This window comes from Gavia stellata, chromosome 5 (genome assembly GCF_030936135.1).
Source record: "Gavia stellata isolate bGavSte3 chromosome 5, bGavSte3.hap2, whole genome shotgun sequence".
Lineage (NCBI taxonomy): Eukaryota > Metazoa > Chordata > Aves > Gaviiformes > Gaviidae > Gavia > Gavia stellata.
In genome coordinates this window covers 57690657-57762745 of record NC_082598.1, presented here as the reverse complement: position 1 = coordinate 57762745, position 72089 = coordinate 57690657, and the positions used below count along the sequence as shown (strand labels likewise).

The 72089-nt window shown below is 39.2% G+C and overlaps 1 protein-coding gene across 2 annotated transcripts; it reads left to right on the top strand.

The window, feature by feature from the left end:
• The first annotated feature begins 12853 nt into the window (after positions 1 to 12853).
• PAPSS1 (3'-phosphoadenosine 5'-phosphosulfate synthase 1) lies at positions 12854 to 60001 on the top strand. Of its 2 annotated transcripts, XM_059817572.1 has the most exons (13): positions 12854 to 12916; positions 19898 to 20012; positions 23569 to 23804; positions 25148 to 25286; positions 27415 to 27533; positions 35409 to 35522; positions 38619 to 38735; positions 39769 to 39784; positions 41802 to 42007; positions 44276 to 44411; positions 45868 to 46136; positions 49879 to 50108; positions 59707 to 60001. In XM_059817572.1, the coding sequence occupies exons 1-13, from the start codon at positions 12857 to 12859 to the stop codon at positions 59843 to 59845; spliced, it is 1896 nt and encodes a 631-aa protein (XP_059673555.1). In that variant the 5' UTR covers positions 12854 to 12856; the 3' UTR covers positions 59846 to 60001. The 2 variants fall into 2 exon arrangements, with proteins under 2 accessions (XP_059673555.1, XP_059673554.1); XM_059817571.1 differs by lacking the exon at positions 39769 to 39784 and having other exon boundaries at positions 38619 to 38730.
• The last annotated feature ends 12088 nt before the right edge of the window (positions 60002 to 72089 follow it).

Genomic DNA, 72089 nt, shown 5'->3' with positions numbered 1-72089 from the left:
CTGCAGCCACATCTGTCATGACCAAATGAAACACAATGTAGTACATGAGTTAATGCTGCCACAAACCAGGTCAGTCTGCCCCTTGGACGCTTACCAGATTGTGCTGTTTGCTCCCAGTCCACTGGGCCTGGTATGTGTTAAGCTTCTAGAGTCTGAAGAGACTCCAGTTCCTTCTTTGTGTTTGTATTGTGAGGTGCAAACTTTAATGCTCTCTTCTGAAACCGAACATACAGTTCAACAAACGGACTCCTGTGCCTCTTGTTGACTCTTCAAGCTCCTTTGTTGTTTAAGCACACTTTCAAGAAGAATTCTACTTGCATGGACATTTTGGGCTATGTTTCAGTTCTTTGGGCATACACAGATGTGAAGGCAAAGACTTAGGGAGTGGCAAAAGAACTAAAATATGATCTGTCTTGTCTTACAAGGTGGCAGATTTATTGGTTAGAAAACAGTATCTAAATGCAATGCACTTTTTTCTTTCAAATTACTATAAGCCTATCTGTTCAATGTGACAGGACTCCTTCCTGCAGTTGCTCTACCTGCTTCAGATGAAAATGCCCAAGTAGATTAGTGCTTATTATTTTTTAAGTTCTCAGCCCCTCTTCCATAAGACTTCTTTATCTTTGTCATCACCTTCTGGAACCAGGCGATATGTAGCTTAAATGCCCCATTTTTTTCTCCTGCTGCGGACTAGAAAGGGTATGTTGTAATACAAACATCTCCTTGTCCAAAAGGTAATAGCCAAAATGTTAGGATCTTATGCCGACTTCTTTTAGAATTCTGCTTCAAAATGCAGGTAAAGAAATGACATATGGGCTTACAATCAATATTTTAAGACCAAGGTAAATGCAGTTCATAATCAGACAGATTACTCAAATCCTTATAATAGGTACATGAGTACAAACGTGTTGCACATAGACACAGTATATTCATAACAATGTTTAACAGTCATCCGATTTATCTGATTGGATTCTATATTAAATGAACCATTTGATACTGGGGAGAAAGCCTAATATGATTAGAAGTGTTTATGGCAGAAAGATATTACAGCAAAGAAAGATTCATGATAAAGACACATGCTTACAGTGCTCATGAAGTAATGATTCATTCTTACTGAGATATTTTACAGGCTGACATTTCAGAAGAACTTTCCTGCCAGATACATAGCTGCTCTTCTGGTTTCTTTGCCTCCTTTCCTCTCTTCATTCTTCACATGATGATGAAAGAAGCTCTTTTTACTCTTCTCCCACCTCAATATGTCCTGTTCGGAAGGCCTCCAAGGCATCATTCTTGGGGCTATGTTTTTCAGGATGTCTTCCCCCAATTCAAAATTGAAGCTTTGCTGAACAGACAGATACCAGCCTGGAAGCATTACCTGCTGTCACTGAATGGAATGCCAGATTCTGGATGCAATGCCATCTGGTCTGCTCACTAGAAGAGTTTGCCCAAGAGATTGCGTAGTCTTTTTCAGACAGTAATGACAATTTCAGACCTTTTTCTAGGGATGGCCCTTGTGATCTCATTAAGCTCTATGGTTAGGGACTTCCAGTGACTCAAAGGATTACTCCAATGAGATTGCAAAGTTGAAAAGGTTTGAAAGGTCTATGTTTCAGAGACCTTTATAAAAGTCTCCCTCCCATTTTTTACACTGTTTATAGCCATGAGAGAGAACTTCTGAGGAGACAGAGAGGAGTCGAGGTGACTAGATAAATGGGTCTGACCAAACTGACTGTCCACAGGGAAGAACAGTTAAACTGCCAGCATTTTTTTGTTGTTTTTCTCCTGTTTCAATTCTGCTGGTGTGTTTGTCAGCATAGCAGAGAGTATTGTTCTCAGACATCAAAAGGAATGAAAGGAAATAAACGATTACTCTAGCATTTAGAGATTGATCCTGTTAGCTACTAGGCTGAAAGCCTCTTAAAAAGGGCTAAAACCTTCAGCTCCTTTTGATTTGATTAAGTGCACTAATGATCTGTTCTAACTTAAGTCAGTGAGAGATTCCGGTACAAACACTTCACAGGCTGGTCTCTGTATCACTCTGACCAAAGCCACAGTAAAGTCAGGCTGAGACGAGCATCTGTCCGAGGCACTGAAGTGAGAGATTGCTACTTGGGAACCAAGTTAGCTGTTAGTTAACTAACCAACCAACTAACTGCTGCTGCTGCTACTATTAACCAGAAGGGGGGCCACAGGAAGTGACCAATTCCAGGCGTGAAGTATCACCAAGACAGCTTGCAACAACAGATCTGCTCATAACTCTGGTTGGTAATGCATCCCATTGGGGATTACATTCTGAGAAATAGGAATTCTAAATTCCTTAGAGATTTCTTTAAGAAAGTCTTTCAGTTAAAGCTGCTTCGGACTTGCACATCTGTCAAATAATTCCGTATTTTTAACCTTTAGGAAAATGTCTGTAGTTTGATTAAATATTTCAAATCGGAGTTTTCCCGGTTCTTGAGCCGCTGGATTTAAGTACTTTATGAACTGAACTAGAAATGTGTTTTGAGTCGCTGTTAGCTTTGGCCCGTGGGTGTTCTCCACCAAAATACATTTTATAATTTTATACTAGTAAATGCCACCATGGTAGAATAACTTTATGTAATGTATATGACATAGTAATATTTAGGGTGTATAAAAAGTCTTCGGTTTCAAAGCATTTTCCTCAAATTAAGTAGCTACAGTAAAAAGAATGATTATTCGTAAGTTACAGAATGGGAAATTGAAACATAGAATGACAAGCCAAAAATCTTTAGAGTCAAGTAGTAATTTTGCAGACTTACTTAAAGTACTCGTTTCTCAAGGATGGTTAGCATCTTTGTGGCTTTGGTAGTTCTGGGTATTCCTCCAAAACTTATGTCAAAAGATCTGATACTGAACAACAAATAATGGAGGTATAATGTACAAATGACCTTTTGCCTTCCAGTATGCATTTCATGATCCTTGTCCTGTTTTCAAACAAGCAGACCATACTCTTCTGGAAGCCTTTAATGTACTTTTTCAGTGGTGATTCTTATGAAGCTACTTCTCAAAGTTTAGTGATTCTGTGGTAACTCACCAATCTATCTTTTAGTATCCATGTGTACAACACTTGTAGCTTGTAACATGTTCATACAGACTGGTTTTTTTCCATCTTTTAAAGCTGTTGTGGGCAACATTCTATTTATGACTTATCTTGGAACTTGCTATTTCCATTTAGAAAAAAATAGAACTTGAAATTCTGTGTATTTGCCAAAACTGCTAAAGATAACTAGAGTAACTGTTCTTAAAATTTCTTTAGAAGAAATAACCCCTGGGGTAAACATCAGTTACATGCTCAAAATATTCCATGGTTTTATCAGACTAGACTAGACTAGACTAGACTAGACTAGACTAGAGTAGACTATTTCAGTTGGAAGGGACTTATAATCATCATGTAGTCCAGCTGCCTGACCACTTCAGGGCTGACCAAAAGTTAAAGCATGTTAAGAGCATCGTCCAAATGTCTCTTAAACACTGACAGGCTTGGGGCATCAACCACCTCTCTAGGAAGCCTGTTCCAGTGTCTGACCACTCTCTCGGTAAAGAAATGCTTCCTAATGTCCAGTCTAAGCTTCCCCTGGCACAGCTTTGAACCATTCCCACGTGTCCCGTCACTGGATACCAGGGAGGAGAGCTCAGCACCTCCCTCTCCACGTCCCCTCCTCAGGAAGCTGTAGAGAGCCATGAGGTCGCCTCTCGGCCTCTTTTTTCTCCAAACTAGACAAACCCAAAGTCCTTATCCGTTCCTCACAGGACATGCCCTTCAGCCCTTTCACCAGCTTTGTTGCCCTCCTCTGGGCACATTCAAGGACCTTCACATCCTTCTTAAATTGTGGGGCCCAGAACCGGAAACAGTGCTCAAGGTGAGGCCGCACCAACATTGAATACAGTGGGATAATCACCTCTTTTGACTGACTGGTTATACTGTGTTTGATACACCCCAGGATGCAGTTTGCCATCTTGGCTGCCAGGGCACACTGCAGACTCATGTTGAGCCTGCTGTCGACCAGCACTCCCAGATCCCTTTCTGCAGGACTGCTCTCCAGCCACTCCTCTCCCAATTTATATTTATGGCCGGCGTTACTCCATCCTAGGTGCAGAATATGGCATTTGGTCTTGTTAAATTTCATTCCACTGATCATAGCAAATGGATAGTCAGGCTGCTACAAGTGTTTCCAACAGGTGGGTATGCTTGTGATACAGCCCTCTATTTCATAGAATCATAGAATGGTTTGGGTTGGAAGGGACCTTAAAGATCATCTAGTGCCAAACCCCTGCCATGGCCAGGGTCACCTTCCACTAGACCAGGTTGCTCAAAGCCCCGTCCAACCCGGCCTTGAACACTTCCAGGGTTGGGGTATCTACAACTTCTCTAGGCAATCTGTTCCAGTGCCTCACCACTCTTATGCTGAAGAATTTCTTCCTTATAGCTAATCTAAATCTACACTCTTTCAGCTTAAAGCCATTACCCCTTGTCCTGTCACTACATGCCCTTGTAAAAAGTCCCTCTCCAGCTTTCTTGTAGGCCCCCTTTAAGTACTGGAAGGCTGCTAGAAGGTCTCCCTGGAGCCTTCTTTCCTCCAGGCTGAACAACCCCAACTCTCTCAGCCTGTCTTCATAGGAGAGGTGCTCCAGCTCCCTGGTCATCTTTGTGGCCCTCCTCTGGACTCGCTCCAACAGATCCATGTCCTTCTTATGTTGGGGACTCCAGAGCTGGACGCAGTACTCCAGGTGGGGTCTCACCAGAGCGGAGTAGAGGGGGAGACTCACCTCCCATGATGGGCTGGCCATGCTTCTTTTGATGCAGCCCAGAACACAGTTGGCTATCCAGGCTGCAAGCATGCACTGCCAGCTCATGTTGAGCTTCTTGTCAACCAACATCCCCAAGTCCTTATCCTCAGGGGTGCTCTCAATCCATTCTCCACCCAGCCTGTATTTGTGCTTGGGATTGCCCCGACCCACGTGCAGGACCTTGTACTTGGCCTTGTTGAACCCTATGAGTTTCACACGGGCCCACCTCTCAAGCCTGTCAAGGTCTCTCTGGATGGCATCCCTTCCCTCCGGCATGTCAACTGCACCACACAGCTTGGTGTCGTTGGCAAACTTGCTGAGGGTGCACTCGATCCCACTGTCCATGTCGCTGACAAAGATGTTAAGCAGTGCCGGTCCCAATACCAAGCCCTGAGGAATGCCACTCATCACTGGTCACCACTTGGACATTGAACCATTGACTGCAGCTCTTTCAGTGCGACCATCCAGCCAATTCCTTATTCACTGCGTGGTCCATCTGCCCAATCCATGTCTCTCCAATTTAGAGACAATTTAGCTGTCCAAAATATTTAGCTGTCCAAAAATCTTTTCAAGATGAGATAGGTATTTTTCTCCTAAACGTATTGTTCTTAGGAGGTGGATTTGCACGTTGAGAGCAATAAATTATTGAAAACCACTCTAATGGCTCACTTTCCGTTTGCAACAAATCAAATGACTGAAGAAGAAATTGTATTACAAATATTTCTGAGAAAGGGCTTTCCTCATTAAAGAAAATTTGTGATCTAATGACAAAAACTATTATTAAGCTAAATGATGTAGATAGTGAGTAGCAAACAGAAAGTGGTAGAATACTCGTAGCTGGTGAGAAAGCAACTCAACAGCACAGCGACATTAGAAATTACTTTGCAAATCTTTATGTACGATATATTTACTTTAGTTGAAAACCATCTACTTTCTTGGAAGGAACTTCCCTTTCAACAGTTGTGATTTGGCAAAAACAGTCCTAGGGACGTTATGTCCTGGGATTGTTGACAAGTGTGAAAGTCCTCCGTACGTCCTCATCCCCGAGAAGACAAAAGTGTTAGTTCACGTTCACTTTCTTTCTCAGCTTGTCTCTCCTACTAGGATCATAGCTAAGAAGAGGTGGTCCTTCTTTGGCGTTAGGGTAAGAACTGTTGCATATCACTTCTTCACCTTTTGCTCACCTGACAGGAGCTGTAACTGCTTATCCTTCTCCCAGTTTTCTTCTCTATCTTTCTGACTGATAACCTTCTTCTGTTCCATTCCTAATCCCAGAGATCCCACCAGGTTGAGTTTATTTACAGGATTGGCACAAGATTTCTCTTTCCACATAATGTCACATCCAGAGATGTGGAAAAAGAAAGGAAAAAAGTAGTTTTCTTCAAATGTTGAACAAAGACTTTAATAGGAATAGAGAAATCACCTTTAAAGTTATCCTGTCTTTAGTTTTGCTTCACTAGAGATCCCTCTGTCTAGAGTTTCTCAGTCTTGCTCCTGATGATTAAATAAACAATACACCTGTCCTTGTATCTGTCAGACTGATGCAACAAGGTGAAATTATATAGTACCTACATTTAAAATAAACAAAGTTATATGGAAAATAGACATTTGTCATATAGATAAATATCTTTGCAGTTTTGAACATTGGAATTAGGACCAGATTTTTTTAAGGGTGTTAATTAGCTAAAGTCACAGAGAAGCACGCAGCGAAGTGTTCAGGTTTCTAAGTGTGTGTCTCGTTCCCAATCAAATTAACTAGCGCTCCTGAAAATGTCAGCGGTCACCTAGGTCTACCTACAGTCACTATGTACCTATAGAGTACATGGATAGTCGATTATCTTCAGAAATCCAGTACTCAGCTCTCTTGTAAAGTTAACTTTTTATGTTCTTAACGACAAAGAACAAAATAAAACAAATAAACCCCAAACCAGATAATCACCAAACTGAAGGCACTAGCCTAAATTATTTCTCATTCATTGAATGACCTCTAGTGGTCATCAGAGCTTTTACAGCAGTTGAAATGCCAGACCTCGGAACGTTCTACAGATGTGCATTTTTTGCAGCCTATGGAGCATGAAGATCAACTTTTTCAAACCTGTGCACTATGCACTTTTGCTGTACACCTGGAAGGCTTCCTTGTTTCCCTATTAAAATCGCATTTTATTGCACTTTACAAAGTGAGCACCCTGTGAACCTTAAAACACCGTGTTTTAAACCAGAATCCTCGTATCTGCACTACCCCTTGCTGTCTATCTTTGCTAGCCAGTACCTCCCTCAATCTACCTCTCTTGAACTTGTCAGAGACAGCCTTCCATCGGACAACACAGCGTCGCTGTGTATCCTGTCACCTTGTATGCCATCTGTTCAGCTTCTCGTAACATCATTATATTAGCTGGAACTGGCCACCAATCATCATCTCTCACTGCTGGCCAAAACAGACCACTTCATTCTGAACACTGGTGGCACACGGAGTGAGTTTATCTGTCTAAAGAGCAAACTCAGCAGATGGAATACTGGCAACATAATTGGGAAGAGAGCTCTAATCCTCAGTATTGTGGGACATGAAAAGAAATCTGAGTTGAACATTCAGCAGTGTATCAGAAAACAAATGGTATTCTCACCACCCAGGGTTTTTATTAGCATTTCTGCTGATCTTTCTGTGGCTTCTTTAAACAGCTGGGCCAGATTGTTCTTCTGCTGGACGTACATATCAGTCCGATTATTAAAGAATTTATTAAAAGCTTTTGCTAAAGACAGAGAATGGGTTCCCAGAAATACCTCCTCTATTCCCATCTTTCTCAAAAATGGGAGTTATACAGGACTTCCTGCATTTGCGAATTTTGTATGTAGATGAGCATATCTTGTCTGCAAACCCAAGCTGCATCACAGGTGAAGTATCCACCTGTTAATTTCGTTAGCCTCAGGTAGCTTTTCGGGGTCATCTTTTCCACTCACAAACCTGGTGACAGAAGAAAAATAACACCTCCAACAGGAGACCACTGAATAAGGAATTTATGGTTAAGAGCCATTAGAGATTGCTTCATGGTCCTACTTCCAGTGTTGAAAAATACTTGAGAAGAGCTTGAACAAAGTGTTTAGTCTGTTTAAAAGGCATTCTGAAGTTCTCACTTACCAGAATGGTGTCAAAAGAAGAATGATTTATATGAGAAATAAAGTTTGGAAACAATCCTGACAGCACAGTGATGAGCCTTTGCTATGTAGGCAGCATCATCTGCATTGAAGATGCTATCTTTCTCAAAAGAAAATAAAAAGCTAAACTGCAGACAGCCTGCATGACAACCCAAGTTATACTGCTATGGTTATTTTTCAAGAAAAAAAAAAATTAATAGATCCATCTTTACATGACCATGGCATGTCACGAGAATTTGATCAGAATGCTTACCAAAGGAGCAATTCCAGAATTAAAGGAATTGCTACCCTAACTTCTCATTTTATTGACAGTGACTACAGTAGGTGGATTCTAGGGAATGCTTCATTAATACTGTTTTTCTACCTAGAAATAAGAGAACATGCATCTTAAAGATAATATTTATAGGTAAGGCATTTCTGGGTTTGTATATCAGTCATATACCAGTAGACGGTCAGTCTTTAACAGCAGAATATTTGACTCTAGTTGATAGTCAAGTCTAATTCAGACATTCCTTTTATGTTATAATTGATGTCAGGAAGCTACTCAAAATAATCTTGTCTATTTTTGAACATCCTAAAGTTTGATTTAGCTCTGCTGTTTCAATTGACATCTTGGGACAGATTGCCTGGTGAAACGCTATATTAAAAAGTATGTATCAGACATCATAATTTTTTAAATCTTATGATTAAAGAAATATTTTTTCTTTAAAAAACTGACTTTTCCCCTGCAAATTTGTACATTTCTTTGGAACACAACCTAAGATGGAATCTTCTTATCTTTTTCCCAATGCGGTCAGTAGCTCAGATTTTACTGGAAACTGTACAGTACCATGTATCTCTGTGTTTGAGAATGTTAATGCACAGTGGGACTCTTACCATACGTTTGGAGTTGACTGGTATTAGATAGTATAACTGGCTATGAAGAAACTAGCTCAGAAGAGAATTATTTTCTATGGCATTATCTCTGTGTAGAATTGAAAGGATTTCCCTATGAGTTGGTTTGGTTAGCATTTCCGTGTGTAGAATTTGCTCTGGGCTGTCAGTCCTTCTTCAGTGGTATTATGTGGGTGCAGGCTGCTTTGTCTAAAACTTTATCAGTGCTCAAAGCCTTTTTTTTTTCAACCTTCAAATCAGAATCCAGCATGGTTTCTTTAACTAGTCCCCGTGCTGCTTATAAAGATTCTAGTAGTAAGTACCTCCATTTTTATGTAATTTTCCTTTTTGAAATTAAGCACAACAATAGCGGATGTTTTGGTTTTGTTGCTCCTGCAAGGACGTTAAATCCAAACTTATTATGGTCATTTTACAGAGTAGCTCTTTGAAAGGAGTATTCAGCATCAAAATCAACTCAAGAATACTAAATCCTGGTGGTTCTTCCAGAGGTAGAATGGGTCATTTTGGGGGGGCTCAGACTAGCCAAAGATTTAGCTTATAATATAATTTCTGCCATCATTCTCTTACCAGGCTTTAACGTTTAGTTAGGGCACAGGCATACAGCACATTAGCTCCATACAGAAGGCTTGCAAGAGCACCTGCTGTCATGAGAACAGTTTTTCATCTCAGGTAGGAAGCAGATTAAGAAATAACAGCAATTCACCAGAGGTTGTTCATTGATTTGAATTTCACTAAGGGCTCCCACAGAAATTTGCTTTTCAAGTTCAGAAAACATCTGGCTTGGATATCTCAATCAATCCATCACAAAAGATTTCAGGGAAGTGGAACTGGAACTTACCCATTAATACCCATGCAGAACTTACACATAACCTCACAAAGAATTCATAGGCTGTTCATTTTCCCCAAATCTTTGTATAAATTAACATATCTTTGCTTTCTGTGTTTAAAGAATGCTCTTCCCATCTCCCTTTTTAATAGTTTAACGAGGTTAAGATGTTAGAGAGGAAAAACGCATGGGCAGTTCTGGATGGACTTACACGTCAAACTTCTGAACATCAAAAGTAAATTTACATTTTCACTGAAACAGCATTGACAAGAACTGATTAAACACGACCTATGCTTGTGACATTAGCCTCTGTAAAATATGTAAATGTTGGTTATTGCCTGATATACCTCACCTACACACGTGGCTTTATGATATCGTTAATATTTTACTATACTATATATGCATACCTATGTATACATTCTTTTAGAATGTTAGAGTAATCATAAAAGGTGATCTGTTTTAGGAATTGCTGTTCAGAAATGGTTTTTTATTACCTCTAAGATTATGTCATCTGTCTGACCACCAGTGTCTATATTTGCAGTCATACTTCAGATCTCACTAGTGTATGGTCCATTCATCAGGTTTTTTGCAGTATTTTGTGGAACGAATCATGCAGCTCCCTGCCTTCCGTCTGACTGAGCAGTATTGTGCATACATCTTAATACAACTGCATTTTCTTCCCTTGTGGTTTTCCAAAGTGTAAATAGCGTTGCCTAAAACTTTACCTGTGCTCAAAGCCTCATTTTCTGAACCTACAAATCAGAATCCAACATGGTTTCTTTAGAAACTAGGTGGCAAAAAAATCCCACGATAAGATGGAACTCCTTGCTGGCCAACAGCTGACCAAGACAAATCTCCTACGCAGACCATTTAAAAAAATCCAACGTGCCTTGCTCCCAGCCAGTGTGTGAGTATTACAGGGGAGCCAAATGTACCTGTAAGAAGTCACTTGCATAGTTAAGTGGGCTGCCTGTGCTTTTTGTCTTCCCACTATTGTCTCTCAGACTGCAGAATGAACAGTACCAATCTGTATCTGTACAGTTAGAATAAAGCCACAGTAGAATTTTAAAAAGATTGTGATCACAAATAACGTTTAGAATTACTCTTGAGACACGTAAAACAATGTTGTGCAAAGTGCAGTTAACCAAGTGTGCCCTAGACATAACTGAATAGTCAACAGGGTGAAGCGCTCAACCCCCAGTTCCACGGCAGTATGCTGGTTCTCTTTCCGTGCTTGGGAGAGCATTGTGCAGGACAGCATTTTGCTAATTAAAATCCAGGCCTTGCCTCTGTCACTTCTTACCCTGGTCAGAATGGATAAGGGACAGCCAGGGACCATCTGTTGAACAGTTACTTGCAGGGCAGCACGCTGTACAACCTTGACATTCAAGTCAAACCTAAGTCAGTAACTGCAATTGTGGTATTTCTTCGTTATGTTGTATTAATTCTATCTGACCTTCAAATAGCCTGAGAGCATTTCTAACTATTTTTCCTGATTTCACAGAGGTCATCTACCTTGCATAAGGATCTTAAGCTTTTAATCTGAATTTCAAAATATGCTTCAAAACCTTAGTATCTGTGGAAGGATGTCTTTCTGATACAGCCAGAGTAAACATTCATCCACAAAGAGGGCCTTTTTATTTCCTGTTTAAACTGTCAGAGAACAAACAATCTACAGGCAGATTGCAAATGGGCTAATATTTTTACAGTAAATGCAACTCATGTTAGCACAGCATCATTTCCACCTTAAGATTAGCACTTAAGTGCTAAAGCAATTCCTTTCTTGAACTAATATAAATGGACTAATATTTATACAGCAGCTGTAACTCCTGTTAGTATGGCATCAGCTCCACCTTAAGATCAGCACCTGAGTGCTGGAAGTAAGAATCCAAGAACTTCTGGTTCTAAATTCGCAGTAAGAGCCATTTCCTAGAACGCAGAACAGGATTAGCTCTGTTTGTTGGAGAAATCCTTGTAAGGTGGGAGATTTAATCGGAACAGTCCTTGCCTTCCCAGTCACTCATAACTACATCACCACCCGGGCCCACTTGGCTGCTTCTCGGAGCGTCATCACCTCCAAGCCAAAGCTTTGCAGCAAAGCCCTGTCTTTCTTCAAAGGCAGGGCACAGGCTGCGCTGCTCTGGCTGTGTCTTTAGCTTGCCCCTGTCACAGAAAAATCACAGAATGACTAAGGTTGGAAAAGACCTGTAAGATCATCAAGTCCAACCATCACCCCAACCCCACCATGCCCACTAAACCATGTCCCACAGTGCCTCGTCCACATGTTCCTTGAACACCTCCAGGGAGGGTGACTCCATCACCTCCCTGGGCAGTTTATTCCAGTGTCTCACCACTCTCCCAGTGAAGAAATTTTTCCTAATATCCAGCCTGAATCTCCCCCGGCCAACTTGAGGCCGTTTCCTCTTGTCCTATGGTTAGTTACATGGGAGAAGACACCAACACCCACCTCCCCACAACCCCCTTTCAGGCAGTTGTAGAGAGCGATAAGGTCTCCCCTCAGCCTCCTCTTCTCCAGACTGAACAACCCCAGCTCCCTCAGCCGCTCCTCATCGGACTTGTGCTCCAGACCCCTCACAACTGAGACAGCCAGTCCCCCCCCAGCTTTTCCTCATGGCCTCAGGGACATAACGACCTCTCCTCCACCTCTGCGCGGTAACTGGAGAAGGTGGGGAGCTTCGGGGTTCCTGGTGCCAGCGAAGCGACCCTGGCAGTGGGAGCAAGCAAACAGCCTCTTCTTGCTGCACTCGGCTTCATTTCCAAACGCTGTAACGCTATAGCGCGGAGCGGGCGGGAATAAAGCCAGCTGCCTCGCTAGGCAAAGCGCCGGGGCCCGCGGGCCGGGGCCGCCCAGCAGGGGCGGGGCAGCAGCGGGCGCGCTGCAGCGGAAGCTGCTGCCTCCCCCGGCCACCGCCCACCCTGGCGCGCGTCACGGCCCGGCGCACGCGCGTGGCCGGGCTCCTATCGGTCTCCCTGCTCTGCTCCCTCCCTCCCGCCGGGCCGCGGCTCCTCCCTGCGCCACCTTTGGCCAAGCCGCGGGCGGGGACGCGCAGGCGGCACGGCTTCCCGGCGGCAGCGGCTTCATCCGCGTCTAGCATCAGTGGGGAAGGCGCGTTCTCCTCCTCCTCCTCCATTCCTCCTCTCGCTGCCCCCGCGGCCATGGAGCTGCCCGAGAGCCAGTGCAAGAAAGTCAAGCTGAGCAACAGGGTGCCGAGCTGGGTGAGCGGGCGGGGAGCGGTGCGCCTGCGGGCAGATGGGCGTGCGGGGTGGGCGGCGGGGAGAGGAGAGGAGAGGAGAGGAGAGGGAAGGAAGAAGCGGCCGAGCTCCGTGGTGATGTGGCAGTGGGCGGCAGCGGGCGCCGGGGGGGGGGGGTTGTGTGTGCTCCCTGCCCCGCTCCCTGCCGCCCGCCCGGGGCGGGAAGGGATGGAGGGCGCGCGCGGCCGGCGGTTGCTGCGCGCGGGGCGCGCGAGCCGGGGCCGTTAAGGGAACGGTCGCGCGGGCTCCCTGAGGGGAGCGTCGCCATGCAGCCTGGCGGGGGCGGCTGCGCCCTCTCCCCCGTGTGCGGCTGGCTTTCCGTCCCTGCCCTCGGGAAGGGCAGGAAGCCCCTCTGGCGAGGGCCGGGAGTCTGGGGGTTTCATCCCTGCCTTTTCCGTCGTGAGCCCTCAGCTTCCAGCTTTTTGGAAGAAGGAAGAGTTAAGAATGCGAGGTACAATGTGGCCATTCATAAACCTGGGTTGGCCAAAGACTGAGGTTCTTTGTATGGCGGGAGTTATGTGGAAAACTGTCGAGACAGAGCTTAAAAAAATCTAACCAAAGCCTTCATTCTTGTTCGTAAAGATGGGGGAAGATCGGCTTACAGTGAAGACCAAAATGCAGCTATTTAGAAGATACATAGCAGGCCTTTGCTGAGAACATTTGATACTTTTGATGATGCAAGATAAGTGGGGGAAAAAGAAAGTATCATTTCTTTCAAACAATGCTGAGCTGAAGCAGACAAGAGATAAAATCCAGAAAATATTTGATATGAAAGTAACAGTGTAAAACAGTCTTTGAAGTCTTGCTGTGAGTAGCACAGGCCACAGCTTTCTTACTGAAATGACAAATCTATTAAAGAAGAGTCTCATGGTTGCCTGAAAAACAGGAACGTTGGTATGGTACTGAAAAGTGTTCAGTAGATGTTGTGCCTGTCTGAGCCTCTTCCGCTGTGTACAAGTTCAAACTTGTTTATGTAAGAGAGTAATTGGTAAGTTACCATCTTTCAATTTCTGTGAGGAAAAGGCAGAATCAGTTGTTGTGAAGATAGTGAAATAGATCATGTCTGGGTGGGGGTAACAAAGTGTATTCAAAAGTTATTCCGTGTAATTTATTTTGTCAGAAGCAAAGCCAAGATGGATTTGTCCAAACCAAGGAAATCATACGTTAAAAAAAAGTTAACAGACATTAACTGTTTGCTGTGTTCAGTTGAGGTTAGCAACCCCTATATGTTACGTGGCAAGCAGAGGAAGTCTTCCGCTTCTCCCTTCAGAAGACCTCAGCTGAAATGCTCTCTCTAACCCAATAAGCTTCACCAGTAGAAAAAACGCTGCTGATTCACACGTTCCGCAGACAGATGTTCTGGCACTTCTGGCTCTGCGTCTGATCAGCTGAGAGCAAAGTCAAAGTGACCTATTATACGCCGATGGAATCGGCAGCCCTTAGTAGAGAGGCAGAGCCTTGGCTTCCAAACTTTCTGTGGGCATCCAGCACTATTCAAAATACACCTCTGTCTGTGGAAATCCCCTCGCCAAGCCCCCCTCCGACCACAGCAAACTCCAAGTTACAGAGCAGCACGCAACATAGCTGCAGATCCTGCCATGACACTAGCTTGGTAGGAAGACTTGTGGAACGCTTTCTTTAGTGTAGCTTGAATTCCTGACGCGACTGAGGTGTTGCATCATTTTGCAGGTAATTCCTAACGAGAACCTGCTCCAATTCTTGTTCCTGAGAGCATATTCAGCAGAAGTATTTCTGGCTTCGTTTTTGCCCATGCCCTCTGATGCCAGCCAATGACTCCACTCCAGCGCTGGTGAATAAGCTGTCTCTGCTTTTGGTCATGCTGTTACTGCAGCAGGTGGCAAGTGAAGATACATTCCTTAGAGTACGGTTATCGCTGAGTTGCTTGTTTCCACAGTACCATAGAAGATTCTGACAGCTTTCTGCTGCTGTGATTTTTTTTTTTTGAAACTGTCCCAGCATTAGAACATCTGGCAAAGATGAGCAAGTCTGTGTAAGTGGCAGGAGAGCATGCGTTTGGCAGGTTGGGTGGTGCTGCATCCAAAGGTGCTGAGATGCCTTATTGTATCAGTATCGCTGCGACAAACTGTGTTCTGGAGGGCAGTTGTGAGGATAAAAGTAAGAATTTTTGTTTTAAGTGGGAGAAAATGTAATGCCGTAGGCTATGGCAGAATATGGATTGGTGAATTGTTAGTTTTTTAATGACTGTAAAACGTCTTATTGTTCAGATATAATTTCTGGGTTTATCCTTCTTTCCTACGCACAGTTGTCCAAATCAAAGCACACATTTTCAAACCAGAATTTGACAAAGTAGCTATTGGAAGGCATTCCTGGCAGATCTCTTGGTGAACAGGTCCTGAAACCTCATCTAAATATGCGAACAAACAGACTCTCAGGTGAAGTGCCGTTGTTTTAGCGTCCATGGTAGTCTAATATTAATGTTGGAACTATGTTCTTCTTGCTTGTGTATGTATGGAGCCAAAGAAAACGGGCAATGTTCAGTCTGCTTGAGTTGCTGTTTGGCTGTTGAGAAGAGCAGTTTGGAGGGAAAAAGAAACCTATCATCTGCTTGAGTTATAAGTGCTGAAGAACAAATGTCATAAAAATGTGTTTTTATTGGGGTATCCCTGGCTTATAAGAGGCACATGGTGAGCAAGTTAGCAAATGGCCTAGAAAATACCTGAGATGATTGGGAAATGGGAAAGGCATTAAAGATAAGACTACATTTCAGAGGTGATGCTGGATGTGTTGCTATTGTTAGCTTATGGGAGTTGTTAGCTTGGGGAATCAACGCTCTCATCTTAGAGCAGAAGAATATGCAATTAGTCACAGCTTCTTGAGTACATATGGTTTGTATAGAAACCATGCCTGTTCTTCACACAGTTCTCTCCTGGTGCTTCCAACCTCAACACTGTCTCAAGTTGGTGCTGTAGCTTGGGGAGTCTCTGCTTGCTGTTGAAAGCCTTACTTCCTACCCCAGAGGTCTTGCTTTGAGAAAAGTTAAAATTTGATGTAAAGTGACTCTAGAAGCGCAATGTTTCATTGTTGCTCTGAAGTAATGAAGAATAAATTCAGTTTATGCCAGTGTTGTGGTCTGTCTGTTAACTATGAAACAATTAAGCAATAATCTTTTCTTTGTGCTTTTGATCTTGGTGTTTCAACTTGGGTTTGCTCTTCTTCATCTGGATGCCTGATAGGAGTTCTTACATCAAAGGTGCTTGGCACTGATGGTCTGATTTAGCTTTGGCAAAAAAAAATTATAGTTGCAACTAGGCAAAGCATCAAGAATAAGATAAGAAAAAAAATATGGGTCAAGTCTATCTCAGCAAATCTTTACATAGAGAAAGCAACAGAGTTAGTATTTCCTTTTGGTCCCCATCTTCTTTCTTTCTTCTGTTCCCATAGTTCTTAGATGTGTGTATTCCTTTCCCTGGACAACTACCTGCAAAGCCAAAAGTTTACCTTATGCCAAAAAAAGTAAGCTGCGGAGTCATCCTTCCTTGCTCTCTTACCATTACAGCTTTTCATTGCACATCTGTGAAAGGCTTGGTACTTTCATACTCCAATTTTTTTATCTTCGGTACAAAGATCTTACCCTATTATGGCACTTCACATTTCACATAAGAAACAAACTAGCATAGTGGGAGAGAAGAAAGGAAGGGTATGTGGGCCTTCTCAGCTGACATTACTGTTACAATGAAACACAGTGGACTGAAGCATTATTTCTATTTAACGGGTGAGTAGCAGGGAAAATATTAAAATGTAGTGTTCGTAATAGTAGTGCGGGAGCACTTAATGTGTAAAATGGAGTGGAAAAAATATTTTTGTGGGCAGGTCAGAGAGGAAGTTTCCGATGGTTGTAAAAAAGGCAGATAAATAGACCTTTGAGATTAACGCCCTTTTTTTCATTAGCCCCCTCACAAAAATGTAGTGTGTCCTTTCAGTAGCAACTATTATAGTGAATGTAATTAGGCTAAGAAGTTTAAAATAGCTTTTTCTAAAGAGTACTTGCTCATCACATTGAGTTTTTCTGTTAGTAGTTTTCTTATGTTTCGTTTCTTTTAACATTGATAATACGGATCTCCAAGGTGAGCGGGGCTTTGATACAGTGTAAAAGAAAATGACTGTTATTATTTCTGCTACCATTTTGGGTGGCCATTTAATTTCATCAATTGATACTCATCAAATTTTATGTACAGGCATTTGAAGATTGACTAAATAATTTAAGAGCACAAGCACTGTGAGACACTGACTTCTGCTACTGAGTGTTTTTCTGTGCCACATCGATATCTGTAGTAAGTGTATATATCGGGGATAGTCATTAAAAACTTAGGTTGTTGAGGATGCAATGTTCAGCTTTTGTTGCTCAGTAGTGGTAGTGAATCATCTAGTAGCAAAGTGGACATGATTAGGAAACCTTACTAGGTTGGGGGTTTTTTTTCGGCAAGAGAGAATGACTTGCTAAATTATTAACTCTTTAGAGCGCGTCCATAACAAGCTGTTTTCTCTTGGAAGATAAGGAGGATTTTGCTACTACTTTGTCCAGGAGTCTTACTCAGCTGTCTTGTTCATGTGCATGTGCACATAAACACAAGGTGGGGCTGCTGGGGATGCGTGTGTTCTTTGAATGCACGCAGACTGCTTGGACACTTCAACCTTTAGTCTTAGATGCCTGCTTCTGAAGAACAGGTAGATTATTGATCCACCGCTGTGCTTTCCGGCTGCTCTGTTGCACTTGTGTGCCTTCTACTGTAGCAGTCTGTTTGCTTTCTTGCTGCTGTGATCTGTCATCACTGCTAATTCGTTACCTGATACTTTTTTGTTTTTTATTTTTTAAAGTTGTGTCTTTTTCATCATTTTAAGAATCTCTCTTGCCTGCTTCCTCAGGGTTTCGTGTGTTTTGTAAGCCTAGTGCAATACCCTAATCAGTTGCATTGCCACTTTGCTAATTCTGGAAAACAAAGAAAAATGCTGTAACTTACTGAATACGGACTGGAAGAAGTCTCCTTGGATAAGACATTTGACCTCCAAAGTATTTGAGTCTGATAATAGACTCATTACCTGGAGTCAAAAGCAAAGCATGTGTGTTTTTTATGTTTTAATGTAAAAGAGCTTACTGAGACAGTGGCATGGGAGCTGTGCTTTGAGACTGTCTTCTGTTTATCCAGTGCCTGGTACAACACAGTACAACTGGAATTAATGAGAAAAAATGTTGCTGTTTATGTATTAGTTTGAATTGCTGTGTACGTTCATCATGCACAGTATATCTTTCTTTTTTCTTTCAATTCTTTTTGTTGCTTTAAATTCCACAATTTATGCATTTGCTGGCCGAGATCTCCAATTTTATGTAGTGCGTAATTGTTTCTACTATAAGAAGAAAGGCTTTTTGATTTTTTTTTTGACTCTTTGACTTCTGGTTTTAGTTAGCTGTATTGCACTGACTTTGTGTACAAAACACCTTTGTTTTAGGAGATAAATTACTTGAAGATAACACGATCGGCAAGTATAACTTCATTTTGTATAGTTATAACCTGTTTGCAGGTGGTGGTTTCTTATGGGTTGGTGTTCAGTCTTCATCTAATTTTGGATGCTGGACCATCACCACTGAACTACAGAGCTGTTGTATTTAAAAACTTGAACATCTGTTCCTACCTCGATTCTGTTTGTATTAACTATGAGCCCAGCTGTGTATAAAAGTGGGGACATATAATGACACAAATTCATAACTTCCAATTAAGTTATAGATAAAGTTTTGAAGTGTTTTTCTACAGAAGCATGTAGCAGCAGTTCTTGAAGCCACAAGTAGATACCATTTTTCTGTTAACCCCGCTTTGTGGTGTCTCTCTAAAACTATGCACAGCTCTCTGCTAGTACTCTGTAGATGAATATCCTCCCTTCTTTCTTTTTTAATAAATGTCATAAGTGTTTTCCTTTCCAGCTAGCACTGATACAATGATGAAAGAGAAGATAGTGCAGATATCTTGCAATATGTTTGTCAGCAAGAGAAGTCAAAGCAGCCTTACACATACCACTAATCCCTCCCACCCCCCCCCTGTTTGAGTGCTCATTCTCTGTCTGGTTATCTAAGGTCTTGATCTTTTATGAACAAAGTTCGTAAAACTAGATACCATTAAAGCTTAAGGGAATGCTGAGGCTGATCTTCCTGTGGGTTCCCTCGCTGTAGATTGTGAAATATGTTTGGCAGCAGTGTCATCTTAAGATATTCATACAGCAGCTTATTATGATGGATAAATAGTTTTAAGAAAGTCTGTAACCAGCTTTGTTTTAATTAAAATTATATTACAAAAATCCCATCTTTTTAACTAAATTCTTGAATAAGTCACTTAGAAATGGTACTTTCTTTAAACACTCAGAATATATGATAACTGCCTCAAATCTGGAGACTGAAGATACCATAGGTAAAGGCAGAATCGTTTGGGGTTGTGTCTGCTGAACTGAAAGTTGGACCAGACATGCATAGTTTGCAATGAAAAGGCCTCTTAAGAGTTAAAAATGAGCCAATGTTTGGCTGTTTTATGACGGAAACCTTTAGCTCAGAGAGAGGGAGAGAGAGAATCCAATTGATCTTCTTTAGATGGAAATGACTTGAATAGAAGTCAAGTCTAGCAGTTCATCTCTATTTTTATAGTTGACTTTTCTTAAACAATTGTATTTGAAAGAAGTAGTTGACTAACCTGGCAATCCCACGTTTCACAGAAGGAACACAAGGGATGTGGTTTGTTATGGGTGGCTTTTCTAATTTTCTTTGTGTCCTTTGATCAATGCTGCAGCTGATGGATTGGGTGTTGTTTTTACTTCCATTGGTCTGTCTCCAAGTCTGTCTTTGTGCCTGTGAATAAGTTTTGGTATGCTTTGCCAGCTCACCCTTTCAGAAGCTAAAGACCTAATCAACAACTTCTTTTACAGGGAATGCAGAGGGCAACCAATGTTACCTACCAAGCTCATCATGTCAGCAGGAATAAGAGGGGCCAGGTGGTAGGAACAAGAAGTGGTTTTCGTGGATGCACAGTCTGGTTAACAGGTACAGTCATGGATTTCTGAGGATCCTTTTGTTTTGGTTACTCTTCTGAAAAGCTGCTTTGCATAAATTAAAAGGAGCTACAGCTAAGTTGAATGTGGAGTCCAAGACCTTGATGCAATTTTATTACTATTTTTAGGTTGACTAGCAAGAAATCGCTCTGGGACAGATAGTAACTTGAGAATGTATTTTATTCAGTGCTCTAGGAGCATTGTTTATTTGGCACTGTCTGCTGTTGAATTCCAGTTGAGTTCTGCAGTGTATGGGTTTTTTTGTGTTTTAACCAATTCTGGCACTCCTTACTGTCCATTTTACCTATTAACAAATGAAACCTAACCTTTTCGTTTTTTTTTTTTTAGAGTCTGTGTTTCTGAATCTTTTCTGTAAAGGTCTCTTCTCTTTGGAATGTTCTTGTCTCCTTGGGTTGAAATAACATTTCAACATAAACCTATGCCTTTGGACAGCAATTGCATGTTGAGGCAATGCATACAGGGAGTTATTTTTGAAATCAGCACCATGGTTTTTTCAGTGAATTGTTTTGATTGTTAAAAGCGGGGATAAGTAAATTCTGGAAGGCAGCTTTGTTTCATAACTGTGAGGGCATTTTTTTGCTCTGTCTTTCAAAGTTCCTGGAAGCTTTATCATATTTCGTTTGGAGTTTTTTTCAGTTAAAACTGAAAATGAAAAATAAATATAACAAAATCTCTTATTTAATTAGTTTGTAAACCATTTAGGGCACTGTATTGCAATACAAAAGGTCTTCACAGAGTATTATAGAAACTTACTACACCAAGTAAAGTGTATTTCCACTATTGTTGATGAACGTGTGTGAAAGGTAAAGCAGTATAACAAATTTGATAACAAATTGCCGAGAGCCATTCCGAACAGATTTGATACAGTAGCTTTCTGTCATGTTTCTTTGATAAAAGAACGGAGCCCTTTCTCTCCCTACTTCTGTCACGTACCTCCAGCCTCTGTCTCAATGCTTGAATGATCTGGTATGCTGCCTTTTTGTTTCTCCTGGTCATTCATTAATATCCCTTTGAAAAAGGTCATGATAAAAATGTTTTCTCAGTTATCTACAGAGCAATATTTTCCAGTCATCATTCTTTTTAAACAAATGTAAGCTTAATGCCCAATTTCCTTTTTTTTTCAGGAGGAGTAAGGGTGGTGGTAGAATACAGAAAAGTAGGAAGGCCATAAGGTATTAAGAAGGGTGTGTTGGGGAAGCTAGGTTATTGAAGATGTTTGAGCACTAGTGTTAGGTAGTGAAATGGACTGTAGGTATTGAAGCAAGCAATACTACCCATTCTAGAACTGTGCAAATATGAGTCTTCAAAACTCTGCTAGGTTTTAGAATAAAAGCTGAAATGGTGGTATACTTGCTTCAAGATTCTCTCACCTCACCAACACTCACGGGGTGGGAGTGTACGGGAAGTTATTTCAGAGATCACTTTTCATTTTTAAGCTAAGATTTATTTGAAAGCTAAACTTGAATGAATGTCTTGTGCTGTCGAGTCAGAGGGTCCTAATAAAAAAAAAAAAACAAAACCCTGAGAAATGTATCAAAAATACGGAAAAGTATTACTTTAATGTGTAAAATAACTTACGCTCTCAAAATTGCATATTATTTTAAAGACTTGTCAGCTCAAAAGCTGTTTTTAAAATTCATTGTTATATAACCTTAACTTTTGCATTTCATTACACGTTGGAGACCAAATGATGTGTGAAAAGCTAGAGCATTTGAGTGAATAGCAAGGTAGATGTGGGGACAAAAATTGCAAGTCAAAGACTGCATCGATGAGAAGTAAATGATGAAGTTGCTGAAATCTTAGTTTGGAGTGCCATGCTTATTTTCTAGGATGGGGATGTACTTAATTACTGCTAAAAGGTGGTTGTTTTGTTTCCAGCCTTGCTTTCCTTCTCTTGTCTTGCACAAGCTGTTGTGCTTGCCCAGTCTAACCTTGAGCTGATTCAACTTGCTAAACAATCAGTGAACTTATCACAGCCTACACACACGCTAGCAAACTGAGTTGACTGAGGGGCATCAGAGGTGGTGGACTAATAGAGGTAGGATGGTGCAAGTGGAGAGAGGGGAGGGCAAGAGAACAGGACCGCCCCTTTTGGAAGCTGGTCCTGGCCTAAGTTATAATGTTCAGCTTCATCATGTATAGCTGTTGCTCTTTTCAAAGTAGGCAGGTAAGCATTGACACAAGAAACTTGAGTTGTCCAAAAAAAAAAGTAGATAATTTTTATAGATGATGATAGGTCATTATTCACACTCTGCAATTTTTTTGAGAGTTTTAAGCGTGAGCCAAACCGTACTGAAATCTGTGGGATGGATGCAGGGGCTTTTCTTGAGAGAGGGGTTTTGGCTTAAGTTCTTATGTAGGACTTGTCCTGGGATACATATATTCTTATGTTTTCAGTAGACTGCTCTGCATCTTCTGGATATTAAACTGGGTGAAGGAGGAACCAATGCAATGACTCCTCTTTAAATTACCCTAAACTATTGGAGGTGTCAAGGTTTCCTTTGCGCTTTGTGTTTTCTTAGAACATATTTGTTAGCATGATTGTCATCCTTTGCTGTAAAGGTCTTGGAAGTAATACCAACCTGCAGTTTTGTTTGATTTTTTTTTTTTTCTTTCTTTCTCTGAAAGAAAGTGGTGATTCTCTGAATCACCACTAATAAAGATTAAAACATTTTTCTTCACTTACTAGTGCTATTTTTTTTTTTAGACTACCACTACCCTTATGTTTTTTTTCTTACTCAAAGGATTAATGTCATCTTATGAAGATTTGAGTTTGTATCCTATTTAGGAATTGATTGCTCTGTATAAGCTGAAGCATGTGCTCCAGATAACCTTCCAGACTAGATTTCAGGAGTTTATTTAAATACATTTCCAACTTAAAGCAAACAGTAGACTTGTTAGTGACAGCAAGACTTCTCAATTGTTTAAAGGTTTGTTACTGAAGATTCTGCACTGGACCAAAGTTTAATATTAAAATTGTCTCTGCTTGTGGCTAACACACTCAGGTTAGTGGAGCTGCGTGTGAGTCCTGAGTTGAGTGAGTTTTGTGTCTGTGGTGTCTAATTCAGTGCTGTTGTTCTGCAAAGGGTAAGAACAGAGTGTGCTTTGGTCTCATCCCATGTCTTTTGTTGACTGCAATTCACTTCAGTGTGAGATCTTCCTCTTCTGATGTAAATGTAACACCTTAAGTCTGTGTTGGTTTTCTGAATTTAGTTTGCTCAGGTAGTAACAACTGCCAGCAGCAGTACGGGGGAATGTGCACCACCTCTATAAGCGGCAGCAGCTCTCAAGGCCAAACTGTTTTATCTGTTTCTAACTTCACACTTAACTGTGCCTTACTCTCCCTATACCTATTGTCTGTGTAAAAGGCACTTGGCTTATATTGCCGGTAGGCATCTCCGAAACGCATTGCTGCTGATGCCTGTCAGTTTGGGTTTTTCGTACTAGCAGTGGTACATGTACTACAATTTGCCCTAACTTGTTTCTATGCTTATAATGTATATTTGTATTATTACTGAATATTCTAGGTCTGTCTGGTGCTGGGAAGACTACAGTGAGCATGGCACTGGAGGAGTACCTAGTATGCCATGGCATTCCGTGCTACACATTGGATGGTGACAATATTCGCCAAGGCCTTAATAAGAACCTGGGCTTCACACCAGAAGATAGAGAAGAAAATGTCCGTCGTATTGCTGAGGTTGCTAAACTGTTTGCAGATGCTGGTTTGGTGTGCATTACTAGTTTCATCTCTCCTTATACTCAGGTAAATGTGAAAACCCTCTAGATAAAGGGAAAACACAAAATCCAAAACGTCACTCAGAATTTTAGTTATAGGAATTCCTTGCTGAACTTAGCCAGAATCAAATGCTTGCTTGTTTTTTATGACATTTGTGCTTTCTAGGGATGATTACTCAAATTTCAGAAACATTAATCTTAAACTTTTTTTATATTTACATTAGTCCTATCATGGGAACTGTCCTTGAGTCTGTTAGGCAGAATTATTAATCTAATATTAGGAACAAACCTAAATGATACTCCAAGAAAGAGTCTTAAAATTATAATACCTTGTTTGATCTATGTAGATTTCAGTACTTTATAAATATGAAGACTAGGTATACACTTAACCTGAAGACTCAGTTCAATTGTTTTTAAAAGCAACTTTTCCTTCAGTGAATGAATGGTATGAGCTGTATTCTACCAAGTGGCCGAAGGGAAAAATGTTTAATTACCCGTAGTTCTCTTTACTTTATTTCACGCTGTGTATAAAACATGACATTAGATAGTACTGAAAATTAACCTAAATCCATGTTCACATTGTTTTGTAAAGACTTTTTTCGTCTGTGTATGAGAACACGAGTGGGAGAGACAAAAAGGATGTGTGAACACCAAGTATCTTGAAGAATGACCCAGGGGCTGTAGCTCAGATGTTTCACAGCATGAGAAGGTGTTATTTCTTCAGTTATAGTGGTACAAACAGTTCTTCTGATAATAATTTGGGGAACTCAAGATCCTGCAGTAAAACAAGTCTTTAGATATGAGGAAAAATAACCATATTTAGTAAGAGATGGTTTTAGTGGCTTTCTTGAAAGTTTTTTTGTTCTCTAAATGAAATTCACCAATTGTTTCAATGCTTGGCAAGCCATACAAATAAAATAATGTTTGGAGTATACAAGTCTTGTCAGATTAACGAATGTGGAGAAATCTGGTGCTCTGGAGAGAAAGGTGGTCCTATCAGGAGCAGCAGGTAATTAATACCTCCTCTGACTTTAGTGAGCTAGGCAGATGTAACTATTGGGGATGTAACTCCTAAGATAGGGGCAGGTATAGAAAATTCTGCATTCTATGCCTGGGTTTGTGTGGTTTTTTTATAAATCAGGTTAATGTAAAATATCTCAGATCTTCATGTCAGCTTTTACCATGTGATGAACTGTAGCCAAACTGATGTAGCTTGCAGGTCATCAGTTGATCAACTCATGTTTCTTTTTTAAAACTTCGCAAACTTGTTTACATTTTACTATCAGCTTCTTTAAAATGAACTTTGAAAGCAGAAAGACAATTAACAATATGTGGGTGCAATCTTTTAGGGTTTTTTCTGTTTTCTTTCAGGATCGTAATAATGCCAGACGAATTCATGAAGGGGCGAGTTTGCCTTTTTTTGAAGTATTTGTGGATGCTCCATTGCATGTCTGTGAGCAGAGAGACGTTAAAGGACTCTATAAGAAAGCCAGGGCTGGAGAAATTAAAGGTGAACCTTAATGTAGTCACATCCTTTCTACATAAGTGAAACATTGGTGTAATTTGACTCTACATAAGTGGATGTGCTCAAGCTACCACCCTTAAAAGCGGCATCGACTGGGGACAGGACCAAGCAGAAAACTGGGATCGACTTCTAGCTCATGCAACTGACTAGTTAGATGCGCAGGAGGGTAGAAGGGCAAAACTGGCTATCCTCACATCAAAAAACCTTGAGCAGATGACATGGTTTCTATTGCAAGCTCTTACGGTTGAGGATTAGTCTATCTCCTTTGTGTGTCCATTGACTAGTTAAAATAGAGCCTGATTCTCTCTAAAGTCTGTAAAGAATTGCATTAGTAAGAGTTAGTAACTTCCAAAAAGTAAAGCATGATCACCATCTTTGTGTAAAGACCATTAAGAACACTTCTGAAGAGACTAACTTTTATTTTGAAATTAGGGTTCTATGCTAGTGCCCATGACAATGATTTCCTATCCCCAGCCTCAGGTCAAGATTTAAGTACAGCCTGCAATGAAAAAGCTTAAATATGTGATCATTCATTGCAAGTATTGTTTCAAGTGCTTCTTTGCTCTGTCTTATATTATAGTTTGCAGAGGTTGACGATAGCACTTTTTACCTGTATGAAGAAGCAAAGCAGTTCTTAAAGTAATCACTTTCAGGGGCTGAGTGTGCAGATGCTGTAATGATGAACTCACCATTAATCAAAACTGATATAAAATTCAAGAAATCTAAGACATTCTACATAACTGGTTGCTTGATACTTCCAGTACTAACAAATACATCATGTGAAGACCAGGAATAAATAAGGCTGAACTAAGGTTTGCTCAGAATCCAAGCAAGATGGCTTGAGATGGCACGATACAAAGATATAGTTCTGTACAGGATCCTTATTTGTGCTGTAGAACTTCCTTAATATTTTGTTAATTTTACAAGCCCCATAATGGAATTCTGTTAGTTTAGAAGTGGTAGTGAGGTGTAGAGTGCCTGAGTGAGCCACAAGTGGGTCTAGCAGTGGCTGTATCTTATGACCCATCTGATATGTGAAGGATGAAAATTAATTTAATTTGCCTGTTGACAGGGAATGTCAGCAACTGTTATCATCTTTTTCTCTGGCAATGGCAACGGGACACTTCCTTTGCTCCCTATTCCCACTGCTCCAGTAATTGATACTTACAAAGTATACAGTTTTTGGAGCAGATACTGGCCTTTCTTTATCACGTGGTATACTGCAGCAGTTGATCTTTTTCTTGAATGGGGAATTAAACTACTAATTTTGAGAGTATTTATGTCTGAAGTGAAAAACTCGAGTTTAATGTTTGCATTTGCAATTGTAAAGAATGCAGATGGTCAGCTGCTGTAGCCCAGCTGATACTGCTGCTGCAGATCTGACTTGTAGTGCTCACATGCTTTGCCTTTGGGCTTGATTTTTTTTCCTTCTTGTTTATGCATGGCTAGTCAGAATCTCCTGTTTCAAAGCAGATTGCTAGCTACGTAGGCCAGAACAAATATCGCTGGTAGCTTGTACAGTCTGTGACAATAGTTATAACGACAATAAGCACACACATCTACCTTACATTAACAGCTATCTTAAGATGGGTGTATTAGCTAAACTACTGTAATAGGTGTTGGAATTCCTTACTCTTCAGAGTACCGCTTGATGGCATGAGTGTAAATTTATAAATACAATGATCATTCAACATCATGCTTTGTGTTTTTTAAAAAAAAAAAAAAAGAAAAAAACAAAACCCCAAACCAACAATCACAGCTAATAGTGAAGGACAGCTGATGGATGACTAACTCTGGGTTGATGTGCACGGTTCCTCTGCCAGTGCTCCTTACTTTATTCACAGTATAAATCAAATAACTTCACCAACAAAAATGTGCTGTGTATGTGCTGCAGAATGCTTAAGTTGGATGCAGTCACGTAGTAGGATTAGCTGATGGTCTGGAAAAGAAAAAAACCCTCTTGATTTCCCTAAGAAATCCAGTATTAAGGAAGGTAAAACTCTGTGCTCTTGCCTGTGGTGTTGGTTTATATCTAGAAAACTGTCTGAACAATTTTAAAATGGAGTCATCTTTTGGAAAAAGTCACTTAAGAATTTTGTCTTGCGTTCTGTAGGTTTTACTGGGATTGACTCTGAGTATGAAAAACCGGAAGCCCCAGAGCTTGTGCTGAAAACTGATTCCTGTGATGTGAATGATTGTATACAACAAGTTGTGGAACTTCTTCAAGAGAGGGTGAGTGGAAATGCAGATATATCGTAGTAACTTTTTTTCAAAGCATTTGTGCTTGCAATCTGAATGTATGTGCTGGGAAAAGCAGAGACAGTTTTTAGGAGTTAAAGGCTAATACATCTGTAAATTCTAGCTTTTAAACTTGTCCTATTGTGTGTTTCCTTTTTAAACCTAAACATTGCAACAACATTGATCTCTAAGTGAAGTAAGATTTGGACAAGTGGAGAATTAGTATTATCATAACGGATAACTGGAAGGGAGAGAAGGCTGTTTCAGTTATTACAGAACCAATGATGAATGCTGACTTTAAAATTGGCTGCTAGCATTTGTAAAAGTCTGAAATTTTTTACTTTGTCTCTATAGCATGCAAATTAATATATACTGCAGATGTGAAGAGGCAGGGATGCACTTACACAGTAATTTGAACTGGCTTAAACAGGGGCTGCTGTGGTTGTGTCTGGTTTCCCTTGTTGCCACCATTTTTCTTGCACTAGTAAAAGTGGTCCTGCAATTGTGTAATGACAGTTCAGGAAGCTGATTTTCTTGATGTGGCTGAGTTGAGTTAATGGTTCATAGCTTCTGAAATGGTAGAGATCTTTCTTTGTTCATGCCTGCAACCTACACCATCCCTTTTGAAGCCGCCTGGCCTCCTCCTGTTGTCTGATAAGTGGATTCAGCTCATTACCCAACCTAAAAAAAAAAACCAAAACCAAACAAAAAATCCCCACAAAGAAACAAACAAAAAAATCCCAACAAACCACCCACAGAAAACAAAACCCCGAAACTCACTAAAAGTGAAGGCAGCCATGAGATCGCTTTACCTCTTGAAACCATACCCCCAGAATGTGCCAATCTTCATGTGGAAGAAATGTCTCCTTACATTCTTATCTATAGTCAGTGGGTAGTGGGATGGCATTTCAGATGATTGTTTTAATTTAGATACTCTAGCAGTTGATTATTCATGTTTTTTTGTGAAGTGGATGTTCTGGAAATTTAGGGTGTAGGCAGTAGCTTGAGTAAAGCTCTACCAAGTGTGGAAGCTGGTACAAGCAAAAGACCTCATCATGTAGCCAGCATGGAGTTAATTTTCACCCTCTGTGCCAGTACAGCTCTAGAGAGATTTAGTCTCTTGCATCTAAATTTTCAAGAAAACTCGGTTAATAAATCACTGCTTGCTCAAGGTTGCTCAGGAGATAAGACAGGGCAGAAAACCACAGCAGAATTCTAGACTTTTACCCTAATGCTCATCTGAGTATTTTTTGGAAGAAAAAAAGCAGCGAACTGTGTAGGAGTCCTACCGATAAGAGGTGGCAGTTCCTGACTGTGGGAGGCCCTGTGCCTCCTGCTCAGAAGCACAATTTGGTACGTTTCATAATTGTAGAAACCAGTGTCACGTGTGCGAAGATAGTGATCCCCAAAGTCTTGCATTAGTACACTTGGTACACAGTGCTGAATGCTGGCTCCTGGCCCAGTCAGCTTTCCTCTGTCCTTTGCTTAAGGCACATTTTAGCACTTTTCTTTCTTTTGTAGACAGCAGTATCATGAATGCCAAGATATCTTAATGGTTGCTTACTTTAATGAGAGACAATGAAACCAAGGCATGGCTGAACAGGCGTGTCGTGTTCTCAGGCCATACTAATACAGTGATATCTTGAGAATATAATTTCTGTAGGTTTCCTTCAGTTGGAGCAAGCTGTGTCTATGTTCTTCTTTTAATAATCCATTGTGATTAGTAAAGAAAAAGACCATAGGACAGCAGCATTAAAAATAATTTGGGATGTTTGTTCTGTTTCAATAGCTGTGAAAAACTTTGGGAAGAAGTCTGCTCAAAGTATTGGTAATCCTTGAATTTCAAAGACTTTTTTTATGCTAATTCAGACAATAATGGCAGTAAAGAGAAGACAGGTGGAACTGTATAAATGTTGAGATAGACAGATATACACACATATATATTAAACAAGAATTTGAAACATTGCTCTTTTATAGGTAGTGGAATTATTTGGTTCTTAGAATTTTTCATAATGTTTGAAAAGAACTCTGAAACAAATTTATCAGGTCTTTCCCAAAAACATGTTCAATCCTTTATGGAAGAAAAAGGGAGGTAGCCACACAGAAATAGGAGTAATAAGCAGCTGTTGAATCTGGAAAGTTCTTGTGTGGTATAACTTGGTTTTGAGAGTCACCTGATCTGGTTTCTTTGCATGTAAATGCAGTAGATACTTCAAAGTTCTTTTTAAGGACCTACAATGCAAGGTACTGATGAGTATCTCCTAAAACTACTGAGTCTGAGTCATATGAAAAGTTCCTTTTTTTTTTTTAACCCCAACTGCTTTCAGTACTATACAAATCAGTGCTTGCACACTTTTTTTCAGTCAGAAAGGCTTGTGTGGCTTTTGAGCTTGATAAATTTGGCTTTCAATCTGCTGATATTTTCCAATAAAGTCAGACAAGCCTAGTGTAGGTGTTTGGCTATAAAGATTTTATTGTTTTCATTCATGTTTTTCCTGTCAACAAATACAGCTGATCTAGCACATTGCACAGAGTTTGTATTTCCTTACAATAGAATAAGTTCAATATTTATTTTGGAAAATATTTTCTGAAGAAGTCATAGCTCAGGAATGCCATCTTTATTGTTAAGAAAGTGCAAAAGTGTACAAGGAAAGAGTTGCATTTCCAGTAGGTAACTTTAAACTTGTAACTACCTTTGTATGAAAGTCCCATTCTTAGGGACATCAACTTATGGCAGCCCTGCCAATATCAACCCCGAAACTGGAATCTGATTATGTGCTTCTACTACTGTTTAGATCAATCTGCTGTGAGTGTATGTATAAACTTTCTGTCCCTTCTTCCATCTCCCACCCATCCCGCAACAGTTACAGCTAAGTTCTTATCTAAGCTTAGCATTATACTTGTATTTGGGAAGGTGGTCCTCATGGTATTTTATAGTACTGGTTTCCTAGCTATATTCACACAATTCCCTGCAATTGTATTCAAATTCTGTATTTTAGAGCGGTAAGAATTTGGAGCAAAGTAGAAGTTAGGAGTTGTTCTTTGTTGTGGTTTATAAGGTCAGTCTGTCTTTTTAAGATGTGAAGCTTGAGGCTGGTGGTTCTTGGAAAATATGTAGAAATGGATTCTGCTGTTCTGTACATCTGTGTGGTTTTGTTTTGGTTTTGGTTTTTTTTTTAACCTTAAATAATACTGCAGCTGTCACTGTAACAGCACAATGATTCTCTCTGGAGCAAAGTTCTCAATCTTGTCTAGTTCCTCATTCACTTATGAAAGAATTGATAACAAAGAATACTCTGCATGATAACCTTCGTCATCGATGTGAATTACAGCAGGCTCCAAAACATCTTCCAGTATTCTTTTTTTCATTGAGAAACTTGCAAACATGGGAGCTTCGTATTTTCAGTATCTGTAACATTCGTGTAGAGCAGGCGTTACAGGTCTTCAGCCTACTTTTTCATTATTTGACTGTAAATTAGGCACTCAGTAGAGTATATTTGACACAACTGATTATACCCATCTGCTAGCTGGGTACTGAATCATTATTTTACAAGAAACTTTGTTTCCTGTCTCCTCCTGCTTTCAAAATCATCTCAGCAGAAAATTTGTATGAATACAACTGTTATTTGTTTGCACGCAGGGTTCAAACCAAGCACCTACAGCAAAAGGTGATTGGGTGGGACTAACCAGGATTCATAAGACAAAGTGCAGACCATGGGGATTTTATAAATGGTTTCTAATGCTAGAAGTAAGCATTTGTATGAAATATGGTACAGTGACATTAACTTGCAGCATACCTATCTTTTAACTTTGATATATGCTGACATTTGTGTGGAGTAACTCACCTCTTTGATAACTAAACGAAGTATCTCTTCCTAAGACATGAGGAGGATACAAGAGAACCAAAATAAATTGTTCAGCATTATGAAAGCATGTGCCCATGCAGCAAATGCGGCCAACTGCATACTGTACTGTAACAGCAAGAGCATAGCCAGCAGGTCGAGAGAAGCAATTCTGCTGTTTTATGTGGCACTTGTGAGACCTTATCCAGATACTATGTCCAGGTTTGTGCCCTTCTCCCTCACCCAGTAGAAGACAGACATCGATGTACTAGAGTGAGTTGAGTGGAAGGCCACCAAGATGGTCAGGGGCTGGAGCGTGTCACCATACAAGGAGAGGGTGAGGGGAACTGGTCGTCTTCAGCTTGGAGAAGAGAAGGCTAAAGGAGGTCTGGTTGCTGTTTCTACCACCCCAAGGGGAGGGTATAGAGAAGACTGATGAAGACTGATGAAGGATGAGGGGTAACAGGCATGAGATGAAACATGGGAAATTCAAACTAGATGTAGGCGGGGAAAAAACCTTTCACTAGAAAGATGATCAAATATTAGAACAAATTGCCCTGAGAGTTTGTGGATGCTCCATCCCTGGAGATAATAAAAACTTGATTAGCCAAGTTCCTGAGCATCCTGCTGTATTGGGACCAGTTTTGAGCAGGAGGCTGGACTAGATGACCTCCAGAGGCCCCTTTGTGATTCTGTGATTAGGCTAATAGCTATTTTGTGTGAGAAGCTGGGGGGAGGGGGGAAAACATGCTCTCTGTAAAGGGTATGCAAGACTATACTATTAGTTTTATACCGTTACAGTGAAGATTTAAACAGACAACAGTAAAGATGTAAGCCAGCGTGAGCAGAAACCAAGTATAAACTTTTAAGCATAATTTTAAAAAAACATCTCCGTATTAACTTCTGTAATTCCCACGTCAATAAAACATTGATTTCTTGTCATGCTTAGGAAAGCAAGCAGAACCTTCAGTATTTTAAGTTATGGATTTTCTGTTTGTGAGGTATATGTACTTTGGTTGTAGTGGTTTTCTACTGAAAATATACTGCTGAATGTTATAGAAATAGATTTCAGTAGCTCAGATTGGTAAAAAAGCATGTATAATTTTGGAGTTATTATTAAAGAACAAGCTTCAGTTACGTTGAATTTTGTAATCATTAAATATTGTGATGGTGGTGTTTTTGTTACTTATTTCTTCTGCTTTCTTTTCTTGTTTTTAACTTCTGTATTCTGGGAAAAGGGACAGACAAGGTTTTGGTTCAGAGCCAGTCTAGTTAATTGCAGAGACTCCGGTTAGTGAACAATCATCCAGTTAGATCTGCTAATTGATAGGTTTGTATGAGTATTTGCTAGATGTTTTCGGTCAAAATGATTTAGGTTGATATAGATGTACTATATAAGCTAAACAGGACTTATTTTGACCAAAAAAAATGTGTAAAAGGTGTCTTTACACATTTGAGAGAAACAGCAGTGAATGGCTGGGGTCAGAAATTCCTCTTGTTGGCACAAGAGGAAGAGTGCTTCCATGGCTCAAGTGAATTTAACATGTGATAGAACGCAGCTGACGGGCAGAGAAGAGGCCCTCAGTCCAGAAAATCATACCTGTCTCTGTTAAGATCATGGCTGTCATTGCACTTGCCAGTTTTCCCTGTACTTAAAGTACTGACAAACTTTCCTGCAAAAACTGTAGGTACCAAAACTTCAGTGATTATTATAGTCAGGCAAATACTTCTGTTTGTTTTTTCCATGTATAAATAATTCAGTGGCCTCACACCTCAATTAATGTAAACTTATAAGACTAGTCATTCAGTAATGTAAATTGGATGTCACTTGTGAATGCCCATCTACTGGAAACTTGCCCGAAGGCCCTTTCTTTACAGACTGTTGGGGATGTTAGACAGCATCAGCAAAGAACCTAGCACCGCAGTCTGAGGAGGCACATTCCCATAAAGCATCTAGTTTATTTTTTTTATTATTTTGCTGTTATTTATATGACTGCATTGAGAAATAATAAATGTTGAGGAATAATGTGTAACTTGTCCTTCGGTAGAATGAATTTTGAGTAAAGTTACTACCTTGAAGTGGTCACTAGATGGCTTGCTAGCCTAGCGTTTTCCTAAAATTCATACCGTTTAAAGACCTGTGGACTCCTCTTGCTGCTGTTGGGTTTTTTCTTTTTTTTTTTTTTAAATCTAAGATGTTTTAAATACCATTTTTATGTCTGCAAGGGAGTCTAGGTTTACTAATCCTACAAATTCTCTAAATGTCTGACTCGGTGTTGCTAGAAGTCTTCAAGCTGTTTACATCCTTATGATGAGGTAGGTTGTTGACAGAAACTGCATTGTGAAACCTTTTTCTCCATTGTTTTGCTCATTAGTGGGACACTAAAACCAGGATAATATTTGAAGAGACCTTTTTAATAGGCACATTTATTTTAAGCTTTTGATGGTTTTTAAAATTAGGACATTGGACCCTAGTTCATGACCATTCTAGAGGGGAATCTTCTGTGAGGCAGCATAATGTGTACTCAGTCATTATACTTTGCTTATAAGGCCTGCTGTTCTTTACAGCAGGCAATACCTTTATTTGATTCTGGGCTTACTGCTGTGGTAGGAGTCTGCTGCAGCTCTCCTAGGCTGTAATGCTGCTGCTCAGGCAGAGAAAATAGAAGGCAGGTTTTGCCTAACTTACTGTCTAATAAAATCAGCTTCCCAAATGATGTCTGATATGTAATGGTCTGAGCTTTTCCTTACAAAACACAATTTATAAGTGCTAGTTTAATTTGTTTTCCTTTTATTTGTCTTTGGAGATACAAATCATGTAACAGCCAGCGAGACTCACCACATCTTTTTACTCCTGCAGTCATTTTATCTCCTGCTTGCTTTTATCATCCCACTCCCTTTGCTTTACTTTCCATGGAGGTAGTGCCTAATGTCTGATAAATGCTTTAAAATGCTTGGGCAAACTTTGTGTTTCCTACAGGCATACCTGTTTACTCTGTGCTGCATTTACTGAAAAAATAAAGATAACTTCTTTATTCTTTTTATGGGTCTGTATATACTTTGCTGAAAAGGGTGAGCTTTTTTCCTCAAAAAAGAAAGCATTAATTTACAAAAGTTTTCAAAACTCTGAAAAATCTGTTTTAAAAAGAACTGTCAGAAGCTTTTCACTGATTTTTTTTTTTTTTTTTTTGCTACTGACTATCACTGGAACATTTGACTGGGTCTTGACTTTTAACACCATCCTCTTGAAGTTTCGTCATGATGACCTTCTCCCTTTTTTTTAAAATTATGTTTTTATCCTTACATTCATATCTTATGAGAAGTTTGAGAAGTTTAAGGTCTTGAGCATTGTGGAGTGAGAATGTCTTGTTTGAAATGCATGGAGGAAAATGGAATTTTTTTCAAATAAGAAATTGATACTCTGTGGTATGCTGGTTATAAAACTAGTTTTCAGTTCATTGTGCATATATATGTTAGTATATAGATTAGGACACTGGTGTTATGTCATTAGCTGTAGGTAGTACATTTAATTTGTACTTCTGTATTAATCACTTCCAGTTGAGAAAGAGACTTTCTTTTTATCTCCATGTTACCACTTGTAATGTATGTTGTACAGTGAATGACTTAAATTTATAAACGCTCAGTCTCTAAAACTTTTTTTACTTCCTTGGCAAGTATAAAAGCATAAAGTCTTCCTTTCTGCTGTAGATAATGTAGGCATTAATAAGTCATAAAAACTTAATTCCATAGTTAAATATTTACTAGGTAAGTGTTATTTGGGGTACTTAAAGTTTAGAAAAAAATCTCTTGTCAGAACGTTTCACTTTAGTTACTCAAGCCAGCAGCTTGGCTAGCAATATATCATAATCTTGGAACAGTGCTGGCTTTTAAATGAGTAAAAATTGCTTAATGAACAAAGTCTTGCTACAAAGTAGTGCAACATGAGAATTTTACTTCTTGACCATATGTTCAGTGTCCAAGAAGCATTCTGAGCAAACATTAAGTTCTGTTTATTCCTTCTATACAGGACATTGTACCAGTGGATGCCTCTTACGAGGTCAAAGAGCTTTATGTGCCAGAAAACAAGCTACAGTTGGCCAAAACTGATGCTGAGTCTCTGTTAACCTTGGAAATAAATAAGGTATTGTGTGTTCAGTTGTCTCATTGCTGAAGTTGAAAGACAGTCTAATCTGCTGCCCAGCGGAAGTAGATATGGTTGAAATACCTGTACTGGTTACAGAATGTGTCTCAAAATACTTTCTTCCTCTTTTCTTGAGAGAAATCACAGCATCTGTGGGTTTTTTGGTCACTTACTAGAGATAACAGTTGAACCTTTGTAATTTCATAAATAATGTCTGCTAGAGTGTTCATTAGTTTATCCCAAGCCTGGAGATTAAATTTACAGTGACTTCCTCCCATTCCTGCCCCACCCGCCCGCCATCCATGGACTAAACCATGCCTGGCATGTCTTGTATGAGTAGTTGTTTCTAGAAGTATTAGTAACTTATTTTTTTAGTTTAGTTACACGAACCAATTTATTTTGAGTTGTAATGACCTAGAAATATGAAAGAAATCAGGCACTGCTGCTTGATTCTCCTTGTTGGTAACCTTCAGCTGGACGATAGTCAATTTATATACCAGGTTCAAACAGTTGCAAACTTCAGTCTACAGAGATATGATCAGATCTACTTTATTGGTTTTTTTTCTGGTTAGAGCATATTAAATCTACTTTTCTGGCTGTCGTGGTTTAAGCCCAGCCGGACTAATCACCACACAGCTTCTCACTCACTCCCCTTCCTCAGCTGGACAGGGGAGAGAAAATATGAGGAAAAGGCTCGTAGGTCGAGATAAGGACATAGGGAGATCACTCACCAATTACCATCATGGGCAAAATAGACTTGACTTGGGGAAATTAGTTTAATTTATTACCAATCAAAATCAGAGTAGGATAATGAGAAGTAAAACCAAATCTTAAAAAGCAACACCTTCCCCCCACCCCTCCCTTCTTCCCGGGCTCAACTTCACTCCCGAACCTCTTCCCCCCCAAGCGGCACAGGGGGATGGGGAATGGGGGTTGCGGTCAGTTCATCACACATTGTTTCTGCCGCTCCTTCCTCCTCACACTCTTCCCCTGCTCCAGCGTGGGGTCCCTCCCACAGGAGACAGTTCTCCACGAACTTCTCCAACGTGGGTTCTTCCCACGGGCTGCAGTTCTTCACGAACTGCTCCAGCATGGGTCCGTTCCACGGGGTGCAGTCCTTCAGGAACCGACTGCTCCAATGTGGGTCCCCCGCGGGATCGCAAGTCCTGCCAGCAAACCTGCTCCAGCGTGGGCTCCTCTCTCCACGGCTCCACAGGTCCTGCCAGGAGCCTGCTCCAGCATGGGCTTCCCACAGGACCACAGCCTCCTTCAGGCATCCACCTGCTCCAGCTTGGGGTCCTCCACGGGCTGCAGGTGGATATCTGCTCCACCGTGGACCTCCATGGGCTGCAGGGGGACAACCTGCTTCACCATGGTCTTCACCACGGGCTGCAGGGGAATCTCTGCTCCGGCGCCTGGAGCCTCTCCTCCCCCTCCTTCTTCACTGACCTTGGTGTCTGCAGAGTTGTTTCTCTCACATATTCTCACTCCTCTCTTCTCCGGCTGCCGCTTCCCGGTTTTTTCCCCCCTTCTTAAATATGTTATCACAGAGGCGCTACCACTGTCGCTGATTAGCTCAGCCTTAGCCAGTGGCAGATACGTCTTGGAGTCGGCTGGCATTGGCTCTATCAGACATAGGAGAAGCTTCTAGCAGCTTCTCGCAGAAGCCACCCCTGTAGCCCCCCCTGCTACCAAAACACTGCCACGCAAACCCAATACACTGGCTTCCAGCAGAGAAAATGTGGAAAAGCATGGATTAGCTTGATCAACTCTGTTATTACTTTGGTTAAATGCATTGTTTTCCAACTTGGATAAATTTGACAAAGCTGTTTCTGGCTGTCTTTCTGTTCTACCTCATCTTCTTTTTCTGAAGAACTGGGCCTAAGCACAGATACAATGCATGAATGTTTTCGCTGGCTTTTTGACAGTATTACTAGAACTTAAAACTAAGCATTTGATCTAGGAGCTGACTAAGCTCAGAGTTGAGTATCTGCAGTGAGTAACTTGACTTTGGAAGACCAAGACAACACACTAAGCACTGAATTAAATAGTTTTAAAATTTGCCTAGCCTTCTACTACTACTAAATTTTAGTACTTCCTTCCAATGCATCTTACTAGATGCCTTTCACATACGTGTCTGTAAAACTATTTATTGCTGTGATGAAGAATAAATATTTAAGGTCACCATTATTATATTTCTGTAGTGTCCCATTCTAAATTGCTCCCTATCTAGAAAAACAAATCCTTTCCCCCTCCACTCCCAACAGTGGTTTGTTAAATATTAAGCAAGTATATAACGTAAGCTCGGGAAGAAAATGCGTGTTGTATCTGCCTCAGCATAAATTAAACAGTGTAATAAAATTAGTCATGCTCTTTGCAAAAGAGACTTGCACAAGCAAAACCTGTCCTCTCAAAGAGTTGACCAAGTATCAGTAATGTACATGCAGAAGTAATAGAGGCCACACACTAAGTCATAGTGTGACTGTTTAAGTGCTAAGGAAGGAAATTCCCTGTAAGCAGATATCTTTAAAACTAAAATTAGTACTAGTCCCAAGAGAATTTTACTTCTGGATTGTCTCACTAGTTTCTGCAATAAAAGGTTTTTTTCTAATCTGTTTTAAGATTAGACCTCTTAAATATTCACCCCCATAATTCTGACATTTTTGTGGTAATTGTATGTGGTTTTTTCCTTTTTTTTGTTACCTCTTGGTTATCTTGCTTTGTTAAAAAAACAAATGCAAGTGGAACTCTCTAATTGTGTTAAGTTGAACTTCATCAAACAATTACAAATAAAGTTTATTGTTGTGGGAGGTTTTCTTTGTTTGTTGGTTTGGTTTTTAATTCACAGAAATTTGATCTAGTGTAAGGACTGGAAAATAGCCAAAAATGTGAATAGCGAGGAAAGTTGTTCTTTTTTTCTTACTTGTAGAAACTTTGAGTTCTTTATGATTAAAAACTGTAATACTGATAAATCTTCCATTTATACTGTCCTGCATTTTATGGGTAAATCATGATCTATTGTGATTAATACCTGATGTCAGTCATGAAGCAACAACTTTTATCTGCTCTAAGTCTATTTCTCCATTTCTTTACAAGGTGGATATGCAGTGGGTGCAAGTGCTAGCAGAAGGTTGGGCAACACCCCTGAATGGCTTTATGAGAGAGAGAGAATACCTACAGTGCCTTCACTTTGACTGTCTCCTCGATGGTAGGGTAAAACTTACCATTTGTAAAACTGAGGGAACTAATCCTACTTCTAAAATATTGTTGATGCTTTGCTTCTTAGTGGTGGTGTGGTAACACGTTATCAGGCTTGTGCACAACCTGGGGTAAGAGAATAGGATATTATAATCATCAGTTTTCAACTTGATGGTTTTATTCTTTTTATACGTACCATTGTGTTAGAGTTTGAATGTCTTGTCTTTTTGCCTTTACAAATGATATTTTTCAAATGTTTTCATTTTTGACAAACATTTCAACCTAAAATCCATGTTTCTAATTTGTTTTGAAAAAATTGATTTTAGAATTCAGAATTGCAATTTAATTACTGTTTAGCTCTGTGTGCCAAAAGCTTTGTTTTGTAATAGTAATGAAGGAAAGGACAACAAGCTGACTTGAGTGCTGGAGCTATTGCAAGTATGAAATCAGAATTTGAGGACGTGGCTTGAGTATGGACAATTGTCACATGTAATTGAGTTACTATGACTTAATTATCCTGTGATGATTTAAACAAATATATTCTATTTTGCATTACCAGTTGGCTAAGAGCAAGCATTAGTTAAGGTGGTCAACAAGTGACAACATCCTCAGGTTTTGGAATGTGATTGTAATTCTCTGACATTTTTCATTTATTCCTCTTTGAAGGCTCTGTTTCACTGCAGCCTTAGGTTTTTTTGCACTCTCTATGTCAAAGAGGGATAGTAAAAATTCCTGTCTCCCTACTTCCTTCTGCATTACTCTTCTCTTGCTGGAGACCAAATAGCAGGAAAAGTTACTTGTCTTTCAATTCTATGATCCAGACATCTGTTGTCCCTCTTACATTTTCTAGTCCGCTTTTCAATACGTGTCTCGGATACTATCCTAGGCAACATAATGCCATCCTGTTATTTTGGAGTTTCTAAAATTTGCAGTGTCGTTTTGGACTGCTAGTTTTGTTTTCATTCCATTTGCCTTCTGTGTGTCCATCCAGGTGAAATGTATTCTGCAAATGACATGCTATGCATTCAACTGCTAAAATAGCTTGTAGCTCCTTGTTCTGCCTGGTAGTCTTCTGTAAATCAGAGTTTTTATAAGGCTTTTAAGACCTTCTATAGGTGAGTGTTTCAGATATGGCAATATTACAAGTTTTTAAACTTCTCTTGCAATTGTTTTTAGTACCTCTTGTATGCTGCAAAAAATATGAGTAATGAAAAATAACAAATAAGTTATTGATTGCAACAGTTTTCAGTCCTAAGCTTGAATGGAACAGTCATGTTCCTCTAGATGCTACCATATGTCCTCTTTTCAGGTATCTACTGCAACATTTATGTATGAGAACTGTTTTAGAAAAAGGTGATTGCCTTAAAGCTGCTTTGCTACTTGAAGCAGTGGCAATGGTTAAGTCAAAACAATGTTCTGAAAGTTTCCTCCTTGCTTCGTGTGTTAGTTCTGGAGTCTCACAGAAGCAGTCATTTTCCAGGGTTTTGATTTTGAAGGGAGGTAAATTGTTTAATACCTGCAATGCATCTCACCCTTCGGGCTCTAAATGCAATGTTCATACTGACTGACTTCTGCGTTATGGAGATTAGTGCAGATGCGTTGATATTCTCACTTTGAAGCTTTAGTTATCTGAAATAGTCTCAAGCTGACGCTGTGCTCATCTGTGACTTAACAAACTCACTCCACTACCTTGCCTCAGTTTCTTGTTTGTACAGTGGCTGAAGACAGATGTCAAAGATTTTATATATTTATTATTGGTCGCTGACAAAATTTTAATAATCCATCGGTTTGAGATCTCCTCCCAGTTTGAAATATTTATCTGCTTGTTTGCAAAGCAAAAGGATTTTTTTAATTATCAAGTTAGGGGTGGCAAATCACCTTCCCTGTGACTGTTGCCAAGCTCAATTTTATGACCTAGTTGCTTTGAAAATAACTCTGAGCACTAAGACTGAACTTAGGAGAAGGTGTGCAGCTTGCTTTTCATTTTGCATTATGAACGAAGGGGGGACCTATTTTTCTTTTAAACTTTTAATCCAGCTTCATAATTTTAACTTCCTACCACATTTAAGGTAAAGTTGAGAGAACGTTATAAAAAATGTATTGCTCAAATAATGGGGAAATCAGCCTTATTTAGAGTCTTGGCCCCCCTAAAGCCAATACTAAAATCCCCATTAACTTCAAGGAGCCCATGACTTTTCTGCAGGAGACCACCCAAAAGTTTTGCACTCTTTCAGCAAGTGTATGCTCATTAGAATTCCAGCCTTTGTATGAGACTTACAGTATTTACTCCACTGGGTTTCTCAAATCTCACTCCTGTAGTCAAGAAAAACAAGACTTCCAGCATCTAGCAGTGAAGTAAATGCTTAAAAATGAGGACCACACATAACCTGAAAATTCAGATACATTGGTTTAGTTTTAGAAGTAAAGTAGCTGGTAAGCTTTCAGCTGAACAAACTATGCAAAATGTCTGCCTGACTCAACAGTGTTTTCTGAAATACATATGCTTGAATCTGAATACAGTTTTAAGTAAACAGAAAAAGTCACCTTTTGAAATATTTGAATTATATATGCTAACTACTTGGGTACATTTGGCTGCTTCTGTTGCATTGGACTTTTCTTACAGACCAGAAGTATGCCTACTGAGAATGCTATTTCTTTTTTACTCATTATCCACTCCAGGAGCAATCTTGCCTAATATTTTAGATAATCTGTTTAAAAATGTCAGTTGTGTATCTCTGTTTACTATTTAGCTTCTTGAACAAGATATTCATTTGAGATCCCAAAGATGTAGTATCCTCACAGTCTAAATACTTTGTGTGCAGCTATAAGTACTTGCTGTTTTCACTACTGTCTTTGCTCTTTCTCAAACCTCAGTGCTTGCACATTTTTATAGCACATGTATCTTATGCAAGAGTTCATTCTAAAAGTTGCTTTTAACCCCTGTTAAAATAAGTACTTGAACTACCTGTTGTGTCCACTTACAGCCTGGACTGTAACCTGTTTAGGAGGGTAGATTTTCATAATATCATTGATGACCATTACTAAGGATAAGGGTACTTTTTTTTTCTCTTCACTCTGCAGGGGGAGTTATTAATCTGTCAGTGCCTATAGTGCTAACAGCTACTCAAGAAGACAAAGAAAGACTGGACGGGTGTACAGCAATTGCACTGGTGTATGAAGGTCGCCGCGTGGCCATTCTCCGTAATCCCGAATTCTACGAGCACAGGAAAGAGGAACGCTGTGCTAGGCAATGGGGAACAACATGCAAAGAACATCCCTACATCAAGGTGTGTGTTTAAAAGTTTAAAATCTAGTCCTATTAGCTGTACTGTTTGTGGAGCTGCAGTTAAGTGAAATGGATGTCTGTGACTGGTGTATTTTGACAGCAAAACTACTTCGAGAACTAATTAAAAAGTTCGAGCAGAAACAAAGGTGATTTTTTTTTTATTCTATGCAGCTGTTGAATAGTCTGCCCTTAGTGTGAAAATCTAATGTCAATATGTACACATGAAATGTATTTAAAATGCACTGTAGAATCTGTGCTACAGAAGAGGGAACTTTGCCCTCTAGTGTGCCTAGGAAACGCATCCCTCTATGTAGCCAGATGGATCATCAAAGCTTCTTAATCAGTGGATATAGGCATTGTGAAGGCAAGAAAACTTCTGCCTGCATGGTGGAACACGTGAGAACTGCCTGGTTTAGGTGCTTTTGAAACAGGCCCTGTTCCTGGAGAGTTCATCATTTAACCCTCTGGGGAGTTATTTCCCATCTGTTGTGTTCAGTGTATTTTATTATCTTGACTTTATGTGTATGTCATACTGAAATATTCTAATTGTAATATATTCATTGCAATGCTGTGTTTGGTTTTACCAGCTGATGTAAATGTTGCATCTTAGCTCTGCAAACCCAAAATAAGTTTCTTTCCTTATTTGTCTCTCTAGGTCTTTTTGTTTACAACTATGACTTAAAATCAGATAAAAAGAAATCAAACAAACCTTAAATTATGAGCTTGCCCTTAAAAAGGGAAGGCCTTTGATGTGTTCTAAAAGTATCTGTATGACTAATAGTTATACGTATGTGAAAACTATGGATTTTGAGGACTTTATTTTATTAATGTGTAATGACATCCTTTTACTGACTGAAGTTGTATTCAGGAGTGTATCAGAAAAGGGATGTCTCCTGCTACATACAAGTAAGAGTATTCTGGAAGATTTTCAAAGCCCTTGATGTGTTCTGTGCTGATGAACCTAAGATGACCCCTTTATTAAAAACTTAACACAAATTTAAGACATTCCAAGAAAATTTCATGCAGACAAGATTTGAATGACTTGTTGTAATGCATTAGCAATTACAGAATGACATGGCTGAAACTAATGCAGAAGATGAGGAACTATCTTCTTAGGTCTGTACTGGGGTGTATAGCAGTATCATGACAGCATATGAATGTGCGTGTAGTAGTATTGTGACAGCACATGAATATGGTGGCCCTTCTAAATCAATTGGAAATCTTTGGGTGCCTGAGGGTTACTGTAGTGCAGAGTTTTCTCATCTTCAGATCTTTATCACACCTTCCACCCACCTTGGTAAGATGTCAAAGTCTGGCATTTAATTTGGGAAGGGGGTGGTGACTGTGGCATCATTTAATACCATAAGGTTCTCTATCTCAAAGCAAAAGTAAATTGAAAAATCCCCGCTTGATTTTAACATCTTGGCTTATGGGTTTAGTATGTAATGTCTAATGTTACATCAACATTTGTTGTCATCTTTAAATTACATAAGGCTAAAAAATTATCAGAAATGTGTATGAAACTTGGAAGTTTTTTGTGGTTCCATCTTCAAAAGCAACTGCATTCTCAGAAATTAACATTTTCTGAGTGATTTCTATGGCCATTGCTAGACTATGTTAAGCAGCTTGCCATAATTATTTTTTGATAAAGGGTGAGGTAGTATTTGAAGATGTCAAAAGAATTCTAGTGAGTGTACAATATATGTTGCCTTGATAAAGTGCTACCGTGAAACAAATCCAAAAACTATCCTACTGCAAAGATTCTGATTTTATTCTTAAATTAAAGTGGGTGAGTAGTTAATCAGAACTGTTTTATTCGTTACTCTATTGCTGACCAGAATCTTGTAAACTGCAGGGTGATACTGGAACTGCATTTGCTTTGACCAACAACTATAAAGTGTGCAGCTTCATTGTACTTAATATATTAGGCTTTCCAGTCACTATCTCATTTTGTCATGTAATAATGTTGGTTAAGAATACTGGCTACTTGCATTTCTATATATTAAAAAAATCCTTTATTTTGAAAGAAAGGCATATGCCTGCTGAAGATATTTGTGCATCTCTCCTGCACCATGGTATAACATGTCTGGACTGTGTTCCAGTGATTTTATTTTCTTCTTTAAAAAACATTGACGCTTGACTTGAGACTGTCAAATAAAATTAACCTGGAACTCTTCCCTTGGTAAAACTGTGCCCCCATTGCAATGCTCTAGATGCTCAGAAGAAGCTGACAACCAATCCTAAAAAGGGTTCTCCTTTCTTTTCTTAGATGGTTATGGAGCAAGGGAACTGGCTTGTAGGTGGAGATCTACAGGTCCTTGATCGTATTTATTGGAATGATGGGCTTGATCAATACCGTCTCACTCCAGCTGAACTAAGGCAGAAATTCAAGGAAATGAATGCCGGTGAGTAAATCTTTCTTGTTCTGTTTCTTCCTGCAAAGATTTATCCAAATGCCTGCTGCCTCAGTACCACAGGGGCTAGCATTGTTTCAAGGATGAAGATTTTGAATGCTCTTTTAGGTGGCAATCTTTGCCTTTTGCTGCTATTAATTTTTATGATCTCAGGCATTGCATTGCCTAAACTCACAAGAGAAGCTGGTAATGCCTGAGGTTCTGAATTTTATTTTTCCATGCACACTGGACATCTTACTAATATAAGAAAAGATAATGTTAAAATGTGGTAGAATGTGATTTAAAAATTAGCAGGTTTGGGTAAAACCATAGAGGTATGGTTGAGTGCTGAGGCTTTCATGCTGTTCTGGGTCATGCAGCTTTTTAAGTCTGCTGCTTCTGGGAAGCAAAGCTTATGACAGTAATCTAGGTAGACTGGTGTAAAGTGGAATGTATTACAGTTAAAAATGGTGAGCTAACTACGAGCTTTATATTGGGGAAGAAACAAAACAGTTTTTTCTTACTAACGCAGTAGTTTTAGGTAGATAAGTAAGAGGCTGAATAATGTCATAAAGCAGAGAACAATCAAACATACTGCCTTCATTGTGGCAGCGATTGGCAGGCAGCTGCTAAGCACTTCTAAGTGTGAGGGAAGAGATTAACATAAAAAATGCAAACAGGTTGGTCCTGAGCTCCTGTCTTTTTTCAGTGTGGTCAATATTTTCAGGGTCTGCAGGTCTGAGATACCAGTCTTTGTTTTAGCTAGCCCTAAATAAATATATTGATACCTGAAAAACCCCTGTTCTCTAGATTTCATTGGTTCCTTATGGGGAAACCTCTCAGTTACGGTGATTTTGCTGTCTTTCAGGGTGCCTTAGTTCATCTTAATTTGCAGAAGGGAGAAATCCTGGTTGTGTCAGGGTTTTTCGTCAAAGGGTTTGTAGTACTTCAGAATAGCAGTTAGCCTTGCTTTGTTCTTACTGTGCGTAAAGTCTACTGAGCTGTTAAGGTGAAGGAAACATATTAAGGCACATTAAATCCCCTTTTATTTGTTTTGTTGCAAACGTGTCCATTTGTTTTCCTGATGATACATTGAGCCTTTAAGACAGGTAGCATAGTTTGATTTCCTCTTAGAATTTAACTTTACATTATATGCTTGTGCAAGTGAAAAATCCAAAAAGATTACAGCTATTGGAGAAACTAGAGTAATTCTGCGGAAATCTCAAAAATGAAGGAAGCTGATTTATAGTTTTTTTGGTATGGTTGGTTTTTACTAGTTTTGCTCATTGAGTAGAATGATTTTAGAATAATTCATAGTCCTTTAATGACCTGTGACTATTGCTATTATTCTTGTTTAATAGAGTTCAGAGGAAAGTTTGTACTGTTTGAAGATTTTTGTATAGTTGTACAACTCCTGATAAAGTAACTTGCTATCCTTATATACCTTCTGTCTGATTTTTCTCCATAGATGCTGTCTTTGCGTTCCAGTTACGCAACCCAGTGCACAATGGGCATGCTCTTTTAATGCAGGATACTCATAAGCAGCTTTTGGAACGTGGCTACCGGCGCCCAGTTTTACTCTTGCATCCACTTGGAGGCTGGACAAAGGAGGATGATGTTCCTCTCATGTGGCGCATGAAGCAACATGCTGCAGTACTGGAGGAGGGAATCTTGAATCCAGAAACAACAGTGGTGGCTATATTCCCTTCCCCCATGATGTATGCTGGACCAACTGAGGTAGATACATCAAGAGTTTAAAACAAAACAAAACCCTTTTGATAGTGCACTAAAGTATTTCGTGCTATGCCTGGTGTTTGTGCCTTGTGGTTTTTTTAATGGAAAGAGGAGGCTAATTTTCCTTGGGGAAACGAGACTGTAGAGGGTTCCTCTGTCATCAACCAAAACATTCTTCTATATTGGATGATTTTGCTGGAAATGGTGGGACACAATATTGGGTTTATGTGCTCCTTTCTTTACAGTTATAAGGGTATGATAATGAATTAATCCTTCCTCCTTTTTTACAGTCTTTTTCCAAAGGAGTTGTAAGATCTGTTAACATACCAAATAGCTGTCCTGAATGTTAAGATACTTAAGTTTTATGGCTGTTCAGCAAAAAGTTTGTATGTTGGAGGGCTATACACAAATTAGGAAAGAAAAAGGTTTTGTTTATTTTTTGGCAAATTTAATTCAGAGAGAATTGTTTCAAGGCTTTTGTATGAAATAATTCTTTGGCAACACTTTATTTAGAAGCCAGGTCTTGGGTTGGAATCCCTAGAGGTTTCTGGGAAGCAGCAGAGAGAATAAATGCTCTCATTTGAGGGCAATTCCTTTAGGGAATATTGGTTCTCCATCTCATTACTTTTTTTTTTTTCTTTTTCCCTTCCATGAGTCACGGGAAGTTCAAATTCTGACCAGGCTCAAGAGGTTAACTCTGTGGTAGCTTTTTGATAGATAGGAGATCTCAACAGTGGAATTAGACAGGTGTCGCTTATTTTCTGCTGGCCAGTTGACTGATCAAACAGAGCTTGCACCGCATTTTGGTCCAGAGAAAAAACTGTAGTCCAGATCTAGTTGAGGCATGTAAGTGAGTTACTGTAGGGATCTTCCACTGTTCCCCATAGACCTTTTGTGAGAATTAACAGAAATCTTCTACTTCAGTCTTGTATTCATGAGCATATGAGGAGGAACAAAATCCACGATCCTTATTTGGAACAGAATAAGAGTTTTCTCCTAACCTATATGGCATTTCCAGTGACCTCAGAGTACAGCCTGACAAAGAATGTTTGTAGCCAAGTAATAAAAGAGACTCTTCCTTTAATCATTTTCCATAGGTCATTTAAAAGACATTGGTACCAGATTTGTTTCTGTAGCACAAGTGTTTTACAGAACAACAAGCAGCTGTTAGTATAGTTATCTACAGGATGGATGTGGCCTTTCAGTCTGTAAAGATTTTAATGGATGTGTTTCATAAGCATCAATTTAGCATTTTTGTATTTTTGACTTTCCTGATAATTACCTTGGAAGAAAAGAAACAGTTCTATAAGGGAAAGTTCTGTATCAAAATGCAATAAACTCACCTGCTTAGGAAAGTAAATATGTTCTGAGGTAGTATGGATGTATAGAAATTGGACAAGAACTGCCAGTCTTATGTCTCAAACATGTGGTTTACATTGTTCTAAATTGTCTTAGTCCAATAGCTTCACTTATTCGAAATGGAGTTCTTACTTGCTGTTACCCAAATGACAACATGAAACTTAAATTTCTTAACTATGCTAGAATAGTTTCAGAAAATATGCTGCTGGTTGCTGTGGAATTTCATGTGTATGGCCCACTCTGTGCTTGTAACATAAATATTAAAGTTATTAGCATAGCTATCAGCATCCAGATGCTTCCATAGCACCCTATATGCTTGAATAGCAGTGGAATCTGTCATGTGTAATGTCTGGCTGTTACCAAAATGAAAACTGATACCAGTGGTACCCTGATAAATCATGACTGGTTCCTAATTTCATTATCTGACTACTGATTTACAGAACTCTGTTCATATTGACTGCAAAACTTCCTCATTGAATGGTTTCTATAACGATTAGTTATAGAACTAATGTGGAACTAACAGTTGCTACTTTGAGAAATCACTTTAGAGCTTCTTGTGGAAAGCTTATTAACATAGAACAGCATGCACAGTGACTAAAATATGAAACATTTTGACTTTGTTTGATGTAAAGATTTACAGTAGGAAGATGCAATTTTTCTTTTTGTAATGGAAGGAGATTTTATCTATCACATTGTCCATTTACTACAAGGTAGTGGCAGCAACTTTTTGTCCTGTCATTTGTAGGTTTTTTCCCTCCTGCCTCCCCTTCTTTTTTTTCCCTTTAGTGCTTGACAGATGTTTATTACTGCTCAACTTGTGAAACTATTTTACACTACGTAGTTACTGCGTAGGCCCTTTAGTTTTGTGTGAAGGTAAGGCTGCACATAAAAGAAACTACTGTTATATACTTGCTGTTATTTTTAAACTCTTCTCCTATATAGATAGTGTGACAGTTCTTTTAGGGGAGTACTTCCCAGTATGAGAACATACTGACGTTTCCTGAAGTGGTGTGTCTTTGTTTCCTAAAGTAATGTAACAGTTATTTTACTTTTACTGTACTGCACAGTTAAATTTTCTATTGAAAATATTACATATAAAAATGAATTAAGAAAATTCACCAACAGTCCTATAACATAAGTCTAAAAACTGCCATGAGTGTAACATATCTAACAGTCTAGGATCTAGTAAATACTGCGAACAGTCTTTGGGACGAAAAAACAACCCTCTCACCATATTTAGTAAGAGAGATGCATTTCTAAATAATTAGAAAGCATTTCTTTGGTTGTAGGGTGCAGATGATTGAATAGTCTGCGTGCAAACTTTCCTTTGATGTATCTTTTTTTTTTTACCTTCAGTAGTAACTAAGCTATAAGGAAAAAAATAAAAATCAAGCTGTTAGTTATGTTAGCTCATTTTGAAATGTGCAGTGAAGTAATGTGGGAAAGCTGTTTGTCAATATTTACAGTAATTCAAATATTAGGTGGAAGGGAGTTGGTGCATCCAAGCAAAAGTTCAGTAAAGCTAAAGTTTCTGATTTTGACATTGGTTCTTCCCCAGTTCATGTAGATGTGTTAGAATTAAATTATTTCAAAATGATCAGGGAAAAGTGACTAAATATTTACCAAAGCTAGAGTTGCTTTATCAGTTTTCATCTTGGAAGCTTGTGTTATAAATAGGCAGTTATAAATAGGCTCTGAAAGCCTATTTCAAGCATTCATGTGCAGTATGTACCTAGTTTATATGTCCTTCAGGGCTTAAAATTGATGTAGGCTAAGCATTGAAGTCCTGCCTCGAACACCTTGCCACATGGACCAGGTGAAAATGCTGAGCATGGGTAATTTTTCTTTTTTAATGTGTAGATGGGTTGATTAGCTCACTCGTGAACACTGTATCTAAGTAGCCGATCTTGTCTGTCTTCTGATGAGATGTTTGGCAGCTATCTATTGGTCAGGGTGTCTTTTCAGAGAAATTACTGTGGTTAAAATAGAGCAATATACCGCTAGATCCCTCTAAGCTTCCCAAAGCAGTTGGTTTCGTGTTAATCTTTTTATATAAAAGGAAAGGGATGGAGGGTGACAACATCAGGAGGAACTGAGCTAAGCAATGGATGAGCTCTATCTTTCTTGCACTGATTGTACTGTTCCAAACACTGTGCTAAAGTAACTTTTAAAGTATCCTAATGTGTAAATGGAACAGGGGGATAGTACGTCTTAGCTGTAAGTTTGGTGGTGATTCACATAATTAATTCTTTGTTTTGTTGTGGCTCCATAGTAAAAATCATGTCTGATCAGGGAAAAAGTGGTAATTATACAATGCATGCACATTTTAAGGGTCATATTTTGACCATTTTCTTCTGTTAACGGTTTTTCCCTGTCTCTGTTGTAGGTTCAGTGGCACTGTAGATCACGGATGGTTGCAGGAGCTAACTTCTACATTGTAGGGCGAGATCCAGCAGGGATGCCACACCCTGACACTGGGAAAGATCTCTATGAACCAACCCATGGTGCCAAAGTGTTGACAATGGCTCCAGGCCTCCGAGCACTGGAAATTGTACCTTTCAGAGTTGCAGCTTATAATAAGAAAAAGAAGTGCATGGATTATTATGACTCTGATCAGTAAGTTGTATTTTCATTTTAAGACTTTTTTGAGCAATAGCTGCCTTTTACCCCCCGCCCACATAAAAAAATTGTTTTTAATTAAATTCATATTGCTCAAAGATGGCAGTGTTTAGACGTGGTGTTAGATCATGAATGCAACTTTGACTTCAGCATGATTTGGGTGTGGTTTCACAGCACAGCTAACCTGATCCAACTTTAGCTGCGACTGGAAGATCCCCTTTTCTTCCCACGTACTGGAGTTTCACTAATTCTGGAACATGTTGGCACAGATTGCTAAATTCACAGAAAAATATTACTATTTATTATAATGGTAAGATTAGCTTTCTGCTGGTTTATCTTTCTAAATATGCTTCTCAGGTGTCAGGTATGTATCAGATATGATGGAAGAGAAACAATGAGAGAGTGCAGCAGGGAGAAGATAGTGGACGGTGACAAATAGCTATTTGCTAGTGGACGGTGACAAATAGCTATTTGCTCTGTGTAACGATAGTGCAAAATGATGCCCTAAGTCCATTGTATGTCCCAGGGTTTTCAGCTGGTTTTGAGGTTTTTTTTGATCCAGTTACAGGACAGGTAATTTCACCTTCTACATATTCAATATTATTTTTTCACTTGTGTGGCGTAGCAGGGTCCAAAACTCACTGTATGTGTTGCTGTGGTGCCAGAGTGAGACTGGGAAGATGACTTGTCATTTTAGTTTAAACCTCTTTATTCAGATTATTGAACTGTACTTTTGCTTTACATCAAACTGCAGTTGAAGTTAGTACTGAAATACAAACTGTCAAGCAAGATTTTCTTCTAAAAAAACGTATTTTTTATATTCTATTCCCTACTGCTTCTAACTGAAGAAGTATGTCTGTACAACACAGTTCACCTTTGAAAGCATGAAATCAGCATGGGATGGACTGATCTGTAAAAATGAACGCATCTCTTACGTCTTGTTCTTCAGCTGCTTATGCTGCAGTTACACTGAGTATAAAAGTCTCCAAGGATGTCACTGTAGCTTGTGACAATCAACCAACAAGTTTTATTCAGCAGCCTGTGTCTTTCTTACCACGAATAATGTTTATTAGTAGATAGTGTGCTGGGTTAACCTTGACTGTAATTTATGTAACTGCTTTATATTTCAGCAGTAAATTCCAAGCACCTGAATTAGTCTGCTTTTATTTTTAAAAGCCGCACAGTGTTATTGTCTCTTACATAACTGAAGAGAACTTTATGGTGTGTTCTTCTGTTGTTTGGAAATCATGAGCAGAATGATAAAGGCAAATCTGTTGAAACCTGACAAGAATTAAAATACTTTCACTGTGTATTACTCTATGACGTCCATATGTGTTTAGAAATTTGATGATTTGCTACATGGCAGATGTTTTAAAATTGAAGCTAATCAGGGAGGCTTATTTAGCAGTTGTAGTTTGCTGATGTTGTTCTTCCTTCCTTCCTTCCTCCCTCCTCCCTCCCATATAGGCAGCATTCCAGTGTAAGGATCTCCTTAGTGCTGTGAAGCTTCTCTTTGGTTGACATTGCAGCAGGTTTTTTCTCAAGTGAAGCTATGGACAGTAGGGTCCGATCAGACCTATGCCCTGATACATATGGTATTTTCATTAGGGGGAATAAAATCAGAGGGAAGGATTCTCCTAGCGTACATGACATGAAAGTATCTTCCTAAACTTATTGCCTCTTAGTAGCTGTTGAACATTTCGCTACCTTTTGAGATGCATCTAGAAGTCCTCATTGCTGTGCACAGTAACTAGATTGTGATGTAAATATTCCTAGTTTTATGCAAACCTGTATACATTATAACATAAGGTTCCAAAGGCTGTTGTAGTAGATACTGTGGGTATTTGTCCTGTTTGTTGTCCAAGCAATTCAGCAAGTTTTAGAAGATAAATACACAAAGATTAAAGTGAAATAGTAATACTGGTGTATCATTTCTTAATAATTTGGAATAGAAGGGGGAGTAGAAATGTGAGAGGCCAGAATTCCCATTGCATGGAACAGCCAATGTTTGCAGAAGAATATTGATTCTGTGATCATTGATACTGCACTCTAAGCAGGATAGAATTGATTTAGATCAAGGGGAGTAAAATTGTACCTCTGTAATTAGCTGGAGCAAATGATTAAAAAAAAAAAAAATCTCGGTGGTAATAGGTTTTGCCTTTTGTCACAGTCTGCATTATGCGCACCCTATTATCCTTTCATCATGCCTGTGGGGACCCTTTGGTTTGAGGCATTTTTCTTCCGTTTCTGTCACTGTCTTGGAAAAAAGACCATGTGCAGTTTTGCCCTGCTGCTGTCAGAGTGTAAGACCATTTGCCCTGTCCTTCCCTAGATGGTGTTTGTAAACTTACAGGGTGGACTGGAGTGTGGCAGCAATCCTCTAGATGGCAATGCGGACACATGCAGACTTCCTGAAGAGAGAGTCATTATTGCTCCTGCTTGCCATAGACAGAACGCTGTGGTAGGCTCCAGACAGTCAGAGCTTGGGTGGGTGCAGCTGGCTGCGTTTCAAAATAGTCTGCGTAATGCTGAAAATGTGGCAGACTCCTGGACCATGTGGTGTTTGACTCTGTAAGGAGGGTGGCAGGGAATAGAGGATTGTCTGGAAATATGACAGGATCAGTACTGGTGGAAGACCGTTGGGTGTGGAATAGTGATGTTTGTGGAAATCTTTCTTTAGCTCACCACTTAGCTGGTGAAAAACAGAGCATGAAAACGTGGGGAAGAGGGTTGTACACATAGAACCATTGCTCTGACTTGTTTTGGAAATGGGTAACTTGATTTCTATTGCACCTTTCTCAGTTTTTTGAGGCTTGGAGACTTGACAGCCAGCTAGGCAATTCAAGAATTTACATCACTAATGGATGCACGAAAGGTTATGGCAAGTGCGTTTCCCTTGGACTGAGCTGCAGCTGAGCTGTGTGTCTTAGCTGCTGGAAGTAGTTACCCTCTCCCTGAGTGGTCATCTCTTCTAGTCTTTCAGGCCTCCTAGACGACTCTATCTGGGAACGTGCTTGTGAGAAGCCATAAAGGACACCATTTGCTGTCTTGGGAGGCTCTCTAGTTTGGCAGAGTTGGACCCACACCTGGCTTGGCAGTAAAGACATGCTGATGTTAGTGAATTATCTTTCTGCTTCTGAAGGCAATCCTAAGCCATGGGGATGATGGGGGGATGAATTTTTGGCTAGTGGTGAGAGGTTACCAAAAGCTTGATCCATCTGCCAGAGGGATGTCTGACAAGTTGGGGCTGCAGCATTAGCAGTGGCAGAGAGTTGCTTTGCTTGTGACATCCCTTAACATTCATGCTCAGCTTTTATGACAAAGATGTAACACTTGCTGATAGCATTCAGTGTATGCCTGTGGGGGTAGGTTTTTGCATGCTGGGTTGGTACTGGTCAGCTACTTACCATAAGAAACTGGGCAGCTGTGTGACACCTTGCTGTGGCTAAGCTGTTCATGACCTGGTGGCAAGCCTGGGAAGCATCAAAAAGCCTAGCACTGGCCCTACCTCCATATCAGTAACAAAGGCCCTGACTTCTCAGGTGTGGTGCCTGTGATTCTAAGAGGTCACTGTTCTTAAGGTCTTCAGGTCCCAAAGGCGTCCACGCAAGTGCAGTTTTGTGGAGTTGATATAGTTGATATAGTTTGTTTCTTACTTCCATTAGTATCCTCCAGAACACATGCTGCCCTTGGAGTTCCAGTAGACCTGGTATCTCTGCTTGGGAACAGTCTGGAGAATATGACTTAGCTTTGAGTGTCAGGGCCTCACGCTGCTGGTTAACAATGTTGAGCTGCTGTGGTGCTGAGTTGGAGCTGAAGTCACTTGGCAGTAGGTGTATCTACCTGTACCCCTGTTTATAAGGAAAGGCAGAGATATCCTGGTTGCATTCAGGGATAGTCAGGGAGCATTGTGTGTGAGGAAAGGGGGTGAGAAAAGACTGATGTAAAAGCCTTTATGCTAGCTGCACAGCAGTTGTAGTTGTGGAGTGGTGCACAAAGTTTAACTTGTATAAATTGTTTGACTAAAGTTACCCTTTAAAATATTAAGACCTGTGAACAATCGACGACTTGAAACTGTATTTGTATTTTGCCTCATGAAGCCACCACAATTTTTAATTTGTTTCTTGGACATCTTAGAACTAGGTTTAGCACCTCATGGAATCTCAGTCTTAAAGCGTATTTTTGAAAAAGATGTGTCTAAAACTAAGATTTAGGAAAGGGATTTGAGGAATGCATTTGAAATGATGTATAGCAGCACAGGTAGAGCTAACTTCATTTTATTCTCCCTTTGATCACAATGAGGATAACAAAAAAAATTCCCTTTTTATTGTTGCTGAGGTCAGATAGCAAGCCTAATCTAAGTTTCTGTGGGAAGCTTGAGCATTTCCACTTGCATGGAATTCTGAAGAAACAATACATACAGAAAGTAGTATGAATATTGGTACAGTCCTTTTGCTTATCATAGTTTTTACCCTTTCTGATTTCATAGAATTTTGGATCAGTAACTTAATATGTCCAAACATGTTTTGGAAAAGTTTATAGGAAGAGTTCTAGTTATAATGGAGAAATTCCAAATGAATATCAGTCTAATAGTGGTTCACAGATCAGAATTATAAAGAAAAAATAACCAAAGAACCAAACAGCAGACAAAAAACACCAGCACCCCCCAAATAATCCCTACCCAATGCCGAAATCCCTTCAGAAAAATAGTTAGCATGTTTCTTCAGCCAAAAAGGCCTCTCAAACAGTTACCACAGACAAGTGTAATTTGGGATTGGTGGCTTAATAATAGTAGTTGTTTGGGTGAGCAGAGATTCCCAATTCTTTACAGAAGATCAGTCCTATAAAATGCAGCCACAGACTGCTGCTGAGAAAAAACTCAATTAAGAAAGGAAATTAGTCTGGCAATTAAAAAAGCCACAGCAGTGTCTGGAAAAATGGATTTTTTTTTTTTTTTTTTTTTTTGTCCTGAAAGAAAACTGATGAGATCATTTTGGCTAAAAGAAACCCATAAGTAAGGTTACTGGAGCAGACTGTTCATGCTTTCTATAAAATGTGAATGAAGCATGGGTATCTGTGAAGAGGAGAGATTTTAACTTTATGTAGTTTATTCCCACAACCTTTAATATGGTTGTCATTACTGTTTTAATACTGTCAGGTCATAGTTACATGACGGCTGTTCCAACTAAGTACATGCTGTTCTGAAATTTATTTGATGTGATACCTGATTTTTAAAGCGATAGGAAGAGACTGAGATAAGCATGCTTGACTGTCCTCCTTAATTTAGCTATGTGAAGTATGGTTTCTCAATTAACATTAGTACATAATTTAGGATACACTGGAACACTACAGCAGCTCAGAAGACCATCCTGCCAGTTAGAAAGGAATTTCATTCACAGTAAGTAAAGGATTTGCTTTGCATATGTTGATATTAATCTCACTATTATGTTCATAAAGAGTTTGTTCATGGCCAGTTAGGTTTTGAACCTAGCTGATACTAGCTGGTTCATTCAGCATCATGGGGCACCCCCAAGGCCTAACATTGACATAACAAAGACGTGACACTGTAAGGGACAACGTTCTGTTCCTGTAGGAGTTACGGTGTAAGTTGTGACTTAATGCTGCAAAAGCAAATTTAAATTCACTGAAAATGCTTCTGAAAAGCGTTGTAAGGTTAGACTTCACCTCAGGACAGATCCTGTTCAGGAAGTGTGAAGTTGGAGAAGGAGACTTGTTAAAGGACTGAACCCCAGATAAGGAGGCTGTGAATTGTCCTAGGTAGGAATTAATCAGATCTAAAGTTTCCCAGCTGAGTAGAACATGGCAGTTGTTCTGAAGCCAGACCAGGCTGAATAAGTCATGTTACTGTTTTATTTCCATGCAGTTGTTTAGGAAAAAAAATATTTTTATGAATAGGCAAAACTATGAATGAATGGTCTGTACTTCTATCATGAGTCTTGTTTTTAAGAGTAATTTCTTAAGACCTTGAGAGCACCAGACATTGCCCTCCAGAGAACGGGAATTCCAAGAAGGTAATTTGCACAGTGCCAGATACCCTAACAGAAGGTTGGGGTTCCCAAGATTATGACTGATCTTTAGTGCTCCCAAGTGAAAAATCAATTACGTAGAATATTTTATACTTAGATTAAACCTGTAGGGAGTAATTATTGAAGTGGAAAAAATATTCTCCTCGGTCACTGTATTAAGGTACTGTATTGATACCTCAGACATAATGGCAGAGGTTTCCTGTAGGACTGCGGGCATCTTCATGCCATCATTTCCCACTTGCAAACTGGTGATAACTTTGTTTTGTCACGAGAATTGTAAGGTCTTTGAAATCTTAGCCTCACACACTGCTCTTAGAGTGTTTGAGCTCATAACAAAGCATAAAGAGCTGTCATTGTTGCTGGGGTCACTTGTGGTATCGTAGTAAAAAATAACTACTGAATGCACAAAAAAGGGAAATCCATTTAACAGATTAAAACATTAGTCTTTGTAAATGAAAGAAAGGAAAGAACTGGTGTATGAATTCTTAATGTCCTTTGAGTCTGATGCTCAGTTACTGTGAATAGTTTGAAGATTAATTAACAGTACAAATTTGTTCCTATGTTATTCTGAATAAATCACTTATTGCTTTCCAAATGTAAAATATTGTGCACCTGTGGGTGTCTGTATATACATATAGCTCTGTGTGTGGAAGGAGGGCACAATCCGAAGTGTAAGAAAAGATTCCTTTTCCCCTTTACTAGATGTATGAGAGCACAGCAAAGATATGTATTTTCTGTCTGTCTAGCCCTGTCCTCCATAAATAACATTTCCCAGCGTGTGTATGTAAGGCTTTTTCCACACTGTGAGTGTAATAGGGTTCTAGAATGCTATGCCATGGAGCAAATACCAATCCCAGTATAGTATATTTCAAGACTGGTTTTCTGTTGACAAGTTTTTGTTGTGGATTTATTTCTGCCTTTTTTCCTCTTTCTTTTGGAGAATGTTTTTAATTGCATTGGCACCAAGTATTAGTCAATATTAGTCAAACTCAATTGGTAGTAAAAGGTCAAATCAATGTTACAAGCATTTACTAACATGCAATGTGACTCAAAGAAAGCTAATTCCAGCAGCCACTGAATAAAAATTTCAAAGGCATTTAAATCCCATGCTCAAGAAAGGCTTGGGTTAAATTTCATTGAGAGTCATTCCAAGTCTTACTTGAGAATGGAATTTGGATGGCTTTGGCATATCTATTTCATAGCAGTTTTAATGGTCAAATGTTTCCCCCTCTCATATTCTGCTCAAATCCATTTTATGTAGAGTAACTCCTAATATCCTCAAAATTCACTATGAACAAAATTACTTGACTCTTCTTTCTGGTTTCTTTTGCCACAAAAGTAAATTAGTCATACTGATATGTTTTATTTCAAAATTGCCAAAGCTCCATTCAAGTCACTTTAGTGATTACTAATTAAGGTAATTTTTTTTTAAAGAAAAACCCATTCAAAAGAGAAGTTTGAGATAATGAGAGGGCATCACTAGTACTTTTGTACTTTTTAATAGTATTTTTGAAACATTTCTAGAAATGTTATGAGATGCTGAATGTAGTATGTTTCTTAAATGATCCTCACTCATGTTTTCATTTCCTTTTCTTACAGTTTCTATAGATCTCCTTGCTTCTTTTCATGTTTCTCCCTTTCTTGATATCTCCAATTCCTAGAACTGCTTTTTATGCAACTAGGGATAAGATGAAGCTAAGAGTTGGGGGTCTTATTGAAGCACACTTATATGACATCTAAATTTACTGTCTTAATACCTTTATTTCACTTGTAGGGCATGGGAGGAAGATGAATGTTTTTCTGAAAACTTAGCTGCTTTATGTTCTCCTTGCCTGTTAACGGGTTTTTTTTAATGCTTCAACTTTGGTATTGCTACCATACTGTGGAGAGAACCACATATGAAGAAACTTTATAGCACTTGTTTTATTCTTTTCTTCCTGATCATCTGAAAACTTAGTATTTTTTTGCTAGAATTAACCAGGCTTATCACTTCCCCACATACATTTTATAGAAATAGTTCTTTGCAAAGAATGCAAGTTACTTTCAAGCAGTGTTAGTGAACAGTAGGCATCTCTCTGCCAAGGAACAAAATTTTCAGGCGTTATAAATAGCAGTGACATACCTTTTTCTCCCATGGGCTTACATCAACTTTAAGCTTTAATTTTTATGTAATTTACATTCTGCGGAATTGAAGCCCAGTATGTTTTTTTGCCTTATTGTGACACTTAAGAACCCACAGCCCCAAATTGAGAGCAATAGGAAAAGAGCATGTATGGCAGTGCTGCTGTATAAATGTATACAATCCAAATCAAAAAGTTATGGGGCTAGCGGTTTTGTGAAAGGGAACTGTGGAATGCTTTCTTGCTAACTTACCCTACTGAGCGTAGCTCAGCACTTAGAGCCAAGTTCTGCCCTCTGATGCGCACACTTGGCTCTTGTTTCTATCTAAGGCATGTGCATCTGAGATCAATACTTGGCGTTTATTTCAAACAGACAAGTAAAGAATGAGTTATGCATACATGTTGCAGATTGAGCAAATGGCGTAAGTAAAATTGCGTATTTAGTTTAAGAATAAATAATTTTTTCTTTGGAGCATTTGGTAGAACTCTGGCATTCTTGTCTTGCTTTTAACGTTTCAATCCTGTGGGGAGTAAGAGTTTAACTTGTGCAGCTTTTGCTGCTTATGACCACATAGCTGAGAAGTTTAATATTAATTTAGATTGTCATGTTGACAATGATAAACAATGCTGATCTTTTGTAGTTCATTTGTGCATTTGTCCAACTGAATTCTGTTTTTTAGGGAAAAACATCTTTAGGGGAAGGTATTTTTATTATTCCCCTGCTTTTTTCTTTATTTTGAACTCTATGTGCCACATTACCGATATGTATATGTATGTATATGCATGCTCAGTAGCTTGCAATGGCCCAGCTGCAGAAACTGTGGAGCTTGCCTCTATACATTGAGGCTTTTACTTTCTCTTTTCTGCAAACTGTCCTTCACTAAGTTTTTGCGCAATGTTATTTTTTTCACACGCTCTAGTGGCACTGAAATGACCTTCTTCAACCAGCACTGGAACCTTCAACCAGCACATAGGGCTGGTCTGCTGCTGTGGTAGGGCAAGGTGCAAAATTGGATGGCTGCTGTTGCTTGGCAGAGGGGCTGAGACAGGAGGTGGAGGAGATGGTTCTCTCTCAGCAGTAGTTCCCTGTTTCCTTATAGAGAGTGGGCCAGGCTAGATGGAAGCACAGACTCAATTCAGTCCACAGGAGATCAGTCGGATCATGCTGCTAAACCTCAGGAGTTACCTAAGCTGAATATTGTAGAGGGTGTATATCCTAGAGATTTACTGGCATTGCTGGCCAAATGTCTGGAAATAACAGTTGCTATACAGCATTATACTCCCAAGAAGAAATTTATAAAGTATCAAGAAAGCAGAAGGAATATGAGCAACTTTGCCTACTTTTAAAATATGTTCTTTCCCCCCCCCCCCCCCCCCCGCCCTTGCTCTTCTCCCTCTCCCCCCTCACCCTCACTCCTACTCTCTCAGCCATGAAGACTTTGAATTTATATCGGGGACCCGCATGCGCAAGCTGGCTCGAGAAGGACAAAACCCGCCGGAAGGCTTCATGGCTCCTAAGGCTTGGACTGTGCTGACAGAATACTACAAATCCTTGGAGAAGGCTTAGGCCTCTTATTAACTGCAGATCAACCTTTGACGCCTGATATATTTACGAGAAGGGGACCACACAGTCACCGTTCATGTTGCTTTGTTGTGGTGTCTGTCAGGAAGTTCTTCTCTGAAAACAGACTCTTTCTCCCTAACTTAGCATCATTCTTTGCCTGTCCTTTTTTATTATGTCCTGGCACCTAACTAGCTGCTGGTTTTAATGTCTTCTCTTTTATTACAGTTAATATTCTTGCAGTAGGATTTTTAACTCGTCTTTTTTTGTATTTTACTGCCTCTGTCCTATGAGTTCTGCTGCTGTTAAATAGATGCAGCTTTTTTCATATGTTATTTAAACTGCTGGGTAGTGTCTGGTTTTAGTAGTTTGTAGGAGAAAATGTAATGGTTAGACACTTAACTATGGATAGATTATCTATAAATGGAAAAAGTAAATAAGTTTTAAAACATCTGTAAAGGTGTCCTCATCTTTATCTCATCATCATCATCTCCAGAAGCACTTAACATTAATTTCTCACTGTAAGTAATCAAAAAGCTGAATTTTTTATGTAGCATAATTAAACTTTTTTGCTTTCTTTGCTTAGTTTTGGAGTTCATTGAGCTGTCCAGTGATTCTCTTCTGCTCTGGACCTGTAAAGATGGCCAAGCAATGGATAAAAGAAAATATCTAGTTTTCACTTTGAATTGATAACAAATGCAGATTTTTTTTAATGTGTTTGTTGCCATAGGTGTCAGTAGGGAATGTTTTATTTCATTTGATACTACTTTCCAGTTTTTGGTTCCAGATATGCTTGTTCAGCCTACTACAACTTTAAAAAAAGTATGGCAGACCAACCTTGAATTAATGTTTAATTATTGCAAGAAAAATAAAAAAATCCTTAGAACTTGGCATTTCCTGTGGTACAAATGCTTAATCCTGAGGTTAATTTTCTGGCTATTTTTCAAGGTCTCCAAAGAGTAATCTCCTTCTCTTGGTTCAATTTTGCTTGCTTGAAAGACAAAGTGTATGTACTTCTAGGATTCTTCAAAAATCCTGAAGTTGGTCAATTTAGTATGTGAAACGTTAACTGCTAAAGGAAAACATAAAAAATGAAAATTAAACACTTCTTTAACTGTAAAGTAACCCTGACCTATTGGGATCTCTTCAAGCATTCGCAGGTTATCAGTGGAACAGTCATAACCCCTCTTAGCCTATTAGCTAGAAACTATCTGATATCCTTCTCACAGAAACTTACTTTTCTGCTGTTTAACAGTGTATATAGGAGGAACCAGCCTAAAAATGTTTTTAGAATGTTGATACTGGCCTGCTACTGAGCCTGGATGAAGCATATGTTCAGCTAGATTATTTTTTTTTGGGTGGGGGGAAGGTTGTGATGAGGGGACCTGTGTAATGAATGGGATGAATGCTACTTGCAATCTTTGTTTACTTGTTCACTGTAGTATTTATGACAAATGCTTCTCTTTTCTTCCTCTGTCTCTTTGAAGAGATGTATAAAGTATCTTTTAATGGGATTCTTACCTCTAATAGAAAGTAAGGCAGAACTGGGAAAAAATAGGAGGCATGTTTATTAGAGAACCACAACAATTACTTGGGACTGTGTTTTGGTAGTGTAAAGCTTCTTTCTTCAGAATTGCTGAACAGATTTTCTTCAAACTTGGCTTTCTTTTTAGATTGTATCAATATGTAGGATGCGCGAAATCTAGAAGAAAGAGTCAGTTCATCTGTGTGCAGCTGTTCATGCAAAACTTTAAGTTTAACTATGAAGGCGAACAAGAGTTATCAGCTGCTAAAATGGGATTTGCTGTTGGAAGTTGGAGTTTGGACTCTTTGCTGTCAGGTTTGATTCTTCTGCTAGCTATGATGAAAGATAATAAAAATACTTTGGCAGAATAGCAAACACAGGTGAAAGTCTACAGAAGTTAATGTTTTAAAAATGCTACGTATGCTATATGAAGTCCGGAAAATAAGTGGGAGTGGTAAACACGAATGTGAATCATCCTGTAAAGTTAATTTAGAAGCCGGAATGCCTTCAAGTGAATTAATACAGTGATAACAAGCAGATCTAGTTTTCATACTTAGCTGGTTTGATGCTGAGGCCCTGTTGTTATGGTACTTCTGGAAAGCATTCCTTGCAAGGCTCTGTATTAAAGAAGCTTTCAGGTTTATTCTAACTTTAAGCGAACAGCCATGGCATTCCCAGCATAATGCTGATTGAGAACAGGGGCATCTGGTCGATTTGTGGGCAGGACTTGCTGTATACAACAATATTTTCCTGTATCATATGGGTTTTAACTCTAGAGTTCAAATTTTCCCTGTTGTCTGCAGCCGCCTTATTTAAGGAAGCCATACTTATAGGAAGGGGCTACCCCAGAAATTATTCTTTTGCCAGTGTCTCTTTTTTTTAACTTTTTCTCTGCCTTATCTCAGTGGGTAGTGTTGTCAGCTGGCCAGTCCTAACATTCTGTTCTTAACAGTAGGTTCAACTTCATTAAGGGTGCTATGACATTTGAGAGTCGCCTGAGACAACAGTTGGGTGTCTTCCAGGAGGCAGCAACAGGACTAATGAGGTAATGGTTGTTGCACCCAACGCCTGTCTTCCACACCTGCTCTGCCACCAAAGAGCAATGACCTCAGGAACACACCATACAAAAGTAATAATACTCTTGAACCATGTGATGTGTATGAGGACAAGCGGGATCTAACTTTCCAGCTGGGAAAATGAAAAACTCCATTGTCTCATTTCTTTAGTTCCTAAAACAAACCTTTTTTACTGCAAAAATACTGATAGGTACATGAATCGCAAATCTAAGCAGTTATATAGGTGTGTTCTTTTCTGATGAAGAACAGCAAAATCAAACTTCCAAGTATGTCCATTTTCTAAAGGTCATTTTGTTTTAACAGTCGAGAGGAGTTTTACTCTGTTCATTAAGATGAAAAATGTCAAAAAGTGTTTCCCCTGCCTCCCACCTTCTGCCTCTACATTGTTCTACCTTATGAATGGTTCTTTACCTGCTGCTCTTGCACAGGATAATTTATGGCTATTATCCTCTGCTTTTTGTACAGTCTCAGGATGATTATTCACTTCTAGCTGATCATTCTGATGTATTGGGCAAGTGATGTATGAAAGTAGTAACACCCTCGTTCCGTATGGCTTATACAAGGACAATCTGGAACCAACTTTCCAAAATATAAGGATTAATGAGGTAGGTGGAGATTACCAAACCCTAATCCTTGGGGTTAAATAAATGGTACAAAATTACTACCTCTTCTAGGTGAAATGATTAATTCCAGATGACTTTGGTTCCTGCAGTATCTATGAGCAACTTAAGAAAAAGGCAAGTTTTTGTGAAGAATCTCATGGCTGAGAATGCTGTTTTCCTATGTGAGCTCCCATATGCCTGTTTTTGACTAACATGAATGTTCAGGGTAACTTTTCAGGTAAGGATCTACAGGTTGTGATGGAAAACTAGCAGATGCATGCTGAGGATGCTGACTTCTGCATGATTTTTTTCTTTCAGTATGGGATCTGAGCACTGACAACTCAGTACATGCAAAATGGAAAATGTAGACTAGGTCACAGGTTTTTTATTGGATGCAGTTTACTGCTAACCAAGCTTCTACATATGGAATAATTCAGTAGAAGTCAGGAGGGGGAGGAAATGAGTGAATGTCTTGGTGTGGTGAAGATGGTGGTGGTGGAAATAGAACAGGGCTACTATGATCTGCGTAGCCAATACTGTAATTGGCTTGAGTTTGGACTTCCCTTGCATTTCGTATTTGCTTAATTTCAAAAAGTTCCACAGGTGGGTCACACAGAGGGTTAAACTTACTGCCTTTCCATGCTGCAAAAAGAATAAAAGTTACTTTGAGCATCCTGACCAAATACTAAGAGTAGTCCAGATCCTTTTCTTTTCCTGACAGATTAAAGGTGCTAATCAGTGTATTACTCCCTTTCCCTGTAAATGCTGACAGCTTCAAAAACAAGCATGTATGTGCGACTTTCAGTATTTACACACATGGCATCCCTTGTATCTGTGGTCATGAACCTTCAAGCTTTTGTTCTAGGTGCTGTAGGAATACAGAAAAAAGCTCTCATCTCTGCTTCCCTGTGAGTCAGAAGATAATCTTACTGCATCTATGGCACCGTCTCCAAAGACAGAGAAAGGGAAAACTATTCCTTCACTTAATATAGGAGAATCCACAGGAAAAAATAAGATGGAAAATGAATCTTCATTTAACTTTGCATGGATGTCTGTTTATCCATCTACAGGAATGGGATTTACTGTGGTAATTGAACACCAGTAAGAAATGTGTAGGAATGGTATTCTACTCCTCAAACCTGACATGGAATCTTTCACCACCACCTGTAAAATAATCGTGACTTCAGCCTGGAGTTACTTGGCCGAATTAAATGCTAGAATGAAAGCAACTGATAGCTCAGAATTAGTGTTTTATTGTCCTTTATGAATTGGTCTCGGAAACTTGCTTACCAAAAACTCCTGATTTAGATGCTGTTAAAGAGGAGAGTGACACTAGGTCCTTTTTTTTCATGTTTAGAGTTTTTTTACAAGATGGAGCTGAGAAGCTAGATTGCCAAGGGTGAATTTGAAGGCTTCATTGGCCAATTTGTTGGATATAAGAGTTCCTTGTCAGCAGCCAAACAAGTGTTGGGTAAACGTGATTTAAAGGAAGACTGTGCTGAGGTTTCTGCTCAGTTGTGGTGTTTTACCTTGAAGAAGGCCTGAGGGCTGGAATAGCAGGGCCTCTTTTAAATTTGCTTTCTCATTTCACAAAAACTTTTTGATTATGAATATAGCTGGAATTTTACTAGGCTTTTGAAGTGTCCATTGAAGGGTTCTGTTTGTGTCTCCCACAAGCTCTGTGTCTGCTCTTGTGGTATTAGGATTTTTTTACCTGTATCCCTTTTTGTTATTTAGTCTTTATTAAAATCACTTTTTTCTTCTTTATGGGAGGGTATATATGTGTGTGAGCCAGAACCATGCCTTCAACATTTCCAGGGCTCTTTGCCCTAGAAACCTCATCTTGATATCATTTTGAAGTTGAGGGGGGAAGGCAACTACGCTGAAAGCTAGAAAACACTGCTTTAAAGCCACATCTGGAATTCTTAGATAGTAAATGGCTCCAACTTAAAACAGAGAGTACAAAGATTTTATATGCCATAAAACTAAAGGAGCCTTGGATTCAGTATAAGGACTGTCACCCGACCTTCATGTTAAAATCCATCTACACAATGCTTTGAAGTACGGTTGTAGTCAGAACGCTACCTGTCTATGTATAAAAGGAGAAAAAAAAAATCAGTTTCAGTATAAACCACAGTGGGGTGGAAATAGTGCCCAAATCTTGCTTTTATCTTCTGCAAACAAAGCTGTTTTGTCTGTGGAGTCCTACACTCATCACTCTAAATTGCATCACATGAGAAGAATACAAACATTTTGGCCATATCCACTGATTTTCATCTCATAATGGCAGTTATGATTGCAAGTAAAAGACTTGCAGTCTAAGCTGTGAGTTTTCAGTTTTTGCTGAGCACCTGCAGATCTCCAGGCTTTCCACCCAGGTGACCTCTGTCTGAATTTTTGTGGTCTGAATCAATTATTTCTGTAATGATTGATAGTAAAGTTTGTTGCAATAATTGTGATGAGACAGATGAGAGACACCAGTATCCACGTGTTAATGTTCCCTAAACATCGTTGGTGCATTTATTACAAAGCATGACATTTTGTTCAGGAGGACAAACCCATTCCTCTAACATGGAAACATTTCTCTGATTTCATGAGTGCTTCTCAGAGACAGAGAAAACATTTAGGCTTTTGTACTATTAATTTGATTTCATCAACAGCTTTCTCAAAGCCTTAAGTGGAAGCAGAAGAGACTCCTGGACGGTTAAACATGGGGTTCAAATGGTTTGCCCGCTGTAGAATGGAAAACTGCAGCCGGATAGTCTACGGAAGGTTGTTTGCAGTATTGCTCACGCGTCATTGAATTCTGCCTTGTTTATAGTTCATCTACCACCTGTAAAAAACAAGATTTTGATCATTTGATTCAATTGTTTCCAGACAATGAAGACAATCATGAGACAAGATTGTGTTTAAGCATAACGTTCCACTAGGAAAAAGTTTAGCACTATTATAGTTTATATTTAAACTAGGATACAGTCTGAAAGATCCAGTGTTATAATTATATGAGCAAAAATTTCCTATCATACTATGTGACAGCAGAGCAATAAACATACCATCAGAGTCAACATCAGAAGTACAGTGCAAGATGTTAAGTATTATTGACACTTCTTCATTAGAGACAGTTATTTATAACTCCTTTGTTCGTTATTTCTTCAAGGAAAAATACTACTGCTTTCTGAAAACTGAAAATCTGTTTGCCTTACTTGGTAGTTAGAGAAACTCAGAATGGCAGTGATTCTTCAGCTTTTACTGTTTTGCTGTGAGTATTTTTAAATACGTGCACACTTTTGAGCTCCACAGTGAAATGGCTTTGCAAAGAACATTAAAGTTTTTCTTTGTAAATGTTCTTGACTATTTTACTTATAGTGGTTTAGTAATTTTTCCCTTTGTACAAAGAAAAACAAAGTCTCATAAAGGTCAATTGTATGGAGAGATTGGGTACAGAATTTTCATCAACTATTAAAACTATATCTGGTTTCCTTTTTCATACAAGCTTTTGGTTCAGGGATGTCCTTCATTCATGTTGTGAGGATTTCTTGTCAAATACTTGATGTGCTGGAGAAAAGTGTATTTAAAGATGGTGAGTTGATGGTGGAGAATTCCAGGATAGCCTCATGCAAGCACTAAGAAAAAAGAACAAATCTTGAACTATGTAATTCTTTCAAAGGAATACTGTGCCTTTTCTATAATCATAGTTGGGATATAAATGCAAACTTAAAGCAGCACGTTCTGTCTAAAAGATGTGCAGAAAGAAATGAACGTTCTTCAGTCAGTGGTTTTCTGGGGAAAAAAAAAAGCTTCCTTTTCACATTTTTAATGTACTTGAAAAATGAAACATAAACGACCTGATCTTTCCATTTCCATACTTAATGATGTGTCTTGATGGGGGACCAACATGTTTTCTCTCTTACTCAAAGAGTTGCATTGTCTTCAGTTTGAAGATTTGCTGAATGTTGGCAATGAACTGAAAATCATGGTCTATCTAGACCAATCCTACACTGGACAGTTTCAAACAAGCAAACTCATCTTTTCATTTAGACGTACTTCATTGACTTTTTTCACCTGTATGTAACTTGCAACAACTCCTCATTTCAGATTTTTCTGCTTGACTGTGTAACTGATGGAAGAAAACTCAGCCTCTTTACTCATTCTTGGTTTGATTGTTATCCTACGTGTGTCTGTAGATGTTGAAACTAATGCAAACGAAGTAGGTGCCTTTCCACATTGATTTTGTGACATTAACTTTGGAAGATATCATTGATATTAATCAATGTGAACTTGAAGAAGGATCTGGCTGCCTGTGGAGAAACGAATCTGATTGTACTGAGACCCTGCAGAGTGTGTGCTAACTCCCCTTACTTTGAGTCTGTGACTGAATGTTGGAATACACAGAGCCTTTAATTTTGACAGGAAAGGGGTAAGTCACTGTTTCTTAGATGTGACACAATGGGGGTTTCCAAAGAAATAGACTTATCCTAACTAGTCAAATAAAGACAAAAAAGTAAACTAGGAGCTTTTTAGCCAGTGGCTTACAAAATGATCAGTACAAATTAAAGAAGGCCAGCACACAAAAACCCAGAGATTTGTGCCTGTGTGTATCCCCAGGGAGACTACTACTACTGTGAAGAATTCCAGCATCGAAGAGGATTTTATGCAGTATGAATTTATTATGCATTTCATGGTTCCTGTGGAATTTTCAATGTCTGCTCAATCTCCATGTGCAATTTTAATAAAATATGTGCTCGTAGTACATTCCACTCTTGTATCTTTTTCTTCCTTTTCTCATAAAATACTCTGTTATTGTTTCAGGATGAAACTCGTCTTGGATGTGCCGAGAGAAGCATGCAGTTTACAAGGGAATTCATGTAGTTTACAGTTTCATCAATCAGCCCTGAAAACGATGAGAGAAGGGGCTGGAGAGTGTTCTGTGACAATGGAGTTTCTGATTTTGGTCAGGGCCAGTATAACAGGGACCTACAATCTTTTTTTGGTTTGCAGACTACTACAGGTGTGTAGGGTTTTTTTTGTTTGGTTGTTTTGTTTTAGTAAGCATTAGTCAGCCTGTAATCTTGCTATTGTTTAGTTATCTTCTGAGGTCCCTTTAATGGTAGTCTGTGAGCCTTTCTGGGAAGTGCAGCTCACAAGGTTAAAATCATTGTTCTAGAATAACAGTTACTAAGTTTTCATGAATTTTGTCTATATAAAATTACAAAGTACAGAAGCATTCAAAGAAACAAGAATAAAAATCAAAGAATAAAAGAAGATTATAAATGGAGTAGGCAGTATTTGAGGGGTTAGCGTGTTCCCATTTAGGCCAAACTCCATTTTACATCCACCACATACAAGAAAGTTCCTGGTATGTATTGCCTCTCTGGGTTTGTACGTTACCACAGATGTAGGTAAGAACTTGGTGAAAGCTAAGCCAACAGCTCCAAACCAACCAAGGCTTAGAAGGCAAACATCTGAAGGAAAGACAAGTCTTGTCCTCCAGTTAAAGAAGTGGAGCAAAAGAGGAATTGAGACCCTGAACTTTGGGACTTGATCTTTTGTACAGTAGATACGGAGTTGGAGCCAAGGTACATACCATACTTTACCTGGTGGAATGTTCATCTAGAATAGTCTTGCGTACACAAAATATTGAACCTTGTTAGTGTAAGAGAAAATCGTGTCAAGTACTCATGTTCTTCCACTTGCTTTTCTCATTAGAAAAGAAAGCATTGTCTGCCATGTGGTTGCTGCCTTAACCTTGGCTGCTTTGGGATTATTCGTCTTGGCCCTGATGGCCTTGATCTTTCATACTTATGGTTTATCTGGACTCTAGCTATCTTTTGTGGAGCTCCAGGAGTTGGTTCTCTTTGGACTCAGCTGCTTTCTTACTGTGGCAGATGCTGGATCTCTTTCACAGTCAGAGTTTTTGGGGTTTCCTGAGCATGCTTTTCAGTGAGCTTTGCTATTTTTACTATCTCTGGAGCATGTTTTCATGGTCTGTGGTTTTGGGGATGTGGGGTGTTTTGTGGGTTTTTTTTTTTTGCTCCCCCTCATTTGTGGAGCTGAAGGCAACAGTTACTGTAGTATGAACCAATGAGTCCTAGTTCACCATCTCTCTATGCCTTTGCTGCTGCTTTTCATATCACAGCTTCCAGTCAACAGCCTACTTGCTGAGAAACAGAGAAAGCCTTGATATTGTGCAAGCACTGTCTAGCAACAGCCAAAACATCGGTGTGTTACCAGTACTGTTTTAGTCACAAATCCAAACCGCAGTGCCATATGGGCTGCTGGAAAGAAAGTTAACTCCATCCCAACCAAACCCAGTAAACTTTTGCTTCTTAACTAGAGCTGTGGAAGTTGGAGCAGCTGCAGCTCCAGAAATCCTGAGATTTTTCCATATTGGGCAGAAATTGCTCTTCTGGTATAGCCAGAGATGATGTAAAGATAGTTGCAATTGCTTATGGCTGCTCTACTTCCACATCCTTCTATCACTACTTCTGTATGCTTCTATCTATGGAACACCAAATGGCAATGTAAGTGTGAAGCCTGTTGAAAAGCATTTGTGCCAGATCTGGAAGTAGAGCACCGCAATTACTTGTAGAAGGCTTTTTATTCTTGCCATGATATAACACTTTGTTAGTACAACAATCAGAATGGTTTCTCCTCAAAAATGAGAAAAAACAGTATGAGCTTAAGTGACATAGAAGCAACTGAAATTCTGAACTGAAATTAAGAAAGTGAGGGGCTCTGAATTACCTTTTTCTCGTAACGTCTCTTCATAATGTATACTTCATCTTTTGACCTCATCTCTCCATTGTTCTATATTTTGCTTTCTCTAATGCTTCCGTGATGAGCAATATGGATCAAAGAGATTAAACCTTGTTTGCTACTAATCTGACATAAAAGCCGTGCTTCTACACTATTTCAAGGTAAAATGATAATCATGGTAGCGAGGAAAGCCTCCTTGTTTGCAGTATGACACAATTAAGCTGCATCTGGTAGCGCTTCATTTGCAAAATGTTAACAGAAGTGTTCTAACACCATCCATGGTACTGATGCACAAACTGGGAAATAATCAAAAAGGCATATTTGTTAAAGCTTCATTGGAAACAAAGAGCAAAAGAGAAGCTCGCTGTTCTCCAAGTAGAAACATACCAATCCTGCAATGAGTGGGGGGAATGGGGGAACATTAAAACTTCAAACCAGCACAGAAAAAAATACTAAAGGAATTTAGTGTTTTCACTAATATTGATCTTAAGCAGAGTTCTTTAGTAAAGAGCTGATTGCATAAAAGCTGCAAGATTAAGTTTGTTCAAAGAACTGAGTATCACCATTTCTTATTTTTAAACTGACTTTCACTTATCCAAGAGCTGCTAAATTTTTTAATCAAGAGTGCTTTTAAATTGTAGGAGGACAGAAAAATGCACTTGGAAAGTGGTACGTTTCTTCATGTTTTAGATTTTTCCCTTGTCTCTGGTACCACTAGTGTTTTCAACCCAGCCTGAAACTATAAAGCTGAATCTGCAGATGGATGGTTATTACAGATAAGCATGTCTATGAGCTCTGTCACAGCCTCTCTGTGGGCCTGTTGACCTTGCACTAGCTAGAAGATGTCATTCCCATTGGGGTAATAGTAGATCTGCCCTTACTGCTTGTGCTCTGGGATTAGTTTAATGGGTGTAGTGCAAAATGCTATGGAGACTTCTGTGAGAACAGGCTGCGATGGGAACAGCTGGCTTAGCGTGTTCTTGCCTTGGTAGCCTTTCAAGTCACTTGGACCTTCTTTCTGCAGCAGTCAGTGCTGGCAGATGCCCTCTTATATTCAGAGGTGAATCTTGTCCCTGGAAAAGTAATTTTATAAGTGCAAAAAAAGGGCATTGCGGTTTCACTGCAGGAGTCAGTACTTGATCTTTTCCTGACACTGCTGAACAGGCCTTGCTGTCTTGTATATTAGAATGACTTCATTGGAAGATTGGAATATTGTCGAAAACTGCAGCGGTTGCTGAGAGATTTCTTTTTCCCCTTCTGTCGTATTTGGTAAAATTGAACATTCTCTGTAAATATGTGTAGAAGAATAAAAGTCTTCCCTTTGCAGAGTTCTGCTGAACAAGCAGGACTGTATTGGTCTTCCTCAGAATTAAATACCAGCCAGACCTGCTGTTCATATGTGACATGCTTATTTGCATTTGCTCTGATCTTTTGCCCAAATAAAAAAGCAGGAACTGAATAGGATTTAATTACGGGCTTATTTAAGCTTTCTTTTATGCAGACAGTTGTGGAGTGTATATTTATCTGAGTAGAACTTTTGAAACATGTTTTTTTTATGCTCTCCATTTTCTCTTTTTAAGAAAGAGGTATCTAGCCACTGATGTTTGGTTTGTTGTTTTTTGTTTCGTTTCTTCTGACAGAAGCCTACATTTAGTGTAATGACATCAGGCTACTTCTGTCATAAAGAAAATAATGAATTAAATTAGTATTTTTTTTCTAACTGTAAGTCCTAAGCAAAAATATTTGCATTTTTGTTTCTGGGGTATGTAGTTTTATAGGGTTCTGTTTTACCTTAAGGAATTCTTATTCATCAGAGTCTGAGGGGCATAAAATTAGACTAGATTCATCTTTCTACTGTTTCATAGGGCTTTTCATTGCTTCTCAGAAGAACTTGCCGAATCTAACTTCTATCACTTTTGGGGTTTTTTTTTGGTTACTCTGGATTTACACTAAATTATACTTATCCTTATCACCCATAAACCAAACTGTCTTACTTGTGCCTTAACCAGTTCAATTAACATTAAAACCAGTCATAAATCTTCAGGCATCTTTAGAAGCAACATTTTTTTTTCCAACTAAATTTGCATTCATTTTTCATGTTGTGATGATTTTCTCATTTACCCGGAATGTGCACTAGAAATGCTAGCCTGTTTCCACAGGACAAGTTGCCTGAGGGGTGAGCAAGGTGTACTCAGTATGGTGAAACCTTGTTCCTAGTGAGTTTTATCCTAATTTACGATCAAGAGGTGAGTTTGTTACTGATCCTTTCTGGCTTGCAGCATTAATTCTGT

Excerpts from the sequence above, each read along its gene's own strand:
- PAPSS1 (XM_059817572.1), top strand. The coding sequence starts at position 12,857 with ATGGAGCTGCCCGAGAGCCAGTGCAAGAAAGTCAAGCTGAGCAACAGG. Across the intron at positions 12,917-19,897 it reads GCAACAGGGTGCCGAGCTGG|GGAATGCAGAGGGCAACCAA; the intron begins GTGAGCGGGCGG and ends CTTCTTTTACAG. Across the intron at positions 42,008-44,275 it reads AAGAACATCCCTACATCAAG|ATGGTTATGGAGCAAGGGAA; the intron begins GTGTGTGTTTAA and ends TTCTTTTCTTAG.